Genomic DNA, 69,162 nt, shown 5'->3' with positions numbered 1-69,162 from the left:
TGCTAGTCCCCTTATTAGTGAAGATCTATATTAAGGCTGCCCAGTGGAATGATTTCACCTCACCCCTGCCTCTCCAGGACTTCCTTGAGTGGGGCTGTAATGTAGCAACTGTCCACTTCTCACTGCTACAAATATGGCAGGACAGATCTATCCACAAACCAGGTGGTACCTTTTCCTTCGTTGTTGACTGGTCATAGAGGCCTGTTCATCAGGCCATAGCTGCAGAGTGAGAGAGAATAAAGAGCCGTGTGAATCTGAGCCACCAGCATATGCAGTTTTATTATGCTTCCTAGACATGATCACATCTCTCCAATTTTGTGACTTGGTGAATCAGATTACCTCAATTCAGGCCACTTTATGTCTTACGGGCAGGCATTCAGTATTTATCAAGATCCAGTAGTACACCAGGAGTTGCTTTTCAAATGGAGTATTGTTGTCAGCAGAAGAGAGCATCTCTTACTGCAAAATCCTAGTGGTATGTTCTGTGATCCTCCTATTAGAACTTACCAGAAATTCCTCACCATGTCTTTATCGGCCATTTACACTTCTAATGCCACTGAATCTCCTGAGTCATAAGGTCCAAGTAGTAGGGACACTCCTTCTGTAGTCTGAACCTGTGGCAAGTTACAGGCCCCAGTCAAATCTGGAAGTTTTATAGATACCCAGGAAATGTGTCCTAGCAAGCTGTCCAAATGTGGTGTATGTCATATCCCAAATCTGAGTAGGCCTGCCAAGTGTTGTGTCTCTTTCTTTTTGGGGGGTGGCCCAGGGTACAGCAACTTGTTTCTCATGAGGTGATATCTTGTCATAGCCCTCACTCCATGGAGCAGGGAACAAACACAAGGGACTCTGTTAGTTACTGCATATATTTAGCCCTAATACATATTCTGGAACTAGATAAATACTACAGGTAGGGGGCTGTGACTTCACTGGACTCCTTTGGCATGGGAACTTAGGCCAAGACTCCATCTAGAATGTGACCACCATAAATCTGCAAGCTGAACAGAAGTACATGATGGTGCTTGGAGTCTTTAGGAATTAGTGTCAGTTCAGAAACAGTATTTTAAAACTCTAGAAGGTCTGGATATTTCCCTTCAGCTAGTGCATAGTCGCCTTGGTTGCTCTGGGGAAAATTTGGGGAAAGAATCATAATATACATGACTATTGATGTTGTAGGCTCCTTCCTCAAGAAAACAGGCTTCCTTTACTACAAATGTGCATCCAGCAACTTTGAGTATCTCATTGAATGAATGGTTTTTTGGAAAAAAGTATTTAAAATTATATAGCAGAAAGTGGAAAATCTGAAGAAATAAGTAATAACTCAGGAAAATTCAATGAACCAATCCACCAAAAGATTAATGTCCATAAAGTTATACTAGTTAAACTTTTCAAAATTTCAAAAAACAATATAAAATTTCACACTATATAAATGATTCCAGAGCATGAGAGAATTCTTAAAACTTCCTAATTCATTATATAAAATAAACTTAATTCTGTTACCAGATTCAGGCAAGAAAAATTATAGACTGTCTCAATTATGGATAAATATGTTAAAAGGCTGAAGAAACTCTTCATAAATAGAACTGAGAAACAAAATAATGGAATAATCAGTTATGAAAATGTTGGTGTCTTATTCCGTTTGGCCGCTATAACAAAATGCCGTAGACTAGGTGGCTTCTAAACCACAAAAATTTATTTCTCACACTTCTGGAGGCTGGGATGTTCAAGATCAAAGTGCTGGTAGATTTGGTGTCTGGTGAGGGATTGGCTCCTCAAAAGATTGCACCTTCTCACGGTGTCTTCATATAATGGCAGGGGAAAGAGAGGTCCTGGGGCCTTACCCTCATGACCTTACCAACTCCTAAAGTCCTGGCCTCCTGATAACAGACTGTAGGGGTTAGGATTTCAGCATACGAATTTTGAAGTGACATAAACATTGAGACCATAGAAGTTGTCTTTATTCCCCAAATGCAAGATTGTTTCAAATTCAGGAAATTTATGTATTAATAATCTCAACATGGGTTGAAAAAGCATGTACTGGAATTCAACACTCACTTCTAACCATTAAAAACTACTGAAAAATAAAAATAGGAAATTCATTTCAAGCAAAGAACAATATTATACTATGATAATTTTAATGTTATTTATTTAATTGTACAATTAATGCATAAGTATATCCTTGTTATTACAAAAAAAAAAAAAAAAAAAAAAAACTATTACCAACCAGGCAAAAGTTCTACCTGACAACCAACCAAAATCCTAGTCCTTTTCCCAGAAATTATTCTGATTTCAATTTGGAATAAATACTACCGTATCTTTTCCTATGCATTTACATACATATGTACTTATTAAAATATGTGGTATTGCTTTGGATTTTTAAAAGCCTTTGGTTAAAATGTCAGTTGATTTTTCACTCAATATTTGTTACTTAGTTTTTTTCTGTGTCACCACCATGGATCTAATTCTTTCTTTTCAACATCAACATAATTTTCCAAAATACGAATAGAGCATAATTTATTTAGTATTTCCTTCTCTAATGCAGAAATTGTTCCATTACTATTTAGATTTTTTTTTAGTGTTACAACAGTGTTTCCATGAACACTCTTCTGTGTGCCTACTTGAGCATAGAGTCTTTTTTTTTTTTTTTTTTTTTTTTTGAGACGGAGTCTCGCTCTGTCACCCAGGCTGGAGTGCTGTGGCCGGATCTCAGCTCACTGCAAGCTCCGCCTCCCGGGTTCACGCCATTCTCCTGCCTCAGCCTCCCGAGTAGCTGGGACTACAGCCGCCGCCACCTCGCCCGGATAGTTTTTTGTAGTTTTTAGTAGAGACGGGGTTTCACCATGTTAGCCAGGATGGTCTCGATCTCCTGACCTCGTGATCCGCCCGTCTCGGCCTCCCAAAGTGCTGGGATTACATGGTTGAGCCACCGCGCCCGGCCGAGCATAGAGTCTTTTTCCTACTTTAAATATAATCAGAACTGGTATTGCTGACTCAAAGGGTATGAACATTTTTAATGTTAACAGATACTGCCAAATTGCCACCAGAATTGCCGTATCAACATGCATCCTCAAGAGTAGTGTTTGAAAGCAGCAGTTTTCCCAAGCCTTGACCTTTGCTATTAGTGAGCTTTGAAATTGTTGCCAGTCTAGTGAAAGCAGTATTTTGTTATAGTCTTAGTTTGCCTTTCTCGAATTACAAGTAGGGTTTAAATTTTCTCACATATTTATATCTTTCCTGATTTTTTAATGAGTTATTTGTCTTCTTCTTCTTCATTTAAATGTGAGGTTCTTAAAACACATGCAGGAACCTAATTAAACTCCCAAACTAAATATTAATAGTTTGTCATATATGGGAAAATTACTTTTTTCAGAAAGTCTTTTGTCTTAAACTTATTTTGTATTGTCTTTTGACATAAAAAAGTTTTCAACTTTGAGATAGTCAAATATATTAATAATTTCTTTTATGACTTTTGCACTTTTTATATTGTTTGAAACAGCCTACCTACCCACATCAAGCATATAGTCCCATAAATTATATTATAAAACTTCTATAATTTTTAAAGTTAGGTCTCTATTTCCATTAAAATAGTGTGTGTTTGTGTGTGTGTGTGTGTGTGTGTGTGTAAAATGGTAGAAAACCCAGCTCTAAATCTTTCCACCCCAAATGTAGAGCCATATGGCCCCACTGGTTGATATATTTAGTAGTCCATTTTCATGCTGCTGATAAAGACATAAACAAGACTGGGCAATTTACAATAGAAAGAGGTTTAATGGACTTACAGTTCCACATGGTTGGAGAGACCTCACAATCATGGCAGAAGGTTAAAGTCACACCTCACATGGTGGCAGACAAGAGAAGAGAGTTTGTGCAGGAAAACTCCTGTTTTTTTTAAACCATCAGATCTCATGAGGCTTATTCACCATCACAAGAACAGCATGGGAAAGACCCACCCCCATGATTCAATTACCTCCCGCCAGGTTCTTCCCATGAGACTTGGGAATTGTGGGAGTTACAATTCAAGATGAGATTTAGGTGGGGACACAGCCAAACCATATCATTCCACTCCACCCCCTCCAAAATCTCATGTCCTCACATTTCAAAACCAATCATGCCTTCCCAATAGTCCCTCAAAGTCTTAACTCATTTCAACATTAACTCAGAATTCCACAGTCCAAATTCCCATCTGAGACAAGGCAAGTCCCTTCCACCTATGAGCCTGTAAAATCAAAAGCAAGTTAGTTGCTTCCTAGATACAATGGGAGTACAGGCATTGGGTAAATACAGCCATTCCAAATGGGAGAAATTGGCCAAAACAAAGAGGCTACAAGCCCCATGCAAGTCTGAAATCCAACAGGGCAGTCAAATCTTAAAGCTCCAAAATGATCTCCTCTGACTCCACATCTCAAATCCAGGTCACGCTGATGCAAGAGGTGGGTTCCCATGGTCTTGGGCAGCTGCATCCCTGTGGCTTTGCAGAGTATAGCCTCCCTCCAGGTGCTTTCACAGGCTGGTGTTGAGTGTCTGCAGCTTTTCCTGGAGCACAGTGCAAGCTGTCAGTGGATCTACCATTCTGGGGTCTGGAGGATGGTGGCCCTCCTTCTCACAGTTCCACTAGGTGGTGCCCCACAAGGACTCTGTGTGGAGGGTTCTGACCCCACATTTCCCTTCGTCACTGCCCTAGCAGAGGTTTTCCATGAGGCCCCTGACCCTGCAGCAAACTTCTGCCTGGGCATCCAGGCATTTCCATACATCCTATGAAATCTAGGTAGAGGTTCCTAAACCTTAATTCTCAAGTTCTGTGTACCCACAGTCTCAACACCACCTGGAAGCTGCCAAGGCTTGGGGCTTCCACCCTCTGAAGCAACAGCCTGAGCTGCACCTTGACTCCTTTTAGCCATGGCTGGAACAGCTGGAACACAGACTACCAAGTCCCTAGGCTGCACAGAGCAGGGGGGCCCTGGGCCCAGCCCACAAAACTGTCTTTTCCTCCTAAGTCTCTGGGCCTGTGATGGGAGGGACTTACATGGAGACCTCTGACATGTCATGGAGATATTTTCCCCATTGTCTTGTGGATTAACATTCGGCTTCTTGTTACTTATGCAAATTTCTGCAGTGGGGATTTTCATTTCTATCACATTGTCAGGCTGCAAATTTTCAAAACTTTTATCTTCTGTTTCCCTTTTAAAACTGAATGCCTCTAATAACACCCACACCACCCCTTGAGTGCTTTGCTGCTTAGAAAATTTTTACACCAGATACCCTAAATCATCTCCCTCAAGTTCAAAGTTCCACAAGTATCTAAGGCAAGGGAAATTGCTGCCAGTCTCTTTTATTGTATATGCTGTGTGGTATGGATTGAAAAATTTACTTATTACATGTGAAAATTCAATTGTAATACCACAATTTGTTGAAAAGATTATTCTTTCTCTACCAACTGCATGTGTACCTATGTTGAAAACCAGTTGTCCACACTGTCTTAGTCTGTTTTGTGTTGCTATAACAGAATACCTGGGACTGGGTAATTTATAAAGAAAAGAGGTTTATTTAGCTCACAGTTTGACTGGGTGGGAAGTTCAAGGACACGGCTCTGGTTTGTGGTGAGGCTTTTGTGCTTGGCCAAAAGATGGCAGAGAAGGTCAAAGGGGAAGCAGAGCATGCAAAGAGGGAAAAACCTGAGGGGCACCTAGCTTTATAACAAGCCATTCTCATGGGAATGAATCCAGTCTCGTCAGAGCAAGAACTCACTCACTACTGCAATGGCATCAAGCCACCTACGAGGACAGGACCTTCATGACCCAAACACCTCCCATTAGGCCCCACTTTCCAGCACTGCCACACTGGGGACCAAACTTCAACATGAGTTTTAGTTGGGACAAAGCAACCATATCCAGGCCATAATACATACACATGTAAGTCCATATAGAATCTATTCTGCTCCATTGATTTGTCTTGATACTAATACTCTTTGATAACTCTTTGATAACTATGACTGTATATCATTCTATAAATCCTGAAGTCGGGTAGCGTTTCTGGGGGGCTTTATCTTGAGACATAAGATAAAAATTCAGCATGGGCTTATTCTGCCAACTATATAGTTTAACCAGACGAATTCTGGGAAAAACCAGGAACAAAACAATGATGACTATTGTCATTATGATTATTTACTATTGTTTGATATTTTTGTTAAAGTAATAAGGGAAAAAACCTCAGAAAATAAGTATAAATATAAGAAAGAAAAGATTATTTTCTGCCATAGACAGAATTATACACCTTAAAAATAAAAATCAACCCACTGGAAATACTTGTGGAATACTTGTTTCCTTCTCTCTATTCTCTGCACCATTAAAAAGCACATTTCTAAATATATGAAACTATACAAACATTTTAAAGTATTATTTGAATTATCTAGGCTCTGAGTCCACTCGTATTTGAGTTAAAACTTCATTCTACATAGTTCTTTAATCCTGAGAATCAGAGGCATTTCCTATATTCTGCATTTTTCAAGTGGCAAGGTGTTGTGGAAAGAGCACAAGCTTTGAATCCTCACTCTACATCTTAAGGCCTGTGTGAATAAGTTATGCAACTGATCAGGGTCTATTTCCTTACAAGTAAAATAAGTATGATACCTGTGGGTCAATTGCATATAGCAACTTGCACATAGTAGACCATTAATAAAACACAGCTCTGATTTTGATTACAAAACAGGCTTCCAACAGGACATCACTCTGTTCCATCAAGTAGCATGAACCTTTCTGCCTTTTTCTGTTTGTTTGTTTTGTTTGAGACAAGGTCTCACTCTGTCATCCAGGCTGGAGTGCAGTGGCACTATCTGCCTCCTGGGCTCAAGCCATCCTCACCTCAGCTTCCCAAGTAGCTAGGACAACAGGCATGCACCACCATGCCCAGCTAATTTTTGTTGTATTTTTTGTAGAGATGGGGTTTCATCATGTTGCCCAGGCTGGTCTCAGGCAGCTCAGCTCAAGCGATCTACCTGCCTCAGCCTCTCAAAGAGCTGGGATTACATGCATGAGTCACCATGCCACGTCACCTTTCCTGCTTTTTATGTTTTTCTAGATTTCTGATTACTCTGGTCCCTCCAATCTTGATTACATCGCCTTGGTCTCTTCCCAAATCTCTCTTCAACTTTGATGTGTCAGAACACTTCACAACTCTACCATTCAGCATTATCTTCTGAGACTCCTCCCCTTGTATTATTAAACACTACCTCATGCTCAAAAAGTCGTAGCCCAGTCTCATTTTCAGATTATTCTTTGACATTATTATCACACTGTATTATTCTGATGAAAAGTTGCCTATTAAACAAAATTATAAATATTGTATTCAATCATCCTTTCAATAAGTGGCAGATAATTTTGGAAATATGTTAAGGCCTTAAATTTCAAGGTAAGAGATTAGATTTCATTCTGTGGGTAATGGTCATTGGAAACTATTGAATGAGCTGAGGATTCAACTATGAAGTGTAGGTGGGAGGCTCTGAAGGGGGGCAACTAGTTAGACAACTCTGAGCAACAGTTTCTAAAGGAGTGAGAATCTAAACTAGAGAAATGGCACAGGAGCCGAAGGGGGTGAGGACCTCTTTTAGATGATTTTATGGAGACAGAGTTTAATTTACGGAGGCAGTGAATGTAGCAGCCAAAGAGTAAAAAAAAAAAAATGTTCTCAAGGTTTTGAGTACTATGTGACCAAGAAGATACTACTAAATCTTGCAAAAATTCACTATTCTTACATTTTTAGTTTTCAGCTTCTTCATTGCAAACTTTGAATGGATCCTTTAAAAAATCCTTCTCTAGCAGTTCAAGTGTATTTGTTATGAGCCACAGAAGTATGTTGAATAAAGATGGAAGAAAGAAATAAAGGGTATAATATTGTTACAAAGTATCTCAAATGTCTTTTTAACCAGTAAATTTTAACACTATCCAAACACTCTCCCAGAGGTGACAAAGTCAAAAGTTTAGAAATGCTGCTCTTAATTAGTGAAGCTATGTGAAAAAAAACTCAGTGATCTTGACCCCAGCCAATAATGATACGGTGTGCATGGAATGCCACCAACCCTTTAAGATTGAGACTCTTCAACAAGGGTGTTAGTCTCACAAGTCAATCAAACGTTGTTAATTAATCTTCTGATAAAATTAAATTGTTATACCAAATTCAAAGTCAAGATTTACTATAAAATATAAGTAGTAAAAGCTGAATGATCCAATATATAAAAGGTAAAGCAGCTTGTGATTGAACACTGCATTTATGCTGTAGTTTTATTTCAATGTGATTGAAACTGCAGGCTCTGAGAGAGACAGACCTGATTTACATCCTGTTTCCACTGTTTACGGGTTGTGTAACTTCGAGCAAGTTATCATCAGTTTCATCACCTGGCTTGCTATGAAGGTTAAACAATGAATGTAAGCCCCTTAGAGTACAATGAACACAATAAATGTTAGCAGCTCTTATTAATAGTGTTGTTGGAGAGAAAAAGAACATATTGTTTTATATACAATGTATTTATTAACACTTAACATATCTGTATTTGTCATATACACACACCAGACAGGAAAGATCCTTATTAATCACCACGACCGCAGATCCGTTAACATATAAAACTCTAGAGAAAGCCTAGAGCCCTAATCTTGCTGCACTTATTACTGGACGTTGTTCATAAATATGATTTACATAAAATTCAGGACCCAAGCATTGAGCAACAGGAGGTAGAACCCCACGGTCTGCAGAGAGGGCGGGCGCTCAGAGGAGGAAAAGTCTTGGTACTTGCAGGAGGAATTCCTCCTCGGCTAACCCGGGAGCGGGGTTCACTGCACAACCGGCCGGCGGCGGCACAGGCTTGCTGTGCGGCTCCCCCTGGAGGCGGTTGAGGCCCTCGGAGCAGGAGCGCGCAGCACGCGCCTGGGGCAGCCGCCGCCTCTCGCCCGCCGCCGCACGCGCATGCGCGGTTAGTGGCTGCTCTGCGGCCGCCGGCGGGATTGGTCTGAAGAGACGCGGGGACCAAGTGGCAGCGACTCGGACATCTGGGCTGTCACTGCCGAAAACAGGCCACAAAAGAGGTGCGTGAGCAGCAGGCCGCGTTCCCGCTGTCCCGCTGCCCTTTGCGCGCGGATTGGGGTGAGGAAGCGGATCATAGCTGCTTCCCTAGGCACCCAGTTATTTTGCCGCCAGAGGGCTGAACTGGTCGGGGACAGGTGAGGGTGGATGTTGAGTCTGGCGATGGGGCTGCAGCGAGCTAGGGTCTTGACTGGGCTCTGGCGGCCCCGTGGGTGGACGCAGGGGGTTGGTCCCACCTGGGTCCTTTTGTGTCTCTGGCACCGCCGCGTCCACTGCTGCGCCCAGGCTGGGGCGGACGGTTGCCGGGACAGCTAGGTTCCCAGCCCAGACGGCCTTCCCTGCTGGCTTGAGGAGCCACCGGGAGCCGAGGCCGTTATCCCAGCGGTTGCCATTGCGGCCCCGTTCCACGCTCGAGCCCCGGGGCGCTCTCCCAAGGGTTGTGGAGGGGGCCCGGGGCGCATCTGGGCGCTGCTCACTCCGCTGACTGCCACTCACAGGAACCCGAACGAGACCAAAATAGGCTCGACTGTCGCAGTCTCCACCTCTGTGGAAGCGAAGGGACCTCACCTCAACGCGGTGGGGCCAGGGACTGTCGGCCCCTCCCTGGATACCCGCGCGTAGCCCAGTGTGCGCCGCCAGGGGGCGGGCTAAAGGGCTGGGTTGAATCCAGAGAGGCCCTAATTACTAGACTCATTATCGCCCCAGGCCTGTTTACCATCAATCAGACACGTTCGCTGATTTTATTTATAGCAGCTGCCCAAGCAACAAGGAGGAGGTGTTTGCTTGGGAGTTAAAAGCAAATGGCAACCAAAGCTCAGGACTGGGAGAGAAAAGGTAAATAACGTGGCCTCGGGAAGAAGTCTCAAATTAGAAGAGGATTCATTAACATAGAAACTTTTTGTTGCTTAAAAGCAGGCAAAATCCCAATCTCATCTGATGATTTTGCTTGCTTTACAAATGTCGACATCACTCGAGGTAGCCCTCCTTTGGGTCATTGTAAGTTTGACCTCTTTTCAGTTTGGAGTTTTGCCTTCACGTCGTATTGGTTTGATCTTCCAGTCACATTTAGATCTCATCCCCAAATCCTCAGAACAAGATATTCTGTACTCTCTGTCTTAGCTAGTTGATAAGGTTAATTACTGTGTGTAAATGATGTAAATATGTCGATACATCTGTCTAGAAATTGAACAGTGTTGTAAGTTAGCTGTAGTACTAAGTACCTAATAAATATTGGTGTTTTTAAATAGAAAGCTAGAATTATGAATTTTAAAGAATCTTTGGATTGTCTAGTTCATGTCACAAATGAGAAAACAGGTGCAGAGCAGTTTTAATCACTTGCCTTTTTAATAATAAAACTAGAAACTTGGTGCGGTGGTGCCGTGTTCGGTGTACTTTTTTTTTCTATCATTCTACGTTGCATTCCTGAAGCCACATGACAACTAAAACTTTAAATAATAGGTGATTGTCAGACACCACTTCTGGGATATGCCAGTGTTGGTCCCATCCTCAGTCAGCCATTAAAACTGAGTAACAGCAGAAAGGCATCGCAGTTATAAGAAATAGCATGTACAGAAATGTGTTAAATAGGTGTGTTGAGAATGAAAGAAGGCTGGGCGCGGTGGCTTACGCCTGTAATCCCAGCACTTTGGGAGGCCGAGGCGGGCGGATCACCTGAGGTTAGGGGTTCGAGACCAGCCTGACCAATATGGTGAAACCCCGTCTCTACTAAAAACACAAAAATTAGCCAGGCATGGTGGTACACGCCTGTAATCCCAGCTACTCAGGAGGCTGAGACAGGAGAATCACTTGAACCCAAGAGGCAGAGGTTGTAGTGAGCCAAGATTGTGTCACTGCACTCCAGCCTGGGTGACAGAGCAAGACTCCATCTCAGAAAAAAAAAAAAAAGAAGAATTACAAAAATGTGTCAGAAACATAAAGTGACCATAGTGTTGGAAAAATGGCAGCTGTAGACTTGTTCAATGCAGCGTTGCCAGAAACCTTTAATTTGTGAAAAATGCAATAAATCAAAGTGCAGTAAAATGAGGTATGCCTGTATGTACACACACACACATACACACACCCCCTATTGATTCTGCTTCTCTGATGAACTCTGACTAATAAAATGGCTCTCCTCCAAGTAATGATTCAGGGATTCTGCAACTTTCTACCTTGTAATTCTGCGATTTTCAACCATGATTTTCAAAATTACTTGCATCAAACCAGATGGGGAAAGATCATAAAGAATTATAAATCATAATTATGGGAAGTTTTTACGGGCAACGGCTGACAGTGGCATATAGATCTTCTATTTTACATTCTATTGGCTGGAATTCAGTTACCTGGTCACATCTAGTGCCAAGGAAATTACCCTGTTGATCAGCCAGCAATTTCTCCCACATTTTACAACAGATATTACATATCCTGTGATTGTCTTTTCTTTGTGTGCCCTACTTACCTTTGATGTGACAGTGAGCATTACTTCAATACCAGTACATGAGCTGCACTTTATAATTTGTAATTTGGGGGTGGTAGTGGAGATCCAGTAGGGTTTTTAGGTGATATTGGTGTAATTATTTAAAGTAGACCAGACTACTTGATCTAGATTTCAAAGATTGGGAAGAATGGTATCTCATTCATGGATAAAGTTACTTGTGCTTCAATTTGTTATTGAACTAGCACAGAAGCAGTGCAGAGAACATACATGAGATCAAAGATACGTGTTGGTGCAGAAGGATGCAGTTCTTTAGTGCCTCCCTTCTTATGAAGGCACAACTGATACTTAGTGATCTCAGCAAGCCTCATGGAGTGAGGAGTACATAAGAAGCTTGGAACCCTGGGCATGCTACCTTTTAATTTATAAGGAGGGAAGAGGGTGACATTAGCACTAAATGTTCTACCCTATACCATATAAGCAAATTCTTGCTGTACTAAAATTGCATAACTTAGAACAACCATACAGATCAATAAAGAAATAGATAACACCACAAGCCAACTCAATGTAATAAACATATGGACAGCACTGTACCCAACAAGAGCAGAACACACATTTTTCTTAACTGCACATGGAACATTCTCCAGGATAGACCATATTAGACCACAAAACAAGTCTTAATGAATTTTAAAAGACTGAAATCATACAAAGTAAGTTTTCTGAACACAAAGGAAACTAGAAATCAATAGTAGAAGGAAAACAAGAAAAATTCACAAATATGTGGAAATTAAACAGCACGCTCTTGAACAATGAGCCAAAGAAGTCTCAAGGGAAGTTAGAAAAACATCTTAAGACAAATGAAAATGAGAACAAAAGATATAAACTTACGGGATACAGTGAAAGCAGTGTTAAAAGGGAAATTTATAGCTGTAAACACTTACATGAAAGACAAAAGATCTCAAGTTAACAACCTAACTTACACCTTGAGGAACTAGAAAAAGATCAAATGAAACCCAAAAGTTAGAAGAAAGAGGGAAATAATAAAGATTAGAGCAGAGAGAAACAAAATAGAAAATAGAAAAACAAGAGAGAAAACAAGTGAAATCAAGAGTTAATTCTTCGAAAAAGTCAACAACAACAACAAAAAATAACAAACCTTTAGTTGGATTAAGAAAAATGAGAGAAGACTCAAATAACTAAAATTGATAATGAAAGGACATTACATCTGATTCTACAGAAATAAGAGGGATTATAAGAGAATACCCTGAAGGATTGTATGGCAACAAATTGGATAATCTAGATTAAATGGATACATTATTAGAAACACACACCCTATCAAGATTAATCATGAAGAAGTAGAAAATCTGAACAGACCTATAACTGGTAAGGAGATTGAATCAGTAAACAAAAACTTCCCAGCAGATAAAAGCCCAGGACCAGGTGGCTTCACTGATGAGTTCTATCAAACATTGAAAGAAGAATGAACACCAGTCCTCCTCAAATTTTTCCAAAATATTGAAGAGGAGTAAACACTTCCAGATTCATTCTATGAAGCTAGCATAACCCTGTTATCAAAGCCAAAGACACTACAAGAAAACTACAGAGCAATATTCCAGATGGTTATTGATGCAGATATTCTTGACAAAATACTTGACAACAAAAGTCAGCAGCATATTAAAAGAGTTGTATACTATGACCATGTTGTTAGGATTTATTCCTAAAATTTAAGGATGATTTAACATAAGAAAATCAGTGTAATATGCCACATTAACAATGTAGAGAGGGGAGAACACGTGATAATCTTTATTCATGCAGAAAAAGCATTTCACATGATTCAACACTCTTTCATAATAAAAAAACGCTCAGTACACTAGGAATAGAAGGAAACCACCTCAACATAGTAAAGGCCATATATGAAAAGCCCACAGTTAACATCAGACTAAATGGTGAAAGACTGAAAGCTTTTCCTTTAAGATCTGGAATAAGACAAGGATGCCTGCTTTTTCTACTCTCCCAAGCCAGAGAAATTAGGGAAGAAAAAGAAAGAAAAAAGACATTCGAATTGAAAAGGAAGAAGTAAAATTATCTCTGCAGATAACATGATCTTATACGTAAAATATCACAAACACAATACAAAAATCTGTTAGAAATAATAAATGAAGGCCACGCATGGTGGCTCATGCCTGTAGTCCCAGCACTTTTGGAGGCCAAGGTAGGCAGATCATTTGAGTCTAGGAGTTTAAGACCAGCCTGCGCAACATGGCAAAAACCATCTCTACATAAAAATATAGAACATTAGCTGGGCATGATGATGCTTGCCTGTAGTCCCAGCTACTCTAGAGGCTGAAGTGGAGGATCACCTGAATCCAGGAGTGCAAGGCTGCAGTGAGCCATGATGGTGCCACTGCACTCCAGCCTGGGTAACAGAGTGAGACCCCATCTCAAAAAACAAACAAATGAATTCACTAAAGTTGCAGGGTAAAAATATTGGCACACAAAAATTAGTTGCACTTCTCTATCCTAACAATGAAAAGGAAATTAAGAAAACAATTCCACTTATAACAACATCAAAAAGAATAAAATACTTAGGAACAAATTTAATCAAGGAAGTAAAATACTTGTACATGAAAAACTATGAAATGCTGAAAGAAATTAAGAAACAAATATTAATCAGTGGAAAGACATTATGTTCATTGGGATTAGAAGACTTAATAAAATGGAAATACAACCCAAAGTAATCTACAGATTCAGTGCAATCCCTATCATAATCCTAATAGCCCTTTTTGCAGGAAGAGTAAAATTCATTTAGAATCTCAAGGGACCCCAACTAGCCAGAACAATCTTGGGAAAGAAAAAGTTTGGAAATCTCATATCTCTGTTTCAAAACTTATTACAAAGCTATAGCAATCAAATCAGTGTGAGATTGGCATAAAGACAGACATACATATCAATGGGATACAATAAAGAGCCTAGAAATAAATTCTCACATATATATTCAAATATTTTCTTAAAGTGCCAAGACCATTTTGTGAGAAAGAACAGTTTTCTCATGAGATGATATTGGGGAAACTGGCTATCCACATGCAAAAGAATGAGGTTGTAACCTTACCTTAAATCACAGACAAAAATTAACTCGAATAAATTGTAAAATAAATTAAAAAGTTCTGTGCATCAAAGAACACAACAGAATGAAAAACCTATGCAATGGGATAAAATATTTGCTAATCATATATTTGATAAAGGGTCAGTATCCAGAATTTCTAAGAACTCCTACAACTCAAAACAAGAACAAAACCTGATTTTTAAATAGGCAAAGGACTTGAATAGACATGTTTCCCTTGAAGATGTATAAATAGCCAACAAGCACATGAAAAGATGCTCAGTATCACTAATCATCAGGGAAATGCAAATCAAACCACAATGTGATGCCCCATATTAGGACCTATTAGAATGGCTACTATCAAAAAGAAAAACCAAATAATTTTGAACAAATGTCAGCAAGGATGTGTAGAAATTGGAACCCTTGTGCCTTGTTGGTGGGAATGTAAAATGTTAAAGCCACTATGGAAAACAGTATGAGGATTCAAAAAAAAAAATAGAATTATCGTATGACCCAGCAATTCAATTTATGGGTATATACTCAAAATAATTGAAAACAAGGTCTCAAAGAGTTATTTGTATACCCATATTCATTGTAGGATTATTCACAACAGCTAACAGGTGGAAGCAACCCAAGTGTCCACTGACGGATGGATGTATAAACAAAATGTGGTGTTTACACGCAATAGAAGACTGTCCAGCTTTAAAAAGGAAGGAAATTTGATACATGCTACAACATGGATGAAGCTTGAGGGTATTATGCTAAGTAAAATAAGCCAGTCACAGAAAGACCAATACTGTATGATTCCGCTTATATGCAGTACCTAGAGTAGTCAAAATCATAGAGATAGATATTAGAAAGGTGGTTTCCAGGGGCTGGAGGGACGGGGCAGTGGGGAGTTGTTAAATGTGTATAGAGTTTTAGTTTTAGAGCACGAAGGAAGTTTAGGAAATTAGTTGTACAACAATGAGAATATATTTTACCATGCGATTTAAAACAATTTTAAATGCATAAATTAACTACTTCATTTTCTTCTAGTATTACCCCAGCATCTGGCCTCTCAGAGTTTCAGAACAGACTTGTCAGTAGCATACCTCTCTAAGAAATGACATGTGACAAACCTCATAGTTTTGTTTGGAACTGATAACATGTTGGCACCATTTTGAGATAGACTTCAATACTGTGAATTTCATGATCTAATTCTCAATTGTCAGCTGGTGCAGCACTGAAAAATGATAGGATACTGCAGCATTACACAAAGTATGAAGTCTGTATTTCTGATTTTTTTTTTAAAAAAGGAACAAATAAAAACAATAGAACTGCATTGTCTACAGAATGCCTTGTAACTAATTGCAGTTCTTTAAAAATCTCTGTTTTTGTTTTGTCGATTGGGAACAGTACCTACTCTATTCATGTCCTGGGCTGCAAAGATTAAATTAGCTAGTTCTTTTATGTAAATATAAGACCATAGAATTTTAAAGAAGAAACAAACTTTCAAGATAAAGTGTTTTCTGAGCTTTTTTCTGAAGCATTGGCAACTATTTCTAAGGAAAAGTCAGGAAAAACCATAATATAGAATACAAATGAAATTGGGGTGCTCTGGTTGAATCAAGAGTAGAGTTCCAGATAGAGCACTGCCTGCTTGACTTCCTCTTAACTCTTCCTTGGCAGCCCAATACACCAGAGCTCAAACAAAGCACTTAGAATGTATTTTTTCAACAAATTAATTATTTGGAACCTAAAGTGTATATTCATTTGAAAGAGAGGATATGGGTCTAAAGTTATATTAATGTTCATTATTGCTACTCTTTATGCATTTTTATTTTGCTCAAAAATGATTAATAGCAAGTCAAGTAAAGTACCTTTTACTACATAACATGGAAGGATCTTAGACTTTTAGAATAATGAAGCTTTTAGAGTTCATAATTAATAAGCAATTTGCAGATATATAAATTTCTGTGCCAACAACTAGGAAATTAAGGAAATAAGCCTATTTCATTGTGTCAAATTGATCCCTTTACATTTACTTCCTATCCCAGTTATACCTCTTTTGTGATTTAGAGAGATCAAAGTCTCCTAATTAATGACAGCGTCCATCATTTTTGTGTTATCTTTGTCCATAAATATATAAGTAATTATATAATCATGAAATTATAGGAATTATAAATGCAAAAGAACTTTCTCTATAGCAGTCTACCTGATTACAATAAACCTTATATTTGTTTGATCTTTTGACTGTGATTTGATTTTAGTAAAACACTACCACATTAAATTTGTGATAAAACATTTTTTGTATCTTTTTTCAGTGTTTATATATAAATGTATTTTGGTTTTATAATTATAAAATTTCCATTTTATGTTTATATAAGCAACATTATAATAAAAACAATTTCAGTGAACATTTAGGAATCATGATACTTTTTCTTTTAAAGAGGTCTACATATTATTTGTGTTTGATAATTACTATCATCTTTATCTTTAGATTTTGTGCCATTGGCTCTTTGTTTTTGGACAAAGGCCTGCAGCTATAGAATCTGTTTCCTAAAAGATTTCAAGTTTGTATTTTCACTTGCCCAAAGCATAATTTAAATAATTTTGTCAGTGATTTGTTTTAAAAGCCATCCTAGAATAAAAGAGCTATTATGGAGAAATTATTTATTTCTACATATACTTAACACTTATTTTCACAACTTTATTTTATTTTCACTAATTACTTTTAATTTCACAGATAATCAATATGCGTTTCCAAGTCTTTTGGCTATGTTTGGGTCTTCTGTTCATCTCAATTAATGCAGAATTTATGGATGATGATGTTGAGATGGAAAACTTTGAAGAAAATTCAGAAGAAATTGATGTTAATGAAGGTGAACTTTCCTCAGAGGTATGGTTATTGAGAAATGAGTCATAAATTGTTCCTTTACATAGTACAATAAAGTGATAGACCTCTGATGATTCATTTCAGTTGTAGTAGTCTTCATTTTAAAGACAGAAAAACATCGATTTTTTTCTAAGCGTCTTATTACTTTATTTTTTAGAGAGCCCACGTACTTCAGAAATTTGTTCATGGTACCTAGCACAGTTTCTTAAACAAATAAATATGGGCGAGGTTTTTACTATCAAAACAGGAGTTTGTCACTGATTACGGAGAACTAAGTTAATAGTAAGGTTTTTATTCATATTTCTGACACTGCTAGATCTTTTCAAATAAAAGGCCATATAATTTGCAATTCTTCAAGAAGTAAAGTATTTGTCTTTATTTCTCTGAGGAAAGAAAATGCCAAGAAGGAGGATGAATTAGAAAAGGAAGTGATGGTGAGGGGTGAGCATTTGGTAAACCTGACTCATGTTTCTGTCTCAGCATTGTTAAAACATGTATTTTGAAGTAGTGATTAACAGGAGTCTGAGAAATTGCAGGAATTTTTGTATACCTTGATGATACATAGGAGCTTTTACATTGAGAAATGTATCTAACCTTGTGATAATCAGTAATATTTTTGATGGTGAGAAAGCATTAATTATATTGTGCCAGCTACTGTTTGAAGGGCCAAAGGGAATAATATGTAGTTGTTACAGACTTATTTACTTCATTTCCTCTTATTAAGAATTTTTCATTTGCAAATGTGTTGTTTCACTGTCTAAGGTGAATAGTATGTTTCCCCTGTTAAATTTAAACTCTGTAAGGACAATTTTTTTAAGCCTAGTTCTGTAATCTGCAGAGTAAGTACTCCAAGTACTAATAATTACTGACTTAGATACAGTTACTTCAGGGTCTTTGAAGGTTAATATTAATACTTCAAAGAAATTGACAGGTAACTACCACTCTTGACTTATTTGGTGATACTTTGAGAATATGATAAGAAGTGGGAAAGAATGATTTTTGATGCTGCTAATTTTATAGCATGAGTAATCTACATAGGGTGAAGTATAAATAAAGGGCAAAATAAACTGATTTTAGGGGTGGCCTATCAGAAGGAAGCCTCTTGTGACACCGTTGCCCATTTTGTCAATCTGTAAAAATACAGAGAACAGTAAAGTTGTAATTCAGTAAACTTCATAGAAGATTGGCAGTTTAGGTAGCTGAATCTTGACCCTGTCAGTAATTATGTGGAATTTTGTGTAATTACCGATTTTACTCCCTTAAATAGACAGGAAGTGTTTTACTATCAGGGTGGGATAGGGACAGTGAAAATAGAAAAAGTATTTCTGCACCCTTTTCCCTAAAGCCTAATGGAAGAAATCTCACTAGTCATACAGATACAATCACAACAGGCTGATTCTGAGAGGATCCAGATTAACGTATTACTGTAGGCAAATTTTTATTTATTGGTCCTCAGTTTAAATTATCTTTTGATAGTTTATCAGTCTTTACTCTTTTAAATTATTTTGTTGGTGAATTCTGTATCATGTAGTAAAAATGTATGAGCTTTGGAGCCAGACAGTTTTAGCTTTATATTTAAGTCCTACAATTATCTAACTGGACAGCAGTAAGCAAGTTACTTTGTCTGTCCCAGTTTCATCATATATAAAGTGGGCACTAATGGTATTTCCCCCATAGGAATATTATAAGAATTAAAGGAGCCACTATATCACCAGCAATACCACTGCCACCGTCATCATTATTGCCACCCTAACAGCTAACACTTCAAAGGCACTTGAAACAATGCTTTGTTGATCATTGTTTTGCAATGCTATCTCCATAGAATCTTTTCATTCTCTGGGTTCCTAATCTTGGAAAATTATATTATTATATTTTAGGATACCTAACAGTAAAACTTAAGAGTTAATTTTAAAAGCCTATGTGCTTACTAAGCTCTACATCTTATATGCTTTTCATTATGCTATTTCCTTTGCTCCCAAAGAGTTTTATCCATAAATATTATCACTTGTCAGAGTCCCTTTGTTCCTTCTGTGTTAGAAGGGGTCAGTGTATCCACTGTTTGTATGTATAGTATTTTTGTCATCATGGTATTTCTTATATTTTCTTGTACCTTATCATTACTAGGATACAAAGTTTTGTACAGGTATGAGTTTGTCACCTCATATCTGTATTACCTGTATGTGCATTGCATACTATGTTCTTCACTAGGAAGATTATTTAATTGAAATATTTGTGAAAATGAATAACTTTAGACTTGGAAAATCTCTTTTCTAGATTAAATATAAGACACCTCAACCTATAGGAGAAGTATATTTTGCAGAAACTTTTGATAGTGGAAGGTTGGCTGGGTGAGTATTCATTCAAGAGAATGTTTTGACTTACTAGCTTTTTTGAAGTTATTAAGTTTTGACCTGTGAAAATTACCTCTATTACAGATCTAAAAAAAAATTTAAAGTAGTTTAATTGACAACGTAAATCAGTACTTAGTATATTTTTGTAATTGATAGAATGTTTAATTTGAAGTTATTTATTCAAAGAAAATATACTAATTCTGAATGTAAAGATGAAATTTATCATATTTATTCATTCTGTAGGACAGATATTAACACTCTTAAGCTCAGATGACAAATATGAGTACTGTTCTACTCCAATAATGGAAAAAACAAAAGTTAATATTAAAATGATTATTATGTGTCAGATGTCCTAAAAAAAAATAGATAATTACCATATTTAATCCCCATTTTACAAGTGAAGAAACCGAGGCTTCTTGTACCTTACCTGTGATCGTGCAGTTAGTAAATTGTAGATTCCAAATTCGGTTTAACTCTAGTCCTCCAGGATTATGTGGTGAAGGCATCCTTATTTAGCATCTAAGTATGAATTTATTGTTGAATGAAAAGTGGCTGTATTGGGTGATCTTTTGTTGTGTTTCTGTATGCATTATATCTATAAATTGCTGATTTTATTGTTAATGACATATATGTATGTTCAACTTTATTTACAGATGGGTGTTATCAAAAGCAAAGAAAGATGACATGGATGAGGAGATTTCGATATACGATGGTAAAATATTTAAGTATTAGATATAACCAGTATGGACTGGAGTTCACTAACCTTTGAGATTATATTTTTGTTAAATTGTGTTGGCTGGAGTCCCCCATGCTGCCTCACAATAAAATGTTCAGTCTTTTATCTAGTCCCTCTTCAATATTTCTGAAAAACCCTTCGCTATTTCTGAAAATCTCACTCTTAAGCCAGTTAATCTAGTTTTCTAACTGAACAGTTGAATTTTCATTCTACTGCTGGTTAGTCTTTTGCATTTCCTGAAGCAGTATTTCCCAGGCTACTGTTGTCTCTATGGTTTCATCTCAAGCCTAGACACACCTAGATCAAATTATAATTTATGGTAAGATTCTCCTAGCAAGTTAAAAGCAGAGGATAACTAATGAGAGCTACAAGATATGTGGCTACTTCTGGAATCCTCATCTCCAGGCCTATATCCATTATCATAGGGTGTCTAATAGGATTATCTTCAGTCTCAGCTCTAGAAAGAAATGCCCTATAGGCAGGAGTCATATTGTCTTCCGTAACAGGACTACCCTAGAGTATGACCAAATATTTTCTTCTTTGTGATCTAAAAACCAGCCTCCTTGATTGTTATATGCTGAATCACGATCGGCCTCTTCTCACAGTGACTGATAGTGGTAATGTCTTCTTTCTCAGAGGACCTCATACTCAAACATGTGACCTTGCGCTCAGACCCTGATAAGCAGTTACATCACAACAGCAAAACAGATAGCATGTTGGATGCCAGCTGTCTGATTCCTTTTCATGGTTTCTGTTTAGTGTAAGATAAAGATCATACCTGCATGTCTTCCTTTGCATCGTGTTCGCCATCCCAGCAAATCCCCTATGCATATATATACATACACACACACACACACACATACATATATGTGTGTGTGTGGGTGTGTGTGTGTATATGTCTATATGCTTATCTAGTCCAAAAATGACACCACCTCATATGCACAGAAAAAGCAGTAGAAGCAGTAGTGGGATTGCTGGACAAATAGTAGAACTGCTTTCAGTTTTTTAATAAATCTCCATGCTGTTTTCCATAGAGGCTATATTAATTTACGTTGTACCAGCAGTGTATAAATGTTCCCTTTTCACCACATCCATGCCAACTGTTTTTTGACTTTTTAATAATGGCCATTCTTACAGGGGTAATGTAGTTAATCTCATTGTGGTTTTAATTTGCATTTCCTTGATGATTAGTGATGTTGAGCATTTTCTAAACATGTTCATTGGCCATTTCTATATCTTCTTTCGAGAAATATCTATGTCATTTGCCTACTTTTTGATGGGATTAATTTTTTTCTTACTGATTTGAGTCTCTTGATTCTGGATACTAGTCCTTTGTCAGATTCACAGGTTATTAATATTTTCTCCCACTCTGTGGGTTGTCTGTTTACTCTGATGATTATTTCTTTTGCTGTGCAGAAGTTTTTTAGTTTAATTAGGTCCCATTTATTTATTTTTGTTTTTGTTGCATTTGCTTTTAGGTTCTTGGTCCTGAATTTTTTGCCTAAGTCAATGTCTAGAAGAGTTTTTCTGGTGTTCTAGAATTTTTATGGTTTCAGATCTTAGGTTTAAGTCTTTAATCCATCTTGAGTTGATTTTTGTATAGGGTGACAGGTAAGGGTCCAGTTTCATTCTTCCACATGTGGCTTGCCAGTTTTCTCAGTACCATTTATTAAATAGGGTGTCCTTTCCCTAATTTTTGTTTTTGTATGTTTGGTCAAAGATCAGTTAGTTGTAAGTATTTTGGTTTATTTCTGGTTCTCTATTCTGTTCCAGTGGTCTGTGTGTCTACTTGAGACCATTACCATGCTGTTTTGATAATATGTCCTTGTATAATTTGAAGTCAGGTAATGTGATACCTCCAGATTTGTTCTTTTTGCTTAGGATTACTTTGGCTCTTCAGGCTCTTTTTTGGTTCCTTATGAACTTTTGGATTTTTTTCCTAATTCTGTGAAAAATGTTGTTGGTATTTTGACAGGAATTGCATTGAATCTATAGATGGCTTTCGGCAGAATGATCATTTTCATGATATTGATTCTTCCAGTCCATGAGCATGGGATGTGTTTCCATTTGTTTGTGTCATCTATGATTTTTTTCAGCAGTGTTTTATAGTTCTCCTTATATAGATTTTTCACCTCTGTTAGGAATATTCCTAGGGATTTTTTTTTTTTTTTTTTTGCAGCTATTGTAAAAGTTATTGAGTTCTTGATTTGATTTTCAGTTTGGTCGTTGTTGCTATGTAGCAGTACTACTGATTTGTGTACATTGATTTGTAACCTGAGACTTTTATTGAATTCATTTATCAAGTCTAGTAGTCTATTGGATGAGTCTTTAGGGTTTTCTAGGTATGCGATCATATCATTAGCAAACAGTGATAGCTTGACTTCCTCATTTCCAATTTATATGTCCTTTATTTCTTTCTCTTGCCAGATTGCTCTGGCTAGGACTTCCAGATAAAGTTGTTACTTCTTAAAATAAGACCTTTATAGCAGGCGAGGGGCAAACTACAAGTTAGTGATGATACAATTCACCGTCAATGTGAGAGAAAAAACCCAAGTACATTTATCTTTTAAAAAAAAAATAATATGACCAAATTGGGGGGGGGTGAAGAAAAGAAACTTGGAAACTTAATAAAAACACACACATTTTTAATAGTCTAAAAATGTATGTACAATTACAGACCAAAAATTACCCCTCTTTGATTTATAAGACTGTGTCTGGTTCTTGCATTATTTTTCTTAGAAAGAAAACAAAATGATATAAGAGCATTTGTAATTCAAAAATGCTCATTAATGAATATTTTAAGTTGACACAATACTGGAAAATAGCCAGTTTTTGCTGAATTGAATTTTCTTGGAATAGGCAATACCTATAATTTTCAAAACACAAGATTTTACACAAATTAATATGAGTTGATTTTCTATTCTAAAACCGGTAAAGGAGTAAAGTCTAACGCATAACTTTTAGGCTACAGGTAGCCCACCTAGCTTTGCATTGTATGTGGCCCATAATCTAATTTCAGGAATGTCCTGATCTTAACATAGAAAATTGTAACCCAGAGAAGGCCTAACTCAGTTTTGCCTTGTTATAGCTTAGTGCTTATGCAGTGCTTTGCTGCCTTCCTGGCCAAAAGTTCTGAGAACTGATTAGTGTAGCCTGAGAAGGGTTTGTGTGAATTAAGCATGCAGTTTTCAAAATGAACTTTAAATCTTTACAGTAACTGCTGCAAGTAAGAAAAGTAGCTGATGAGTATTGGCATTTCAAAATAAATAGACTACTCATTTTGTGTTAAGGATGCTTTTTGTGTCATATGCAGTTATAAATATGTCATTTTAAAAATACAATATTGACCCTATTGAGACAAACCACATTTCATTGATTAAAAACTCTTTCATAGAAAAATCAAACTAATTCAGCTTTAAGAGTGACTTAATTAGACACTATAGTGTTTGCTATTAGTTTTCACAATTTTAGTTAAGACAATGAAATAATTCCGTGATAGAAAAAAAAAAGATAAATGAGCAGGCATACATATATAGTTGAAGATATTTCCTGATTTAAAATTTTTATTTTTCCCAAGTCAGCCTTCCTGGAAAAAATTATTGTTCACAACTGCTGATAAATAATTCTTAGGTCAGTGTTTTCTGTTTTAGTTTAATTTGCTTTGCTTTATTTTTTTAGGAAGATGGGAAATTGAAGAGTTGAAAGAAAACCAGGTACCTGGTGACAGAGGACTGGTATTAAAATCTAGAGCAAAGCATCATGCAATATCTGCTGTATTAGCAAAACCCTTCATTTTTGCTGATAAACCCTTGATAGTTCAGTAAGTGTTGCTATATTTTGGAATACTTTTTCTGAATTTTGTATTAGCTTTGGCTTCTGAATATAGCTTGTATTTTGAAAATGGATGTAAAAATCTAGATCTTCCTTTTCCGTTTCACTTAAATACACAAATGTGCATATACACACAAACATACCCGTGTCTTTAATGAAAAGCAGGTAAATGATAAAATTATACAAAGATCAACCATTCTTATGGCCTAGAACTAATATTTGTATTTATTTCAAGGAATTGTATGTGGGCTATTAAGCAGTGTATTTCCTTTGGTCTGAGTCTTGTATTGACTAAATGAGGAGTAAATAGTTTGGCTCTCTTGAAAAAATTTAAAAATTATGTGATATATACTGTAATATATACAGTTCTGCTGCCATAAACTATGTAATGCATAGTAAAAATCACCATTTTTGTTTTACTCTTAAAATTACTTCTTATCAAAATATTAAACTTAATATATTCAGAATAGAATCATAAATATTGCTATTAAACCAGTGATAAGATTCAAAGGCAGAAAGTTTATTTCGAAAATAAATGTTTATGAATACCAGTGTCTTTCAAGCATGGACCCCTTTTAAAGGTCACATTCTTATAGATAATCCTTTCCTTCAACCTCTCCACCTCCCCATTATGCCTGGCATGGTGCCTCATGTGTATAATCCCAGCACTTTGGGAGGCCTAGGTGGGCAGATAGCTTGAGCCCAGGAGTTTAAGACCAACCTGGGCAACATGGCAAAACCCCAGCTCTACAAAAAATTTAAGAAATTAGCCAGGCATGGTGGTGCCCAACTGTAGTCCCACTACTCTGGAGGCTGAGGTGGGAGGATCACCTAAGCCCAGGAAGTCGAGGCTGCGGTGAGCCAAGGTCACACCAATGCATTGCAGCCTGGGTGACAGAATGAGATCTTGCCTAAAAAAAAAGAAAAAAAAAAGGAGGACCAAGAATTGAATAGCAGTCTTCCATGTTTAAAAACAATTCAAAGGCGAGTGAATGTTTGTCTCCTCTTAACATTGATAAAATGAAATGGGGTAAATAAAATGAAGAGATTTATATTAAATGCTATAAATGCTGATTTACAACATTACTATAAAGCTGCTTTTCCCAAATTGTGTACATGTTAGTATATATGAATAAGATGAAGAATAACCTAACTTAAAAAAATACGAAGTAAAGGCCTGGCATGGTGGTTCACACCTGTAATCCCAGCACTTTGGGAGGCCAAGGTAGGTGGATCACGAGGTCAGGAGATCAATACCATCCTGTCTAACATGGTGAAACCCCGTCTCTACTAAAAATACAAAAAATTAGCCGGGCATGGTGGTGGGCGCCTGTAGTCCCAGCTACTCGGGAGGCTGAGGCAGGAGAATGGCGTGAACCCAGGAGGCAGGGCTTGCAGTGAGCCGAGATCACGCCACTACACTCCAGCCTGAGCAAATGGGCAACAGAGCAACACTGTCTCTAAATAAATAAATAAATAAAATTTAAATTTAAATTTAAAAAAGGAATTATGTTAGCTTATTAAAGACTGAGAAGTTCTGCACATGAAAACCTGTTTAAAGCATTACTACTGTGTTTCCCAAACATGTTTGATCATGTAAGTTTATTCTCCCACCTAACAATAATTGCTATTTCATGGAACAATTTGAGAAATGATACTCTAAAGAAATTAAGGTTACCATATACTCTGCATATGTCCTTGGTTTTCCTATGACTGGAAGTTTAGCAGCAGTCAAGCTGTATGATAAACATTTTGTTGATCCTCTAATCCATTGTGAATCATTTATACTAGGTAAAAGTTAATTATTTGAAAACTTTGAAAGTTTGCAGTATAAGAAATGGACAAAGTGACTGAATCTAGGCATAATGGAGCCACTGTACAAAACATTTTTTCCAGTTCTTACCTTTTTACAGAATGCTCTGTCCTCAGATAACCTATTATAAAGCAAAATCTTTTTAATTTTTTTCCTGAAAACATTGACCTTTAAATCATATCATGCACCATGTCTTCTACTTATAGTCTTCAAATATTTAAATTCTATGAAAAACAAAATTTTGTCAGCTATTGCTTAAAATAAAGATAAGACTTTGAGGAAAACAAACTGTCTTCTATTTAAAAAATGAAAAAGAACAAAAGAATACCTTCCTTCTGATTATCATAGAAGCATTTTGAGCATGTATTTGCCCCTCATGGGGCATAATATCCTTTAATCATCGTAACAGTCCTTTAAGGTGTAAGTATGGGCCATGTCTACATATTATAGATGAGCAAATAGAGACATAGACGCTTAGAGCTTAAATGACTTGCCCTTACCCAGGGAGTCACTAGAGTAAATGGCAGAATCAAGAGTAACTCTCAGGTCATTTTGTCTTTACAGTACACGCTTGTAGCCACTGTTGTAGATAGCTTAAGAAATAAAGCATGGTACAAAGTATAGGGGAAAATCACCCCTTTCAAATCAGAGGTACTTAAAATTTTGTTTCCTCTGTTTTTTAATACAAAATATGTACACCAATTGAGTTCAAACTGTTAAAATTTTGTATGCTATCATGTTTTACCTTCCTGTCACTAAATTTCTTCAGAAACATTTACAACTATAGTCCTTTATTAAAATGATCATTATTTCTGGTTGTTTCTCTAGTTTTCATGTCTTTGTTTTCATTCATTTAATGAAATCATAACCTTTTTTGTTTTTACTGTTTGACAACCATTTCCTCATTGATTTCTGTCACATATAATTCATTAATTTAACCAAAAAAAAAATCTCTTCAGTAAGTCTGTGCCTCATTGCCATAGCAAGGCTATTTCCATTTAAAAATTACCAATAAATAAAAAAAAAACTTTGCTGAGAATTACACTGTGTTGTAAATTCGCAAGAGACTCTCCTGTTCATTCTTTTAGCTGTTATACTAAACAGTGAAAATTTCCCATATCTCCTGGCTCTTTAGGTCTGAAAGCCAGCTTACTGATTGAGATTATGAATCTCTTTGCTGGAGCTATTTAATTAAATGTACAACCTATTTAACATGGTAAGGTGTAGTGAACTCAAGGTATCTAAGATCATTAGCAATTTCTTAGAAATCTTGCTGTAGCTGTGGTTCTTATGGCCTTTGTTTTTTTAGTTTATAAAGTATAAGTATAGTGCCTACCTTGTCAGAATTTGAAATCTCCTGTTGTCGTTTTAGTCACAGTATCTTATTCTTAATTTATCAGTTTTGATGGAAAAAAATTTAAACAAATTGATTGGTTTGTCTGCAGTTGATTGTAATCATTCTATTTTTAATATTTTAATGATGTGTCTTGTAATACAGTAGTAGAAAACTGTTTTTGCTTATTTCCTGTAGATTGTAGATATGCTTTATATGAGCTTTCTGATAATGTAAAAGAATTTATACTTACATGAATTGAGAATAATAACATTAGATTTTAAAGAGCAATTAGTAATTTTTATTTATCAGTAGTACGGTTCTTTTTCCCTTTATTCAGATATGAAGTAAATTTTCAAGATGGTATTGATTGTGGAGGTGCATACATTAAACTCCTAGCAGACACTGATGATTTGATTCTGGTATGATATTTTAATATTTAAGAAAACCTTATTAAAGTTAATAAGTATTTTTAAGGAACAGTTGATAAAAGTGAACATTTTTATCTTCAACTGAAATTGAAAAGAACTGTAGATATCTTTTTTCAATGTGAATTTACATAGCTCTTACAATTTGCCTTCAAGTTTTATATAAAGCTGTGTTACTTGAAGGCATCAATTTTATAATCTTTAAAGACATGAAAAAGTTTACCATGTCTGTAGGACAAAAACTTCGTGGTACTTATAAATTCTTTTGAAATATAGCTTAGAGTTATTTTCTTTACAGAATAAGACTCTTGTTTGTTTAGAGAAGTATAACAAAGTAAAGCAGTGAAACAAAATGGCCAAAGAACCAAATTAAAAGGGGTTAGTAACCCATAGAAAGCAACTAATTTTAAACACTTTTCATGATGAAGTAGGTTTATACTTCTAAGAGGCTGTATTAGGAACATTGGAAGGTTGGGGATATTTCTTACAGCCTTCTCCTGTAAATGGCTGTTTCAGACTTTCTGCATATAACAGAAATACGATAGATGAGACATCAGGGGTATGTTTTTCAGAACACATGGCTGTACGTAAGCTATGAAATGTGGATGGAAGACTTTTTCATGTACTACTCATTATTATTAGGATCAAGTGAAGGAGAGACCACTGTAGTATATGTTGAAGCTCTTGTTTTAGATGAACACTTGAAGGTAGGATGACAAAAAAATCGAATGCCGAGTATTTCTATCAGCACTTTATCTGGTTAATTCACTTAATTCTCAGAGAACTCTTATAAGGTAGGTATTACTATCATCTCCATATTTCAGAGGTGATGAAATGGAGGTACAGAGAGCTTTAAAAAATTGACTCATAGTGACATACAGCTAGTTTAAGTGGCAGTGATAGGATTTGAACCCCAGTATCTGACTCCATACCCCATGCTCTTAACCACTGTGCCATACCAAATAAAGAGAAATGCATGGCCCCCTGTCTGTTTTTATGTCTGAATAAATCTCTCTTCATCTTGTGCTCAGAGGGTCATTTTCTGATATCTTCCTAAATAATAGTAATGGGTAACAATTTTAGTCTTAAGGCCATAAATATGCTTTCCTCTAATGCCCAATTCTCTCAATAAAATATTAGTAATATAGATTTACATAGGGAATTGAAGCATATTATGATGTTGCTAGAGTATTTTCAGCTTCTTCCCTACATCTTCAGGAAGTAGTGTGTACTTTAAAAAATCTATATTGAAGTAAAATTTGTCGTTTTTCCACGACTTTTATTGTCACTTGTATTAAATAGCTAGCTCTTTGGTGAATTATCATTTAATATATTTTTGTAAACTCTACCCATTGGATAGAATGCAGAAATTCATTAAATACTCTGTGATTCTGGACTAATGCCAACACTCATCTCTCTTTGAAGGAAAACTTTTATGATAGAACATCCTATATCATTATGTTTGGACCAGATAAATGCGGAGAAGATTATAAACTTCATTTTATCTTCAGACATAAACATCCCAAAACTGGAGTTTTTGAAGAGAAACATGCCAAACCTCCAGATGTAGACCTTAAAAAGTTCTTTACAGACAGGAAGACTCATCTTTATACCCTTGGTATACCCTTTCAATTCATTCACGTATTCAAAAATATTTGCTGACTATTGATATATTCATGGCAAGTGCTTTACGAGAAAACAGACATGCACCCCATCCTGAAGGAGCTTATCTTTTTCAGAAAATAGGACATGTATAATGACAGCACAGGTAGAAAATAAAGTGCCATATAAGAAAGAGAGATAAGGCACAGCTAAGAGTTCACAAGCAATATTACTTCCAGCTTAGAGACTTGGAACAAAGCTAGGAAAGATTATATTTGAGTTCAGCTTGAAGTACAGATAGAATGTGGAAGACAGTAGGGTGAAAGGACGTTTTAGACGTTGTGACAGTGGTGCTGTAAGAACAGAAAACTAGAAAATAAAAAGGAAGAAGCCCTTAATGCCAGACTAAAAAGTTTAGACTTTATTCTGTAGGTAGTTGTGATTATTGTTATGTTCTACCTCGTGTTGGTTGTGGCATGTACTTCGAAAGGAAAAGCATTGAGCAGCCATATATTAATATACTTAAGTAAATAGGAATTTGCATAGCTATGGGGGTGAGGGACATTATAAGGAGTTGTTTCACCCATTCTCAAGTATAATGTCTGTAGAGCTCTGGTGGGCCATTATCAAAATCAGAGCACATTGGAACCTAATAGGACATTTTGAAATGGCCCTATCAGCTTCCTTTCTCACGTCTCAACTCCACCCAAGATTAAAGTATTTCAATCTTTTTCCCTAAATGCTGCAGTTATACAAGCATTCATTTTGTCTGCTAGGGCAATGCCCATTTCATCTTCAATATCAGATGTGATGTAATAAACATCTTTATGAAATAATTGAAAAATAAAACGGCATTTTGGGGAACACCAAGTAAACTGTAGAAATAATGAGAAAATATAACTAGAACAGAATAAATGAATTGTTTGTGCTATACTTACAACACTTTAAGATTGTATCAAAAAAATTAAATGCTGAAAAAGATTAGCTTGTATCTTGTAACTATAAAAGAGTGAAGCTGACTCGTTATGAGTCCCAGAGCAGAGCTATTTGGTATTATTTTTTATTTGAGAAGTAATGGAGCATTTTGTTGTAAAAAATGCAGTTTAAAACAAAATTTTATCTTTATTTAGGAAATATATCTGGTGATTTTAGAATATTTTGGTTTACTACATTGGTTATTCCTCTATTTCTGGTTGGGAAAAAAGCTTTACCCATGGAGTTAAGGGTAGTTACATTATTTAGAAGATTATCTTTAAAGTGTACATCAAAATGATAACTATATTTAAATTTGTCCTTAGTGATGAATCCAGATGACACATTTGAGGTGTTAGTTGATCAAACAGTTGTAAATAAAGGAAGCCTCCTAGAGGATGTGGTTCCTCCTATCAACCCCCCCAAAGAAATTGAAGATCCCAGTGACAAAAAACCTGAAGAATGGGATGAAAGAGCAAAAATTCCTGATCCTCGTGCCGTCAAACCAGAAGACTGGTAAGCAAATAATTCGGTAGCAAAGCACTATTTGGCATAACTAGGTAACGAAACAACATGTAAGTGAAGTTTACAGCCAATGAAGTTTATTGTTTTAAACATCAGAACTACTTATGTTTAGTATTTTGGGTGAAATATATTCTAAAATAGATTTTACACTTCCCTCCCTGTTAATATTTTTTTATTTCTATTGATAATGATGTTGCATTTTTCAATATATGTTTATTTGTTATGTTTTCATTGCTGTGGATAAAAAATTTCATAAATCCAAAATATCAGTGCTTTAATTTTCAGTCCTAGTTTGATCTTTATTGTACGTATGTGAGAGGCCAAGGTGGGCAGATTACCTGAGGTCAGGAGTTCGAAACCAGCTTGACCAACATGGCAAAACCCCATCTCTACTAAAAACACAAAAATTAGCTGGGCATGGTGGCGGGTGCCTGTAATCGCAGCTACTTGGGAGGCTGAGGCAGGAGAATTGCTTGAACCTGAAAGGCAGAGGCTGCAGTGAGCCAAGGTCGTGCCACTGCACTCCAGCCTGGTGACAGAGCAAGACTGTGTCTCAAAAAAAAAAAAGTACGTTTGCTCTTAAATGAGAGAAACCACATATAACTGCCTCATTCTGATTGTTGAAATGTGTTAGAATTTGTTTTACAAAGTACTAAAAGAAATGCTCCATTAAATTTTAACTTTTGGTTACTCTGAGCACTCAGAGACTCAAGATGACATTGATATCAGGCAAGCACAAATCTGTACATTTGTAGAGTTCATTATTTCTGTTCATTTTGTAATTCATTTGGAAAATCATGAAGTGGCCTCTTGTTTAAAATGTCTATCTTTCTGTAATGATGAAAACTATATTAGTAGTTCAGTACTTTATGTTTACATACTTTAGAATTTGCTAAGTGTTTTGTTTTTTTTTTGTTTGAGACGGAGTCTTGCTCTGTCACCCAGGCTGGAGTGCAATGGCGCGATCTCGGTTCACTGCAGCCTCTGCCTCTGGGTTCAAGCAATTCTCCTGCCTCAGCCTCTTCAGTAGCTGGGATTACAGGCGTGCACCACCACACCCGGCTAATTTTTGTATTTTTAGTAGAGATGGGGTTTCACGATGTTAGTCAGGCTGGTCTCGAACTCCTGATCTCGTGATCCGCCCAGCTCAGCCTCCCAAAGTGCTGGGACTACAGGTGTGAGCCACCACGCCAGCCTAAGTGTTGTTTTTAAAATGAAAATACTAGAATTAAATAAGCGGGGTTTAAAAAATTATATTGGAATAGGGAAGAACTTTCCAAATATGACATAAAATCCAAGAATCCTGTAAAAATAAGTTCAACTACATGAAAATAAGTGATTTGTATATTGCAAAAAAAAAAAAAAACCTTCCCTAAACTATATTAAAAAACACACAAGAACCAGGAAAAATTATTTTCAATCATATAACTGACAGAGAGCTAATTTCTTAATATAAAGGTGATGAGCTAAGAAAAAATAGTTTTTATATATCACTTATGCTACTAAATGTACATTCAAAGTTCAGTGAGATACCATTTTTCACCTATCACATGGGCAAAAATCAAGAAGTTTGGTAACACTCTTCACAAGGACAGGAGAAAATAAGTACTTTTGCATGCTGCTGGTAGAACTGGAAATGGAGTGTAACCATTATAGAAAGTAATTTGGATGCTACTATCAAAATTTAAAATGTCCATAATCTTAACAATTATATTTTCACAGATAAGAAATGGCATATATTCTAGGACATTCACTATAGCATTGTTTGTATTAATAATAGTAAAATTTTGGAAACACTAAATGTCCTCCAAGAGGAGATAAACTAAATAAATTATGGTATATCCTCAAGTAGAAAACTATGCAGCTGTTAAGAATGAAGCCATATATATATATATATATGTATGTGTGTGTATATATATATATATATATATATATATGCTCCAGCCAGGCATGAGCATGGTGGCTCTCTCTACTAAAAATACAAAAACTTAGCCAGGAGTGGTGGCAAGTGCCTGTAATCCCTACTCTGGAGGCTGAGGCAGGAAAATTGCTTGAACCCAGAAGGCAGAGGTTGCAGTGAGCCGAGGTCGCACTATTGCAATCCAGCCTGGGCAACAAGAGCGAGACTCCATCTCAAGCGAAAAAACAATAATAATAATGGAGCTCCTAGAACAGTCTTGACACATAGTAAGCATGCAATATATATTTGATGAATGAGTTTTTAAGTAACAAAAGCAAGGTCTAATATATTATGTATAGAATGCTATCATTTGTATTAAAAAAAGAATGTATACATGTGTGCATGTATGCATAGAGCACAACGGGGAATATGTACCAAAAATTGGCAAGTTAGCAGAAGATTTAGGTAGGTGGTAGATGAGGACAAATAACAGGCACAAACAAAAGGGAGGGAAATAATTTTATGTGGTACCTTCTGAGTGTTGTAACATATGCATTTTTAAACTTTTTGAATAATTAGTAATTAATATAAAACATTGTATTTACAGGGATGAAAGTGAACCTGCCCAAATAGAAGATTCAAGTGCTGTTAAACCTGCTGGCTGGCTTGATGATGAACCAAAATTTATCCATGATCCTAATGCTGAAAAACCTGATGACTGGTAAGCACTTTTCATCTTCAAATGTCGATTTTAAATGTTTCTTACCTGCATTTTTGTTACTAGTTTATATGACTGATCTGAGACTTGAGGTTACTGTATTTGCTTTAATATCCTAAGGAATGAAGACATGGATGGAGAATGGGAGGCACCTCAGATTCTTAATCCAGCATGTCGGATTGGGTGTGGTGAGTGGAAACCTCCCATGATAGATAACCCAAAATACAAAGGAGTATGGAGACCTCCACTGGTCGATAATCCTACCTACCAGGTAACAACCGCTTGTTCCAATTCTTTAGTGAAGGTAAAAATGTTGTGATCTTTTCTGTTTAAATATCTAATTATCTATGTTAACTTTTGGAAGTTTCATTTTTAAGATGTCAGAGAAAATAGACCCCAACTAATTTATATTTTAAAAGTAGAGCATCAATTATTTAATTTTCTGGGGAAATAAATCACTTCATACTATATTCTTCCTGAATTATCAGTTGATGTTCACTTTGAAATAAAGTTCTATTTTAGAAGTAAATATAAGAAGTAAATTCTGATCAAATAGACATACATTGTACATTTTAGTAATTAATGCCTGTGCTTAATTAATGTACTTATTCTTTAGTATTATTAAAATTCTGATTTTTGGCCGGGCACAGTGGCTCACGCCTGTAATCCCAGCACTTTGGGAGTCTGAGGCGGGCGGATCACGAGGTCAGGAGATGGAGACCACCCTGGCCAACATGGTGAAACCCCATCTCCACTAAAAGTACAAAAAATTAGCTGGGCATGGTGGTGCACACGTGTAGTCCCAGCTACTCAGGAGGCTAAGGCAGGGGAATCTCTTGAACCCTGGAGGTGGAGATTGCAGTGAGTTGAGATCGCGCCACTGCACTCCAGCCTGGCAACAGAGCAAAACTCAAAAAAAAAAAAAAGAAAGAAAAAGAAAAAAAAAAAAACCCTGGTGCGGTCTTGACTCACTGCAACCTCTGCCTCCCGGGCTCAAGCGATTCTCCTGCTTCAGCCTCCCAAGTAGCTGAGATTACAGGTGCGCCCCAGCACACCTGGCTAATTTTTGTATTTTTAGTGGAGACGGGGGTTTCACCATGTTGGCCAGGCTGGTCTCGAACTCCTGACCTCGTGATCTGCCCACCTGGGCATCCCAAAGTGCTCGGGTTAGAGAAGTAAGCCACCGAGCCCGGATTTTTTTCTGATATCAGTCAGACATCTTTTGAGTGTACCTAGCTTTTTATATTAAAAGTTTCTATGTTATCCACTTAACCCTCTAGTTTTATCTTTGTAATTATTTATGGACACGTTCTAACATTATATATATGCAGTTTCATATTCTAATTACTCACTGTAGTTTTTATTAAAAGCATTTAACACAAAATATTTATTTTGGTAAATATTGTTTAATGTCTGTCTCTTTTATTCTACTTTAAACTCCCTAATACAAGAACCATGTATGTCTCCATCATCTGGCATAGTGCCTGGTCCAGAATACATACATGTGATGGCGGAGTGACTCAGTGAGCAATGATATTGTTGAACGTATTTGATTTAATTGACAGTTTAATCATTTAAGATCTAATGGAAGTTTTATGTTGAGTAGTTGTGCTGAGATTCAACCATACCTGATTAATGATGTCTGTCATGGGTGTATGTTAAATGGAGTAACTCCATTTTTGCTATACAATAATCTTTCTGATTTGGACAACCTGAGTAACATTTTGTGATGAATAACTTTACTAAATCTAAAAATTTGTCTAAAATAGACAAATTGTGAAATTTATTCACGTTTCTGTTTATGTTGGATTTTCCCTTTTCCTTTTTTTGCAGAATTTAAAATCATTATCCCTCATAGGAAACATCGTGTACACAGCAAAAAGAAACAAGATTTTATTTTCAGTATATTACTAATAAATTAATATCAGTTAAAGTTTTCTTTTTTCCAGTTAGCATTGTGAATTTCATTCAACAGCAGCTATTTATTAAGCAGCATTTATAATGAAGTTATTTTATTTGAAAATGTCTTCAATAACTTTTTCTTCCAGGGAATCTGGAGTCCTCGAAAAATTCCTAATCCAGATTATTTCGAAGATGATCATCCATTTCTTCTGACTTCTTTTAGTGCTCTTGGTTTAGAGCTTTGGTCTATGACCGCTGATATCTACTTTGATAATTTTATTATCTGTTCGGAAAAGGAAGTAGCAGATCACTGGGCTGCAGATGGTTGGAGATGGAAAATAATGATAGCAAACGCTAATGAGGTATGGTGTTGACCAATAGCAGTAGTGATATAACTATGAATAATGATAATAAGATTTGGTCTTGGTTGTAGGTTATTCAAATGGCTCTTTTAAAGGCAAATAAATGTTCAATAATTACTAAATGCCAAGGAAATGTGTTTGAATAAGTTTATGCAGACAAAACATTTTGCTTTTTATGTTACTTCATTATGAACTACATATGCATATGTAAGTCCTCATTTTATTCATTGAATTATAATATCTCTAATGGGATTTAATGCTTATTTACTGTTTATAGAAGAAGACTATTTAATATCTTTGTCATCTTGCCAATTCAAGACCTAAGTGATAATGATAATCTAAATATTACTGTTTGTTTATTTTAACTATTTTTTACTTAGAGGAATGTACAAAGAATTTATATTTTAACATTATTAAATTCTGTTCCAGTTTTTTCCCAAAATCTTTAACACTGTTTAGAAAAGGTTAAGCTAAATAATTTCAACAAAATGCATCTTAGAAAATGTATCTTTAAATTCAGTTGCTATAAAGAAAAATTCTTACCTTACATTTGGTTCCTTGGGTCACCAGTGAAAAACCATCAAAAGAGTAGGTAAAGAGGGATTCTCGTTTTGAACCTCTTGTACCTAAAACATTTGATTTTTTAAATTTTATTTTAATAAGAGAAATAATATCCTTATTGAAGGTCTTGTATGTGACATGTGTTTATATAAAAAAGAAAACAATTCTGAGGTATGATTTTATTTTTTTTTATTTTTTTTTTATTTTTTTTTGAGACGGAGTCTCGCTGTGTCGCCCAGGCTGGAGTGCAGTGGCCGGATCTCAGCTCACTGCAAGCTCCGGCTCCCGGGTTCCTGCCATTCTCCTGCCTCAGCCTCCAAGTAGCTGGGACTACAGGCGCCCGCCACCTCGCCCGGCTAGTTTTTTGTATTTTTTAGTAGAGACGGGGTTTCACCGTGTTAGCCAGGATGGTCTCGATCTCCTGACCTCGTGATCCGCCCGTCTCGGCCTCCCAAAGTGCTGGGATTACAGGCTTGAGCCACCGCGCCCGGCCAGCTGAGGTATGATTTTAATAAGTTCTTTAAAAGTACAGAATGAATGATCAGAGTACAGAATGAATGATCACTTCAAATAAACCAGGTAATACATCCGTAAAAGGTAGTTCTATTCTGAAATTTACCAAAAAGGAAAATTACCATTTTTCTGGCCAGTATGTTACAAGTTTCCACTTTTGTCATAACATATCTGCTGCTATCAACTCTCACTCAGTGATGCATGCTAATAATTAAATTAGACTTTACAAAGTATAAGGTGGGAAAATGAAACTTCTTTTACTTACAAGTTCATCACTCCTTAATGTAAAATGCCTGAGCAAATAAGTTTTTTGTATCTTGTGTTACCCAGTAAAGGTTTGTAAAATTTGAATTGCATTTTTGTGCTTATCTCATCTATAGCCTGGTGTATTAAAACAGTTAATGGCAGCTGCGGAAGGGCACCCATGGCTTTGGTTGATTTATCTCATAACAGCAGGAGTGCCAATAGCATTAATTACTTCATTTTGTTGGCCAAGAAAAGTAAAGGTAAAGAAAATTGATTTCCTTCAACTTTTTTCCCCAAATTTCTTATTGTTTAGGAGTTCTATAAAGTGAGCAAGTGATTCTTAAAAGTAATAAACTAAATGTCTCATAAGTTTTACTTTCATTATGTATGTTATCAATTATTGCAAAAAAAAAAAAACTTTTTCGAAATAGCACTCTACCTTTAGTAAAAATATGTTAACTACCACAGAAGAAATACAAAGATACAGAGTATAAAAAAACCGACATATGTATACCACAAACAAAAGGAGTACTAGAGCAAGAAGGAAAGGAAGAGAAAGCAGCCCTGGAAAAACCCATGGACCTGGAAGAGGAAAAAAAGCAAAGTGATGGTGAAATGCTTGAAAAAGGTAAGACAATAAGGGTGATTTATAATGGAGACCCTGGGTAAAGCTCATAAAACAGTATATTGCCTTGAAATAACTAGGTGTTACACTTGTTTATTATCAAGTTTATACATCTGAATCTCCCAAGAATATGTGACTATGGCAAGGAGTAATAGTCAGTCATCTGAGCAGTCACCCTGTTTATAGTTTTTGTGTTCTAGGAAGAAGGAGATTTAAATAGTGTTCAGTTGCTTCAGAGCCTAGCAGTTATGAATCCCATAGGCCATAGCTTTTTGCAAGGATGTTTCTTGGCTCTGGGAGTATAGAAGATGAGATGGAGGGTGATAGAGGGTATATATAATGGCCTCTATAGAAAAGAAATAGATATAAAGCAGGTGATTGCAGCAACAAAATCAACACCAAGTCTTCCAACGGCTATTGTTAATCAGATGCTTATCGTATAGAATAAATAATTTAATTAATTTTCTGAAAGGATTGCTGAACCTATATCCCCTTCCCATCCTATATTAAACTCTTGAAGATGTTAGAACTGAAGTCACCATTTGGTGGCTCTCCACTGAGACCTCCTTACATGAGGTAAAAATAAAACTATTGATTTGCCCAGTGTCCCAAGTCAAATGTCTTGAAGCACAATGTTTAACTCACTTGACAAAACAGTTGACTTAAAAACACATGTGTGTCTATTTTTTTAAGAGAGAGTGTATATATATACACACATACACATGTATAAACGCATGTACATGTATGTATTAGGATCGGTATCTAAAACAACAAATACTTCAGGTTGTAAGTTTTCAGCCATATTTTTGTAACTTCTTAGTGCTTAGTATATTGATGTCTGGATCAACCTTATTTAGAGGACATTTAAGTATCAGAAGGGCCTGCTTGTATAAAGGCACTTTCACCTATACATGTAGTCCCACACTGGAACTACATGGCAGAAGTAGAGTTGATTTTTCAGCTTCCCTTTCCCCAAAGCCCATTCTTGGTGGGGTAGGAGTTTTTACTTTATATAGCTCCTAGGACATGCTTAATATATTTTGGTTAACAATGATGACAAAGGTTGGAGGTTCTGCTAAATGGAATCCTAAGGAGGGTCAATAACTGAAAAAATGCCTGATAATGTCCACAGAGAACAAACGTAAGTAAATAACATATTGAAGATTAAAAGATCACCAAAAATTAAAGGAAGTATTTCCCGAGACAGGAACACAGGAAAGATGATTATTTTTTGGTTTTCATATTACATACAGACTGAATGCTTAAGAAGTTTTTTAAACTTGTCCCCCAACTCAAATATGATGATTCATTTATAAAATTGACAATATAATGAGTATTTATAATTTTTAAAATTTTGAATGGAAGAAGTTGCTTCTAAATCTTGGAATAAATCTTGGAATTTAAATAAATCCCCTTTATTGTACTTAATACTTTTCAGTAGCAAAATTCTAATTTATTGAGTCTTTGCTTTTAATAAAATCTGTATTCTAGAAGAGGAAAGTGAACCTGAGGAAAAGAGTGAAGAAGAAATCGAAATCCTAGAAGGGCAAGAAGAACGTAATAAATCAAATAAGTCTGGATCAGAGGATGAGGTAACAGAAAATAAACTGGTTTCTATGTATAGTTGTTATCCATAAAAAGTTCTTTCAGTAAAAGCACCAATCTGGTTTATGAAAGAATTTTCGCCATATTTCTCTCTATATTGTTTTCTAAGAGCCTCTATATTGTTTTTAAAACATATCCATAAGGAAGGAAAGACAAATACTATATATTGTCTCAATGCCTAGTAAAACAGTATAGAGCAAGCCTGTGACTTACAAAATATGAAGATAGAATACGTGTATCCAAAATTATGACTTTCTCATTGAAATTCTATTGAAAAGCATAATAAACACATTGTTTGAATATTTAAAAGATAATTGTCATTATTATAATTTTTATAGCTGTTGTAAAACATCCTTAATGTCTCAACATTTTACTCTCATGTTTTGAAATATTCATTCACTGGGTAGTTGAGTACTATCTGCCTGACAGGGTATTTTTCTCAAATCTTTAATGAATTTCCCCCACCCCCATCAGTCTACCCCGTTTTGTGTCCTGATATAAAATGGAACTTTGCACAATGCTTTTTTTTTTTTTTTTGTAAGTTATTATGGAATGAGAAATCCAGAGTATAATTAGAGCCAGAGCTTTCTTTTTTCTTTTTCTTTTTTTTAACCCAGCATAAACCAAAAACCAGTTTTCTCTGGCCCTTAAAGAGCTGCATAGCCTTACCCCACAGAGTCACCATGCTAACATATTACATTCCAACTACGTAGGTAGGATAAAAGTACAGTTCTGCCTGCTGTTGCATGTGATTAAATTTTGTATTTTATCTATTTGAAGAAATCCTCCAAATAAATTTGCAGTTATTGTTAAGTCTTTCCTAATGTTCAATCAGTACACATACTGCTGCTGGTCTTCCTGCCCTCTGAGTTTTTATAGGGACTTTGGGGACCATTATCTAGTATGAATATCCATATTTAGGGAGATCTAGGTGAAGACAGTTTCTTCTTCCAGAGCCAAGGTTTAAATAATCATTGTTTCTGCTGTGACTTTCTTAAAATAATACCTGCAGTCATTTACTTGAATATGTATTCTATTTACATTTATGGTACAAAACACTTTGTGTACCTTCAAAAATATCTTAATTCCATCTTTCAGTCTGTCTTTTTATGTGTATGTCTCAGTGAGCTAGAATACATCGATTTTTGTATAGCCTTGAGAAATAACTATAACTTTATTTCATATAATACCTTCATAATAGCACTTGATTGATAGCACATATATTTTAGAGAATAATAAATATATTGTTTACTACTATCTACTAGTTACTTGTTATACTAAAAGAAACCTTTTCATAATTATTTTTTCTAGATGAAAGAAGCAGATGAGAGCACAGGATCTGGAGATGGGCCAATGAAGTCAGTACGCAAAAGAAGAGTACGAAAGGACTAAACTAGATTCAATTATTTTAAATTCCTGAGAGGGATGTTTGGCATTCTAAAATCAGCATGCCAGACTTGAACTTTAATCAATCTATGCACATCCTGTTTCTAATATCTAGCAACATTTTTCTTTCAGACATTTATTTTAGTCCTTCATTTCAGAGGGAAAAAAAAGCATCTTTGAAGTTAACTGGTCTTTGAATTTAGAATAAAAGTTGCACATTACATATCGGATCTAAGAGATTAATACCATTAGAAGTTACACAGTTTTAGTTGTTTGGAGATAGTTTTGGTTTGTACAGAACAAAATAATATGTAGCAGCTTCATTGCTATCAGAAAAAATCAGTTATTGGAATTTCCACTTAAATGGCTATACAACAATATAACTGGTAGTTCTATAATAAAAATGAGCATGTGTTCTGTTGTACAGAGCTAAATGCAATAAAGTTTCTGTATGGTTGTTTGATTCTATCAACAATTGAAAGTGTTGTATATGACCCACATTTACCTAGTTTGTGTCAAATTATAGTTATGGTCAGTTGTTCGCTTAAATTATAGATTCCTTTAAAGAGGTGCTTTGTTCACAAAATCACTGGATTATATTGTAGCATATTTTACATTTGAATACAAAGATAATGGGTTTTATCAAAACAAAATGATGTACAGATTTTTTTTTCAAGTTTTTATAGTTGCTTTATGCCAGAGTGGTTTAGCCCATTCACAAAATTTCTTATGCATACATTGCTATTGAAAATAAAATTTAAATATTTTTTCATCCTTAATACCCTATTTAACAGGTTATTGTTGGGGAGGCTTTATATTATTTTCCTTATTACTAAGAGATTCTAATGGCTGATTTCAATTCATCATGCTTTTATATATTTTTTTTTCTTGTTTCCAGTGGGGTTGGAATGCTTTTGTATTTTTATCTTTTTTCTTTTTTCCTGACAAGTTTCAGTCTATTTTAAGTCTGTCATCTCATCTATGAATAGCTTCAAAGCTGCCACTGAGGTGGATAGGAGCAACTATTATTATTGCTCTTCTTTTTAAATCAGTTGCCATGTCACTGGACTATATTAAAATGGAGCTGTGTTGTTCCATTTAAAATATTTTATGAAATTCTTAGGCCGGGCACGGTGGCTCAAGCCTGTAATCCCAGCACTTTGGGAGGCCGAGACGGGCGGATCACAAGGTCAGGAGATCGAGACCACCCTGGCTAATACGGTGAAACCCCGTCTCTACTAAAGAATACAAAAAACTAGCCGGGCGACGAGGCGGGCGCCTGTAGTCCCAGCTACTTGGGAGGCGGAGGCAGGAGAATGGCGTAAACCCGGGAGGCGGAGCTTGCAGTGAGCTGAGATCCGGCCACCGCACTCCAGCCTGGGCGACAGAGCCAGACTCCGTCTCAAAAAAAAAAAAAAAAAAAAAGGAAATTCTTATGTCTGGGTAACAGGTTTAGACTCTGGAAGAGGATCTAAATCTTTGAGACCACAGAACTACTTGAATACTAACTACCTAGAGAACTTTCCACATGTTAGATAGGATTTTGGATTTCTTCACAGACGTACACATACCCCATCTTTGGGCAAGCCCTAAACTATTATAGGTTCCCATACAACTCCTTCCCCAGTAGGTAAATTTAGAACTTATGAATAAGGAAAATAAGTCTCTAGCTTCTGCTTTTACTGAAGGAAGCCAAACATAGCCACTAATACTATTCACTCCTTACTTCAAAGACTGAATTGAGAAAGAAAATAAGTTATTTACTCCATTGTTATACTCTGAACTTCTATAAATTGGTGGTAGAAAATCTTAATACATAGTATTTAGCCATACTTTGTATTTATTTAATATGAACTGAACACATCTTGCAAGCATTCTCCCTCTCTAGCTCACCTTGCATTTGTAGTGTAATAACCCTAGATGAGAATATTTCTGAAGGTAAAGCACTACTTCGGGAGATAACTTCTTTTTTAATTTAATGAAAACCTTCTTGCCTGGGAAGATTCTTGCATGTGAACATTTTTCTCTAAAGACTGTTTAAAGCTTGGTTTTTTTTGTTTTGAATTGTTTTGTTTACTTTCTTGGTTGCAGATTCATTTGTTTGGTTAAACTCCATGAGCTTGCAGTGGTAAAATTTGAGCAACTGAATTTGCCAAATCACTGCTAATCCCTGTGCACGTACTCCTTTGTGGATGTACCGTAACTGACAGGTTTAACAAAACTAAAACTCTGATGTATAACCTGTACTGTATCCATGCAATAGATAGTCTTTCTTAATAATCAAATGGCTTTTTCCTTTTACTCCCTAATCTGACTTTATTGTTCAAAATGACTCACATCTTATCCATAAAGGAGAGAAATAGTGTATTTTGCTTTTCTTTATTTTAGTTTGCCTTTTCAGAGGCTTTTTAACTTGATCAGTGTAAAGTAACGTCCCTTTTCTTGAATATTTTTTACTGATGGTCTTGCTTCCATTAATCATTTCTCCAGGAAAACATCATGTTTCTAGAATTAGTCTTTTTGAGGTATCAGACCACATTTGGAGGAGAAACATGATGGAACTGCTTACATGTTAAAATGAACCACTAGAAATGAATTTAATGTATTTTAAAATTTCAGAATTCTAGTCCCTAAATGGTTTTGTATTCAGTAGAAACTATTCAGAATAGTTAAAACATAAATACATTACAATCTAGGCATCTGTGAATAATGTTTTATTCTCTTTTCAATTGTGGCTATATGTTCTAACTTTAGCAGGATTTAAAGATTGTAAGATGGCTAAAGTAAGATAATTAAATCTTTTATATGTGATTAAAACATAAAAGAATTTCTGCATACATTTCAACAATTTCTTCCCCCTCAAAAGTATATAACTCCCATGTATTTCCATAGTATGAGAGCTGAGTTTTGGAAATAAAATTATCCCTTAATCTGAAAGGTCAGATATGAGGCAAATTGATGGGAAAGAGAATGCATGGAAAAGTAGGGTAGTTTTAGAGAAGATGGGCAACATGACAACTGGAAAAATGGGCTTTTACCACCCAACATAGTTATCACATATTTTGTGTTTGTTAAATGAATACTTTTTTGGTAAAATTTGGGAGTATTTCCAAGTTTTAATAGCACTTAATAAGCCATCTATAATGTATACATTTTAAAACAAGATACATTATAAAATTGATTACAATGAATGTACAACTTCAGCTTCTGTTGTCTCTCAACCCACCCTTTCATAGGTCCAAAGGCCAACGGCCAACATAAAGTCCTTGTTATAGTAAATGTGCCTTTTTTGTTGTTTTTGTTTTTTGAGGAGACAGAGTCTTACTCTGTCACTCAGACTAGAGTGCAGTGGTACCGTAACTCACTGCAGCTTTGAACTCCTGGGCTCAAACAATCTTCCTACTTCAGTCTCCCGAGTAGCTGGGACTACAGGCAAGTACCGCCATGCCTGGCTAATTAAAACAAAATTTTTTTTTTGGAGAGACACGGTCTCACTATGTTGTTCAGGCTGGTCTCAAGATCCTAGGCTCAAGGAATGCCCTTGCTTTGGTGTCCCAAAGAGCTGGGAATACAGGTGTGAGCCACCACACCTAGCCTTGTAAATTTGTCTTTTAAATACCATTAATCCGATTTCAGTGAAATAAACTGCAGCTAGTTTTCTGATAAGAGTAAGAAGGAATTAAGTCTCTTCCAATTCTTAACCTTTCATATCTTCACATTATCTGTTCTTTCATGATCTACAAATGCTCTTAACAACTAATCTCTGGTATCCACTGGTAATAATTTTGGTTACATGCACATTGAAGAATCTGATGACAGCCACCACAGAGTGTTCAGGGAAAAACAAAATTTTTATTGGGCAAAGTAAAGAACAGCTTTACATTCTGAAGTTAAGATCAATTTTGCTTTTCTTTGGACCATAAAATTAATTTTAGATTTTATAATTCAACTATCATTTTTCTTTTACAAAAAGGACTAGATCACACGGAATAGGGACAGGAATAGAGATGCGATATTAACTGGTTGGAACTAAATGCATACATGATTTTGGTTACTTTTCTACAAAAGGTTTTGTTGCTACAATTCCATAACCAGAAATCTCTGAAAAGTGAAAGGTTTTTCCTAGCATTTTGGTAACAAAACTCACCTGGTAGCTGAGCCTGACTTTCCCAGCAAGATTTTACATATATATAGTCTTTCTTTATCCTACTTTAATACTCATTTTGCTGCAGAAATGTTAATATACTTAATTTATACGTGTTGTGCCAAACCATATTGGTGTCTGAGTTACAATATTTTATAAAATCTGAAAAACTCCAAATTCTAAAACATCTGGCCCTACAAGTTTCAGACGAGGAACTGTGATTTGTAGTAACCTGCTGTGAGTCCAAAGGGAATATAAAGAGAACACATTTTGCATAGAATGGCAGTGTCAATATTGGGGAAATTCCTCCTGGGAAACAGTGGGGAAAATGGGTGTCTTGAACTATTTGGGATGCTATAATAAAATATAGACTGGGTGGCTTATAAACAACAAATTTATTTCTCAGTTTTGGAGGCTGGAAGTCTGAGATCAGCGTTGAGGGCCCTCTCCCAGGATGCAGACTGCTGTCTTCTATGTGGCAGAAAGAGAACTCTCTGAGGTCTCTTTGCATAAGGACACAATCCCATTCACGAGGGCTTCACCCTCATTACCTAATTATCTCCCAAAGGCCCCACTTCCTAATCACCTTGGGGTTAGGATTTCAACCTAAGAATTTTGGGAGGACACATTCAGTCCATAACAAGGAGTATGCTGATTTTTCCCTACCAAATATTATCCTACCAGCATGTAAGCTAGGAAGTACTAAAGAAAAAACCATTCTGACACTTGTTAAAGCAGTAAAGAAGACTACTCAGGACTGTATGTGTTAAGACCATCATCCAATAAGGGAAAGAAACCGGGCCCAACTAACACAGCAAATACAGCTGAGGATTTATAGTCAATGAGCAGTGATGAGGTCAGTGTATGGAAAATTACTAAGTGGAGACATCAAGAGCAGGATGATTCTTGCCAGAGACAGGCCAGGTTGATGATCATATTACTGAGGATGGGATTCTCGCTAAACTGATTTAGCAGGATTTCTGCTAAAACTGGACTAGTGAAAAAGAGGGCTCAAAGGAGCCTGTCTAAAATTTGATCGAGTCTTTTCCAGAAGCTGGACACAGTCCCTGTGCACACTGTGTACCACTTATATTTCTACTGAAGAAATTATCCTGAAGTATTGCATAGCAAAAACTATATAGCATTAGCTTACCATTAACATGACAAGCAGTGGGGATATATTTTGACGCCTACTAAGCTAATAGCTCTAGTTGGAAAAAGACAGAATGTTAAATGAATTGGCTATTCCTTGCTTTCAGCAAGGTATCAAAAAATTTTGACATTTTCAAGCAGAGATGGAAGGGAATAGACCAAATTCAGATACAAGGAACCTCACAAAATTAAGCCAATTGTTTCTGAAGTCTGAATAGCAGCAAAGGTTCAAAATTATTTTTGAGGTGTGGGAGATTGGGGGAAAGCCCATGAAGACTTCTCTACCAATTGTTAAGCCAGAGGAACCCAGCCTTGCAGTGATGATCTGCATGTAACATTCCCAGTGCAATTTTATTTTCAGTTGATCTCAAGATAGCCTCCATTAAAGAAAGGCAAAAATAATACACACTTTGAGAATTTGGTCAAAAGCTTGGTTGTGGTTCCGTGGCGTATGGAATCAGAAGCATATTGATAAAAATGCTTGAGTTTTTAAGAGACTCATATTCCCAAGAAACATGAGCTTGGCCTTAAAATGCACACCAAGTTCACACCAGCAGGAAGTGGACTGTCTTCACAATTCCCAGGGAGTGAACACCCAACCTCTACTTCCGAAATAGCCATAGAAAATGGATAGGGAGTAAATTTCCAGAGGGGAAACCATGGAGTTCAACGAACAAGGGAGTCCCCTGCCAGAGATCAGAATCATGGTCAAATCAAGGAACTGCTCCACTACTAGGGACAAAATCTTCATACATCTCCCAGGAGCATTCCACAATTTTTGCATGTTTCCCTTTATTCCATTTTCCAAATTGAGACTTTTTATTTGGCCATCCTGTCCCCACTACATTATAAATGGGCAGCAGCAAGGGTGAGAGCAAATAATTTGTCGATCAGTCTAGAGATTGTCAGACTGCTAGAAGCCACATCTAAAGGGATGGACTTTATTAATAGAGATTGTGAGCTGAATCACTAGCTGGGTGAAGAGGGATTACTCTCTATGTAATGGAAGATACTTAGTAGCACAAGAAGAGCTGTGGCTGAGGCTGCTAGTGGCCACCAAAATCTTGTATTTATAGCTGGAATATGGCTTCCCAGCCATGGACTACATTTCTCAGCTCCTCTTGTATCTAGATGTAACTAAGTCTCCACACCACTGGAATATAAGAAGATATATGAACCATTTCCAGGCACAGCCCATAAAACCTTGCACATGTATACTTCCATGCTCTTTTCCTGCAAATTAGATGGGTAACCACTAGAGTGACTTGAAAGCCATGATTTAAAATGGCAGCACCATCCTCAGCCAAAGTCCCTGAGTGAACAAGGGCTACTAGCCTGCAATGCTGACCTTGGAACCACTGGTTGGGAGAGAAACTTCTGTATTTATATTCTTTATCACTGGGTCTCTTGCTAAAGTAGCTTAGCCTACCCTAAAAAATACAACTTCCTTTTTCCCTGAAGATCTTGGATCCTTTGAGTGCTTTGCTTTTGTTCTCTAAATTAATGTTTAATCGTCTATGATATTTATATTGATAACCAGTTAGTTTTATTAATAAAAATGTTATTCCCCTAAATAATCAGTAACTGGGTACTTAAATAAGATACACTATTCTGTGGCATTGAACAACCCTGTATACACCACTAAACCTAAATACCCCATTTACTTAGGCAACTATATCAAAACACACACAACCTCTGAAATAGCTTTTTATTAAACAGCAAAGCAGAACTGCAACACAATTTAAATGTCTGTAAATTAGGTCACAAAAGGGATGCAAAATGTTTGCAGTTTCACTATTATATATTCATACAGCTAAAGTCATTCATCAACTCTTACACCAATACATAAGATTATTCCATGATTAAAAGTAGCCCAAATCTAATAACCATAAGCTATATTAGTGGATCTCTTTTCATATTATAAGATTTTAGCATTACTTCCAATATTGATTTCCTTACCAAATGGAATCTGCAAGCTAAATTTTTAAAAATTGTTAAAGGATGACTAAAACGCTTCAAACCCAGTAGCAGGGTTTACAGAAAATTCTAGAACAAGTGAGATAAAATACTGAGCAAGATAATAAGTATACATGTAAAACTCTCCCATTTTATTCACTATTCTAATACTAATACACTGTTACGGAATTTTGCAAAAGTTGCCCTGCTGGGTACGAATCAACTTAGAGACCAAACTCTTTGTAACTGTTCTCATCCAGATGTGGCTTACATAAGGGTAGTCAAACTTAATCCACTTTCATATATATTTCCCAAAAGATCTACTCCGTGCCAGAGAAAACACAAATGTGGAGTGAAAATATTTGAAGTTGGTTACTACTGTTTACCAAGTACTTTTCCACCCTATTTCCATTTTTCCTCAAAATTTTCTATTTTTAACATACACATGACCAGAAATTATATATTTTCAAATACAAAATGAGTTATTTTGTGCAAAAAGAAGTTTTTAACAACAAATATTCTCAAGTTAATTCAGTTTCAAAGAAAAACCTTCATTTTTAGCCTCCATCTATTTCCAATTAATTAAAGAGACACTAGCATTCCTATCTTAATACTAAATACACAAATGACAAACCCTAACTGAGACAGTATCTTATTTTGGTTAAGTTTCAACAATTAAAATACAGGTTACTCTCAGAGATGATTAACTATTAAAATTACTTTTACAAATGTGACACCAATTTTTTTCCTTAAGGGAAGGGAAATAGGAAGGAAGAGGCAAATGGAAAAGAGGCACAAGATGGTGGACAGGGTACATAAAGCTGTGCATTTAGTACATGATTTTGGTCACTTTTTCACAACATGGTGGTTATTTTCTTGTATATCTCACTAATCCTATAATAAAAGACAGTGCTAAACCTACAAATTCAATAAAACATTCATCTTTAAGTTTCATAAATATATGCAATTCTAATTATAAAGTCTCTACAATACATTTGCACGTTTTCATAGACTAACATAATACACAAACTTACGGAAGCCTCCTGTTATTGTGTTATTTTTGTCTACATCTGACATTTTCTTCATAAATATTCAATGAAGCCACAAAGGTACTGTAACTTTTGGAATCTATCCAAGTTTTAAAGAAAAAATGATCAGCAGCAATTCCATAAAACAGAAGGGTATCAATCCCTTACTTTCTTTTGCTTTTTGTGTCAGTTGTTTGAAAAACACTAGAAGCTGACATGAGGTTTTCTATATATTGTCCAAGAACTTGGTTTTCTGATTTTAGCTTCAGATTTTCTTCCTTAACTGCATCTACTCTTGCGGAGAGATCTTTATAAAAAACAAAAATGCCCATTATCAATATAACAATGACAATGATTCCATATTACAAAATTCTTAGGATTCATTCTTAAAAGAGATAACACAATCCTTAAATTTTAAGAATTCGGATTTTAGAGACAGCAAGGTAAACAAACTGAGTGCAAATTAGTAGACAAATTCCTAAAAATACTTTACATTAGACTAAATGTTATTCTTTGTAAATAGCATTAATGTTGGGTAGTTAATTTTCAAAAAACACTTTGTTTTTAAAATGTGAATTCTGGTTCCATTTTATGTCTTATCAACATAAAACCACAACATCTTTACTAGAAATGTTTAAGATATACATCAGGTTAACACAATTGAATTCATATACTGAATACAGGCAGTCAGTTTCCAAGCAACTGATCATCTTGTAACATTATCAAGACATTCAACACATGCAGTTCCTGATGATCATATAAGAAGTTAATTCTGGCTGGGCATAGTGGCTCACGCCTGTTATCCCAGCACTTTGGGAGGCCGAGGCGGGTGGATCATGAGGTCAGGAGTTTGAGACCAGCCTGGCCAACACAGTGAAACCCTGTCTCTACTAAAAATACAAAAAATTAGCTGGGCATGGTGGTGGGCACCTGTAATCTCAGCTACTCAGGAGGCTGAGGCAGGAGAATCACTTGAACCCAGGAGGCGGAGATTGCAGGGAGCCGAGATTGCGCCATTGCACTCCAACCTGAGCGACAGGAGTGAAACTCCATCTCAAAAAAAAGAAAGAAAGAAAGCTAATAGGGAAGTGACAGATGACTTTTATTAACTCTGTAAAATGTAAGTCAGTGGGAGGTTCTGAGTGACATGATCTGCTCACTGTGGCACCAAAAACACAACCTCTTAATTTCATTAAAACCCAAAAGATGTTTCAGTGTTAGTATTAATTTTATGCAAGACTTAGAAAATGAAAAAATTCAGGTAAATTCCTTTTTAATCTCCAAGGCTAATACACTGTTTCTACTTTAAAACAAGCTTTATTAAAGCGGACTTAGTAACACATTGTGGGGATTTAAAAGGGAGTCTCATACTAGCCAGCATTATGTTAGGCTTTAAAGAGAGAAGCATAATAACACCATTTGACTTGACTGAAGTGTATCTGTTCTTTAAACTACCAAAGCAGGAAGATCATATATATATATAAACTTTGAAGTTCATTCTTTTAAAAAATTATACATTCTAACAAACAAAATTTAGCAATATAAATGCTTACAAGTTCAATTAATTGGCTGTCATTCAAATAAACTACAAAATGCAAGCTAACCTTCAAGTGTGTGTTGGAGTTCCAACACTTGATTAATAAGTCTTGTTTTTTCCTCCAGTTCCACCTGATTTTCAGCATCAACTGCTGTAATATAAAGGTTCAAATTTACTATTAATTAACATTAGGTACTATTTGTGTAGGGTAGCACTTAAAAATCTGCAAAATGTTTTATATTCATTCTTACTTGACTTATACAAGAGCCCTGTGAAATAAAATGTTGTATCCCCAAATTGCAGATAAGGACACCAAGGTAAAGAAGATAAAAATAACTTGCCAACCTCTCATAGCTAAGGAATGAAAGCTGCTTTGGTTGGTCCTTTCTGACACTAGATGAGATATACATAAGGAATTAGCCAAGATCCAACTCCTCTAAATATTGTTTCTCTGCCCTTTCCATTGCTTAATAAAGCAAAACATACAGAAAACCAGGAGTATACAAAAAAGAAAATGAAGAACATACCATCCATGTCAGCATTCATCATCTTGGGCAACAGACTTTCGTGCCTTGGATACAAAATCTTTGATGAACGGTCTATAATAAGAAAAATTTAGAAATATAGATACACACAGCAATAAAATATAAGCCTGTTTTTCAAAGGAGGATGATTTTGTTAAATATGACATAGCCGGACTTTTCATATGCTTTACTATTTTTAAGAATAAAATAAATGCCTAATGGGTAAATAAGCAAAGGATATAGTTTGAGTGAGAGAAAATGTTAAGCTTCTTGATAATCAAAACATACATAAATACCACCATATAATTATTATTTTTTAAAGGAGGTAATGATCAATACTAGCAAAGAGTTATGGAAAAACAAATACACAAACATTGGACACAACTTTTAAATATGTACTCTTTTTGGAAAGCAATATGATAATAAGATTCATAAAAACATTTAAATATTTTTTAACTAAGTATGTTATTCTTGGAAATTTAGGCTAAGGACAGTAATGCAAAGAAAGTTATATACATAAAAATCACTTCAATCTTATTTACAACCAAGTCTCAGAAACAATATAACTGCCCACTCAAAGTCTGGTAAATTACAGTTGTGATTTTCTTTTTAAGAAGATATATTTTTATTTATTTAATTATTTAGAAATGGGGGTCTCGCTATGTTGCCCAGTCTGTATTAAACTCCTGGACTCAAGAAATCCTCCCTCCTCAGCCTGCTGAGTACAGTTATAATTTCTAATGGAGTGGCTACTGAAAATAATTATGACTATAGTACATGAAACAATGTGTATAAAATTGTATATTCACTGATGTAAATTATATGAAACATACATAAATATGCATAAAAAACATGAAAATGAAAAAATGCTCTGATATTAAGGATGATGGTATGGATGAGGACAAAATTTTTTCAAATATTATTCTTCATTAAAGTATTGCTTTACATACACTGTTTAATATTTTACAAATAAAATTCAAAAGAAAAATACTAGACCATCTAAAATAGTAATATGGAATAAATGAAAAATGTCCATTCATCAGCTCCTAGTCAGGGTAAAATCAAAACAGACTAATCAGGATGTAAATAAGTAAATAAATACTAACATTTTATTATTCCAATAAAGACTTCTAAATATTAGAACAAAAAATTTCTGTAAAACATGTTCTGTTCCATTGCTAACAATCATTTCATTCAATGTGTTCAAAATATAGTAAATAATATTACCAGATTATCACTGAAAACAGATTTGTTACCCAATCTAATCTACTACATTGAAGCGACCTAGACTTGTCAGTATTATTCTTTCAACAAGTATTTATTGAATATCTTCTGTGCCCAAGGCATTGTTATGCCTCCATATCTTAAACAGTAGAAAGCAGACCTATTAAATAAGGATATCTACATACTAGAACTAGAATCACAATAAAGAGGTATCAGTGTATTACATATTCTCTCACAGCTTCTGTTAATACAAATCTTATTGTACTACAGATACTAACATGAAATTTGAAAATGCCTAGTGAACATCTACATAAATCTTGTTACATTTCACATACTAACAGGAACTTCAAATTAAAGTGCCCAGTGTACATATACATAAACTTCAAGTTTATAGTTCAAGTAAGATAGCACTCACTAGTCTAGAAAAAAACATGTAGGGCTGGGCGCAGTGGCTCACGCCTGTAATTCCAGCATTTTGGGAGGCCAAGGCGGGCAGATCACGAGGTCAGAAGATCAAGACCATCCTGGCTAACATGGTGAAACCCCGTCTCTACTAAAAATACAAAAAAAAATTAGCTGGGCGTGGTGGTGGGCACCTGTAGTCCCAGCTACTCGGGAGGCTGAGGCAGAATGGGGTGAACCCGGGAGGCGGAGCTTGCAGATCACACCACTGCACTCCAGCCTGGGCGACAGAGCGAGACTCCGTCTCAAAAAAAAAAAAAAGAAAAAAATATGTAATATCCTTTGCATAACATTTATTAAATAATTAACTACAAATGGTATACAATTAATGATGCTGAATAAAGCGACTCCAAGTCTTCTAGCATCTTTCCCCTTATCTGAAACCACACTTAAAGTTGCTCTGCCCGACCTCTTTCTCACATGATTTAATTCTCAGGTTCTCTGCATTTCAGATTATTAAAATGTTTCCAATAATTCTTTTTTTAAAAGTTATTCGATCTACTGTAGTATTTAAAGACCACACTCCAAAAACTATTACTCTTCATTGAATCAACATGTCTCTTATAATGGAAGAGCAAGAGTGTTGCTGAAAACTTGATTTGACATTTCCCTGACAGAGAAGCACACTTGTAACCAGGTGCTCCAGTCACTCTCTTTTCATACCATTTCAACCACTGATCTGGCTGAAAAAGGTCTGAGTGAGATGAGAGAGGCAACAACCAAAAGCAAAAGTGATCGTGGGAGTGCTCAGCAGGAGTAAGCTGCAATTTGGCAACTGTATTTGCTAAATAATAAATTAAAGGCGCTTCAAATTTCTCATATCCAATGCTTTTAACGCTACAGCTGGAACAAATTTTCATGATAGCTAAGAAGAGTTATAAGATATACAAGCCAAAGCAACAGCTAATCAGAGAATGACACAGCTGATTTTGAAGTCAGATATAATAGAGTGATTTGGAAGTCTTCTTTTGCTTATGTTTCAGACTAATATTTAAATTAAACCAAAAAGTCTGCAAAAGCACAAGTGTTCCAAACTCACCGAATAAGAGGTAAAGAAAAAGAAGCCAGTTTCTGAAATTCTGACCACATATAATCCAAACAATAGAAAACCTATGCATGGTTTAGCCACAGTGACTTCATCTCAAAAAGTGAAAGAAAATAAAAAGCAGAAAAACAGGGTGGAGAGGGCTTATTAAAGGAAAAATTACTTTCACACTCAAGACTGGGGCGAAGGCAGGAGCACAAAAGTAGTGCCACAAGAACAGTGCTATAGGATACACAAAGCGAGAGAGTACAATTCACACCACAGTCAATGTAAGATTGCACGCCAAGTGTTGTACAGTGCAAAACCTGCCCACTGTATCTGGCAGCCCTGGGCATAAGGGCATTACTCTTTAGTACAGTGGACCACAGCATTACCTGCTGCCTCTCTGCAACAAAAGAACAAGAAGCAATTGTATTTTATTGTGATGAGATCAAATAGACCCACCTCAAAATGCTACTATTGTATTAATATATATTCAAAGTCTTTCAGTAGATTTAGGGCAATAAACTGATTTGTTTTACATATGGGCTCAAAAGACTTGCTGAGTTCTTTATGTCAAAGTATTTTAGCCACGGATTTTTTCTTTTAAAATAGTATTGATCCTCAAACTACCCAAAGTCTACATTTAACACAGTACTACATCACAATAGGTACTTAATACTGAGTTTTTCAACTTTTTCAACTATAAAATCCTTTTTTACCTATAGTTGCTATAACATCAATCTAATTCCATGTCAAATATGCTCTTAAAAGTTCACTTTCAACTCCTACTCCTACATATAAACACAAATCTGATGAAAAACGAGAAAATTCAGACCAAGTCTGCTCAAGCATGGGAACACTGAAATGAATTTGGGGTGCTGAGGCTGCTCTGCCTATCCTAAACCACCTTAACCCAGACATGGATATGGTTCGCTGAGATTCTTCAGCTCTGATGTATGCCTAGGTCAGACCTTTTAAAGGTTTCTCAAAAACCACAGTAAATTTGGGTATCTAGCCTTGGTTAGTGGAAGGGAATCTAGAATTATTTTTTGATTATTTAAGTCCAGGAGGCAGAACGCAGAGAGAGAATACAAACCAGGAAACGTGGCAAACATTAGGACAAGATCCATTTAATTAAATAATTTTTGCCATGCACACACATCTGTGACCAAAGACGAGCATCTTACCAAATATTCCCCAATCTTCTTTTATAGTATCTCTAATAGTATACAATATCCACAGTATCACTCTCCTCGAGAGGCAGTTTGGCACAATGATTAACAATATGAACTCAGATTACCAGGATTCAAATCTTAGCTCTGCAATTTATAAGCTCTGGAACCTTGGGCAAGGTTAACACCTCGGCCTTAAGTTTCCTCATTTGTAAAATGTGGATAATAACCATACATATCTCATAGGTTTGTTGTGAGAATGAGTGGATACAAGGTGTTTGCAACAGTACCTAGTACATAGTAGGTATTCAATAAATGTCTGCTATTATCTTCTCTACCTTTTAGCTCTCATTTGGGCAACAAAAAGAATTTAAAGAAAACCATCTGGTCCAGCTGCTTCATTTTACAGATAAATCAAGGCCAAAGACAACAATGGCTTACTGAAGACCACAGAAGTAGTCAGCAACAGGGCCAAGACTACAACAAATGCCCAAGTGTTTTTCCACCATTCCACCACAGCTACTGTCACATCTGAGACTGCAGATTTTGGGACCTTTTCCTAATATCCGTCCATCTTCAGTCACTCAACTTTTCTGCATCTAAAATTGATTTCACCATCTGTCATACTAGAGAACTAGTAAGACTGCTAAAATAATATCTTCATGCATTAATGTGCTAAATGCTTTGCATATGTTATTTCATCAAATCAACAGAAGGAAACTGCAATTTACAGATATGGACACTAAATTTCAGAAAGGCTATATGTATCTTCCACAAAGGCCGTTTCAGAGGTTTCACAGCCAATGTCTCCACCAAGAATTTGAACCCAGGTCTAACTTCACAGTCCACGCTTTTTCCATTATGCAATGGAAGAAACTTTAATATGGCCCTAATCTTAAGTTTGCCAAACATTTTGCTACCACGGATGTCAAACTCCTCTGAAATCTTTACTAACCAAATCAAGATAAACTCCATTCCCTTCAGGCTACGTCAACTTCAATATAATTTGTCTGTTCAGCTCTGTTCAAGTTCTGCCTTGACTTGTCCTGGTTAAATAATCCAGTTTCAAATTCCACAAGATCAAGGAATTGTTTGGCCAAATGAGGATTTAAACGGAAGCTATACTCTTCAGAGGATGGCTAGCTACACTGATTTTAATCAGGGATACAGGTACCAGAATACATGGGCATAGCTTTGGGTCCTCGGGCACAGACAGCGTGTTGGGAACACCTGGAATGGCATCTGTCCTTATTGTTGCGTAATAGTCTGAGGTTGACACATTGTATAACAGAAGCCCTGCCTTTCAGGAATGTATCCTCTTTCTCCTTTCCAAACCTTACTTCCCAAAACTTGTTCAGCAGGACTCTGGGGAGAAGACGATTCACCAACAAACCCAGGTGCCGCTTTCGCCGCCTGGAAAGACGTTCCAATCGTTATTTTACGGCTCACTAGGCTCCTTCCCCACCTTGGCCTCCCCTCCCAACTCTCAGGCTCTTGCAGAGCAGCCACGGGCAGGTCCAGGCGAGCCAGGTCCCATTCCACCCAAACGCCCCTCCCGCAGTCCAATTCCAGAGCCGGGGGCTGCAAAGCGGCTCCCGACCCAGGAGCTGCGGGCAGAAACCTGCACAATGTCTGCGTCAGGGACCGCGAGAGGCCCTTCTCCCAAAGAACGCCTGGGCCTGACAACGAAAACAGGAGAAAAAGAGGTTGCGTAGAGGTTCTGCAGGGAGCCAGGCCTCCGCCGCCCACCAGATGCCCAGGCCCAAGACCGCTCCTCCCGGGCCCCCAGTGCGCAAGGCCGCGTCCAGCCCGCCCCGCCCTCTAGGCCCTCGGAGGTACCGAGGCTGTAACTCTAGTCGCCTGGCGCCAAGCCCTCTGCTGCCCAGGACGGCCCTCACCTTCCGCTTGAGGCGCCGGGACAGGGAGGGACCAAGCAGACACCTCAGGCCGGGACACTTGAACCAACTGACGCCGGCAGCTCCTCCCACTCCGCCCACAGAATGTGCGCGAGAAGAATCCCGCCCCGTCCCGGCACCCCGCCCGCCAATCCCGACTCGAGGAAACACGCCTGCGCATTAGCTGCCCGCCTCCCCCAAGTCGTCCAATCTCAAAGCACCGGGATCCAGCTTTGCCATCACAAAAGGACACTGACATCCAATCAGGATTGAGGTCGCTGTGGGCGGGACCTGGGAGAGCGACAGCCAATGACAGTAAAGAAGGAAGCTACAACGCCCTGGTGAAGCGGCTCGTAGTGTCGCTTAGGAAACCTTGAGAGCTGGAGTGAGAATCCCAGTGTGGAAAATCAGGAGAGAGGTTGGTATGAGCGACAGAGAAGTCATTCAAGTTCAAGAAAAGAGCGTTTGCGAACCGAGCAGAGAAAGTCAACGCGACACCGTGGTTCCTCCATTCTAAAAGTAGACTTTTTCATATTTTCTTATTTCCGAAATCGGAAAGCTTATAGTTGCGCTAGTGGAATGTACCTCTCCTCACGCCCCTCCTCCCAAACTATTATTAAATCTGTAGTGCGTGGCCACTTAATATTTTAGAATTAAGAAAATACCTTAGTGGTACTGAGGCATAGCATTTTTGCTCACCTTACCCCGTTGGAGCCTCACAGCAACCCACAGAAAGGAAGCCTGAGGGTGAATACCTTTCTTCCTCAAGGTCACACATACGGTATCAGGTGTAGAGTGTTCTTCGTGACACTGCTCATCGTAATCTAGCACTTGACACAAAGAGGCATCCTGCTTTAATATTCGTTGAGTACAAAGCAGACATTCACAGCAATGCATTATTATTTTGGCTTTGGCACAGTCTCCTGAACTGTAGAGACAAGCCTTATGTCTCCCTGTTTCTTGACTTTTTACTTCTGGCATAGTTTGCTGACACATCGCCTTAATCATTTTAAGAGCTATATAAAGAGATCTTCCATTCAGTGTTTTGAGAACTGTACATTTGGCTGAGACTACAATACGCAATTTGAGGACATTTACTAGAATGCAGTGTAGGAGCTAAATAAATGAAAAAACTCCAACATAAATCTCATAGGAGTGCCAAAAAAGAGAGACTAGAGAGAATGGATGCAGGCAGTATTCAAAGAGTAATAACTAAGAATTTTTCAAGCTTGTGGATTATTTGAATTTTCAGTTTCAAGAAGTACTTATTCTTGAGCAGGATTGATATAAAGAATTCTATGTAATGGTGAAATTGCAGGACACCAAAGATCAAGAGAAACTATTAAAACTACTTTTTGCTAGAATAGTATTTTTAAGTGTTTTTAATTGTAGTGAAATATACATAGAATAAAATTTACCATCTTAACCATTTGTAACTTGGTAGTATCAGATACATTCCACATCGTTGTTCAACCAATCTCCAGAACCAATCTCTCTTTTCATCTTGCCAAACTAAAACTCTATACCTATTAAACAGCAACTCTCCATTTCCTACTCCCCTCATCCTCTGGCAGTAATCATCTTACTTTCTGTTTATCAGTTTGACTACTCTAGGTACCTCACGTGAGTGGAATGATACAGAATTTGCCCTTTTGTGACTGGCTTAATTTCATTTAGCATAATGCCTCAGGGTTCATCCATGTTATAGTATATTGCAGAACTTCCTTTTTAAGGCTGAACAGTTCTATATATCATTTATTATGTGTGTTATACCACATTTTGTTTATTCATCTATCAGTGGACACTTAGGTTGCTTCCTCCTTTTGGCTATTGTGAATAATACTGCTGTGGACATGGGTGTGCAAATGTCTCTTTGAGACCCTCTTTTCAGTTCTTTTGGATATACACCCAGAAGTGTGCATTAATTTGTGCTGAATCATATGGTAATTATATTTTAAAGCAACTTTTTAAAAAGTGGTATTGACATAAGAATAGACAAAAAATTCGAAAAAACAAAAAGGATACTTGGAATTTGGTATATAATAAAGATGTCTGGTGAGGAATAACTGTTTCTAAGGTTGTAGGAAAAACTATTATTCATTACTGTTGGGAGTGTAAATTAGTACAGTAACTGTTCGTAGAATATAGAAGACACAAATTTTATTGGTTCTAGTTAAATTGGCTATTTATATAAAAATGAGAAATTCGATCCTGATACAACAGAAATAAAACTAAATTCCAAATGAAATAATGACCCAAAATGTGAGAAACAAAACTCTAAACTTTTAGAAGAAAAGCGTATGTCTTTATGACATCACCATAGGGAAGAAACAGCATGATTCATTAAGGAAAGATGTAAAATATTGATTATTTTAAAATTTAGAAGTTTTACAAACAGAAGAGAAGCCATCTCTAATCAAGTTAAAAACAAGCCATAGGTTGGCAGAATATAGTAAAATTCTGAAAATATAAAGAATTCAGACACATCAATTAAGAAAAAGACAACTCAAGATAAATATATTCAAATAACATAAGTAGGCCACTTACAGAAGAGGAAAACTCAATGGCCAGAAAGATTTTTTTAAAAATGTTTACCTTCACTAATAATTAGGTAAAATAACATTAAAACAATTAGATAAAGGGGCATGTTCATCAAGAAGATGCAAAATCCTAACCACAGTGCTATAAAATAGCAATGAATCAAAAATTAATTGAATTCAAACAGTTCATTACTTCCTGCTCTGCAATTTGTAAAACAAGTATACAGAAAATCTAAGTATACAGAACTCAGGTCCCAAACTTTTCAGTATATTAGAATCACCTGGGAGTCTTTTAATTATTCTAGTGAACAGACCACACCTCAAAATAAATTACAATCTTAAGGAGTGAGATACAGGCATTAGTATTTTTGAAAGCTAAGAAGCTGATTTTGAAAAAAGCCTGGCAAATTTCTGAACTATTGATATAGAAGACCTGAACAATCCTATCAGCCAACTTGATCTAATGGACGTTTGTAGAACATTCCACCCAATGACTGAAGAACACACTTTCTTTTCCAGTGCACTTGGAACATTCATCAAAATAGACTCCACTGTGTATCATCAAACAAATCTCAGCAAATTTAAAATAATTGAAATAATAAAAATTATTGTCTCTACCCAGAAAGAAATTAAGCTAGAAATCAGTAACAGAAAGATATTTGTAAATCCCCAAATAGTTAGAAATCTAACTATGTACTTCTAAACAAACCATGGGTCACAGGGGAAGTCACACACACAAAAATTATAAAGTAATTTTAAACTAAAATGTAAACATATCAAAAGTTGTGGGATACAGCTAAAGTAGTGCTTAGAGGGAATTTTTTTTTTTTACCATTAAATGCTTATATGAGAAAACAAGGTTTCAAATCCAGAATCTAAGCATTCATTTTAAGATACTAGGAAAAGAAGAATAAATTAAACTCGAAGCAAGCACATGGGAGGAAATAATATAGAGCAAAAAATCAATCCTATTGAAAATCATAAAACAATAGAAAAAATAGTAAAACAAAAAGGTGGTTCTTTTAAAGGAATAATAAATGTTAAAACTGTAGGCAGACTTATCCAGAAAAGAAAAAGGAGAGGGGACACCACAAATAACCAATATCAAGAATAAAAGCAGGGACATATTATAGATACTGAAGACATTAAAAGGAATATTATGAAAAATCTTATGGCAATAAATTTGATAATTTAGGTTTTCACAGTGATACCGAGGTAATTCCATGGGAATAGATAGATTATTATTTTCAACAAGTGTTGCTGGAACAAGTTGATATCAATATGCAGGAAAAATGAATATCAAGCTCTACCTCACAGCATACACAGAAATGTTCATTCAAAATGGACCAGAGTCTAAAACATAAAATCCAAAATTGTAAATCTTCTGGAAGAAGACAGAGAAGAAAACCTTCATCCCCTTGGTGTTGGCCAAATTTTTTGAGACAGGTCACAAAAAACAATAAAAAATTTTAAATAATTGAACTTCATAAAAGTTGAGGTTTTCTGCTCTCTATAAGACATCATAATGAAAATGAAAAGATAATTCACAGGCTTGAGAAAAACAATAGTCACAATACGTTAACAAATGACTTGAATTCAGAATATCTAAGAGCTATTTCAATCAATAGGAAAACATTCCAAAAATACTGAAATACTAGCAAGCAATTAGAAAGGAATAAATTTCTGAGATATGCATAAGAACAAACTGTTGGTAATAGATGAATCTAAAATATTTATGTTGAATGAAAATAACCAGATACAAAAAGTACAGACTTTATTGTTTTCTTAATGTAAAGTTCTAGAGCAGATAAACCTTATCAGTTGTGACAGAAATCAGATCAGTGATTGCCTGGGGTGGAAGCTGAGAGGAGGGCTGACTCAAAGGAGCATGATGGGACTGTTTGGGGCAATGGAAATGTCCTATAATATCTTGACTGATTGATGTGGTGGTTACACAGTGTATGTGAATGTCAAAAGTCATCTTCCATAACTTAAAATGTGTGCATTTGATAGTAATTTTTCCTCAATAAAATTGATTGTTTTTAACAAATGAGAAGACTAGTGTATTAGGGTTCTCTAGAGAGACAGAACTAATAGGATATATATATATATGTAGAATATATATATCCTATTATATATATGTGTGTGTAAAGGGGAATTTATTAAGTAGTATTAACTCACACAATCACAAGTCCCACAATAGGCTGTCTGCAAGCTGAGGCGAAAGGAAGCCAGTCCAAGTCCCAAAAACTGAAGAACTTGGAGTCCAATGTTCGAGGACAGGAAGCATCCAACATGGGAGAAAGATGTAGGCTGGAAGGCTAAGCCAATCTAGCCTTTTCACGTTTTTCTGCCTGCTTTATATCCTGGCCACACTGGCAGCTGATTAGATGGTGCCCACCAAGATTAAGGGTGGGTCTGCCTTCCCCAGCCCACTGACTCAAATGTTAATCTCCTTTGGCAACACCCTCACAGACACACCCAGGATCAATGCTTTGCATTCTTCAATCCAATCAAGTTGACACTCAGTATTAACCGTCAACAACTAGCCATGATTTTTTCAGAGTCTACAATGTCTTAGATATGCTACATGTATTGTTTTATACTTAGTCCTCAAACCATCCAGTCAGCTATGTATTATCAATTCCATTTTACAGGTAGGAAATAAAGGATCAAAGACAGTCTTGTCCAATATCATAAAGCTAGTGATATAGTCTGAAATCAAACCTATCTTTTTATTTGTAAAATGAGTATCATAATACCTGCTTTACTGAACTGTTATTAGGATTGCTAGAATTAAATAAAAATAAATAACTGCAAAGACTGCAAATTGAAATTACTTTAGAACCACCACCCAAAGAAGGTGGGTTGGAACTTGGAGCCTCAACATAACCAACTCATGTTTCTACTAAATTAAAAATATCAACATTCTCCATGGGATTTAAACAGGACCCAGGGGCTTATAACATAATAGTCAAAATATTCAGGATCTAATTCACAATTATTCTGCTTATGAAGAACCATACAAATCTCATTTCCTGTGAGAGTAACAACAAATACCAACAGTGAGATAACACAAATGTTAAAATTATCTGCAAATGATTTTAAGCAGCTATTACAAAAATACCTGTGTAAGCAATCATGAAAAATCCCAAGATAGAAATGATAATTGAAAGTATGAATAACATAAATAGAAGATATAAATAAAAACCAAATGGAAATTTTTAAACTGAAAAATAATATAATTATTTAATTACATTTTTAAATTTTAATGAAATTTAAAACTGTCTACAAAGAATCAGTGGCAGGATGGAGATGAAAGAGGATTTAGTGAATTTGATAATTTCAGTAGAAATTATCCAATCTGAACAACAGAGAGAAAAATTATTGAAACAAAAAATGAACAAAACCTCAGGAATCTGAGGGCCAAAAAAGATCTAACATTTGAGTCATCAGAGTCCCAGAAAGAAAGGAAAAATAGTATTGTACTGAAAAATGTTTGAAGAAATAAACATTTTCCAAGTATGGCAAAAGACAATCTCATAGGGAAAGAGTTTCATTAAGAAAATGTATTAAAAGGCCCTAGGGGGAGGGGTATAGTTAAAAAGATTACTAGAAACAGTTATCTAAACACTGAGCATCAATGTTACTAACATCACAAAGAGAGACAGATATCATTTACTTTCTAATGGAAAATGAATATACCATCACCTGTGAAAGTCTGATTAAAAAAAATTGAAGCCTGACTTGATCAAGCCCATAAGTTATCAATTTAACAGGAAATACAGAGAACTGATAAATATGTCAAATCTACCACCTGCATAAAATTATCAAAATCCAGCTATGAGGCTGGGTGTGGTGGCTCACGCCTCTAATCTCACCACTTTGAGAGGCCGAGGTGGGGGGATCACCTCAGGTCAGGTGGCCAGCCTGGCCAACACGGCAAAAACCCATCTCTACTGAAAATACAAAAATTAGCTGGGTGTGGTGGTGGGCACCTCTAATCCCAGCTACTTGGGAGGCTGAGGCAATGGAACCACTTGAATCCAGGAGATGGAGGGTGCAGTGAGCCAAGATCATGCCACTGCACTCCAGCCTGGTGACAGAGTGAGACTCTTATCTCAAAAAAAAAAAAAAAAAAAAAAAAAAAAAAAAAATCCAGCTATGAAAAACACTACAGGACACAGATTTTAAAAACAAAACAAACAAAACCCTTTTCTATACCAAATAAATTGCTCTTCCCTATAAATATATACACCTAGTATGTACCCACAAAATTTTTGAAAAAATGAAAACATAAATTGCACGGGGGGAAAAGAAGTGGAAAGAAAACTTGTAGATTAAAGACATTTAAAATGTGTAAACCAAAAATAAAATTATAAGCCCCCCCAGATATCTGAATGGACCCCTCAACCAAGGGCATTCCAAAGTTAACTTGAAAAGCTAGTTCAGGCCACGATATGAAGGGGTTCAGACATGCCTCATTATACCCTCCTCCCTCTTAGAATTCAGGAAAAGCCGACCAGCATTAACATCAACAGAGACCTGAAGTCTGATAAGAAACATTTACAATTGGCTGGGCATGGTGGCTCAAGTCTGTAATCCCAGCACTTTGGTAGGCTGAGGCGAGCGGATCATAAGGTCAGGAGATCGAGACCATCCTGGCTAACACAGTGAAACTCCGTCTCTACTAAAATTACAAAAAAATAGCTGGGCGTGGTGGCTGGCGCCGTTAGTCCCAGCTACTTGGGAGGCTGAGGCAGGAGAATGGCGTGAACCTGGGAGGTGGAGCTTGCAGTGAACCAAGACCAGCCTGGGCGACAGAGCAAGACTCTGTCTCAAAAAAAAAAAAAAAAAAAAAGAAACATTTACAATCTACAATCTACTCTCTCTGCAGCCTGCTACCTGGAGGCTTATCTGCATGATAAAACTTTGGTCTTCATAATCCCTTATCATTTTAGCCCATACATTCCTTTCTATTGATTCCAGGTCTTTAGATAATAACTTAACTCTTTCAACCAATAGCCAATCAGAAAATTTTTAAATCTACCTATAAGCTGGCAGTCCCACTTTGCATTATCCTGCCTTCCCAGATGGAACCAACGTACATCTAATGTGTATTGATTGATGTATTATGTCTCCCTCAAAAGTATAAAAGCAAGCTGTACCCCGATCACCTTGGGAACATATTATCAGGACCTCCTAAGGCTGTGTTATGGGCACATCCTTAACCTTGGTGAAATAAACTTTCTAAATTGATTGAGACCTGTCTCAGATACTTTTGGGTTCACAAATACGTATTTTAAAAATAGACAGAAAAACCTATGGTATTTTGGATGCACCTTTGGATGATAAAACTATTTTTTAAATGCAAGAAAATGATTGCCATAAGATAGGATATACTTATTTTAGAGTGTTTACCTTTTTCAAATTCCAGAACCAAATTATGTTTGCTAATTTAAACTTTAAAATAAGTCTTTAGAAACTATATCTAAAAAAGATAACATACAAAAAGATAACTATAAGATTAGAGAGTAATATATCTTTCACAAGATGTTCAAATTTGATAAAACCGTGTTTCTGATCATTAAGATGTACCTTAAATGATTAGGGGGAAAAACCCACCGTGAAATGACCAAAAGATGCCTAAAAGAATAGTACATGTAAGTGGTTATAAAAAATAAAGTTGAAATTTTGACAAACTGATCATGAAATAAACATTCATTAAACTACCTATTTATTTTATTAAACTACATATTTATTTTATACAGTTTCTATATTTGTATTATATTTTTCAGTAAAAATGGTTTTAAATATTACTTGGCCATAAAAAAATTCCCTCTTCTGGGCCAGGCGTGGTGGCTCACACCTTTAATCCCAGCACTTTGGTGGGCGGATCACCTGAGGTCAGGAGTTCAAGACCAGCCTGACCAACATGGTGGAACCCCCCCATCTCTACTACAAATACAAAATTAGCCGGAAGTGGTGGTGCATGCCTGTAATCCCTTGGGAAGGATTACAGAAAAGGCGCAGGTAGGGGAACCATGAATTATGTATTCATCTTGCGCTCAGGAAATCGGCACTTTACGTAAGATAGGGTGAACATAGAGTAGTTACCTATAGAGATATTTAACCTTTTGTCTGTAGCTATCTGCTTAGGAACAGAAGGAAAGGCAGCTCTTGCATGACTCAGCTTTCAGCTTATTTTTCAGCTTTCAGACTTGGGACGCTGAGGCAGGAGAATTGCTTGAATCCAGGAGGCGGAGGTTGCAGCAAACCGAGATGGCACCATTGCACTCCAGCCCTGGCAACAAGAGCGAAACTCCGTCTCAAAAAAATAAAAAATAAAAAATAAAAAATCCCTCTTCTGAATACGGAAAGGCTATAAGTAGAAATAGAAACCACTGAAATTGCATAGAAATATTTAATTATAAGGTGAACATTCATGTGACCTGAACTATGTGAATATTGATAATATAGTTCATCTAAACAAAGGCACAAAATTAAAATTTTTTTCGTAGAGAATGGGGGAAGTCCTAATTGAAAACTGCACAAGGCAATGTATTATGTGGGGGAAGAAATGATAAATAATGAAACAGAGAACTTCCAAGATCTTTTTGATGTTCCAGTCTGGCACACTCTCATTGTGCACATACAAGCTGCTATTTTGTCTTAAGTAATTAGAGGGTTCTAACCATACTGTGGATATTTTAAGGTGAAATATGCTAAATGGAAGCATTTTTGATAACTTTCAAGTATAACCAGGTGTGTTCTCTGATGCTTTAAGCTCATTAATTTGCAAAACATGTTTCATTTCATTCCTAAATAAGAACTCACATTTTCCTTTTTACTCATTTTTTTCACTTGAAAGGTTATTGAATTCATTGGAGAATGCTGTTCTGAATTTGGTGAGTAAAGAATATAACCTATTTGTTAAAACTTGATTTCAAAACTAGACGTAACTGTATACTACAGACTAGTATACTATACTCAACAGTATACCATATAGCTATTTGGTAAATTAAGGTGTTCATGTATACTTTTCTCAAGATTATAATTTCTGATCATAACTAAGAGTAAACAAATTTGATCAGTCATTTTCATTTATTTGTTCAATAGGTAGAGGAAATGTAAGAAATTACCCATGCACTTTTAGAGTTTCTCAAGCAAGAATTGCAAAGGATTTCAAGGTCCTTATGGAATCAACCTTTGGGCTTTATCATACAAATGGAAATAATTAGGAATGATTCTGTGCAGTTTTGGTGCTGTGAAAGGAGAATAAAAACTCAAGACTCCAATTCACTCTGCCAGAAGGAAAAAAAAAATAAGCTGAAAGCTGAGTCATGCAAGAAGCTGCCTTTCCTTCTGTTCTTAAGCAGATAGCTCAGATCAGCAAAGTCTCAGGATACAAAATTAATGTGCAAAAATCACAAGCATTCTTATACACCAGTAACAGACAAGCAGAGAGCCAAATCAGGAATGAACTTCCATTCACAATTGCTTCAAAGAGAATAAAATACCTAGGAATCCAACTTACAAGGGATGTAAAGGACCTCTTCAAGGAGAACTACAAACCACTGCTCAGTGAAATCAAAGAGGACACAAACAAATGGAAGAACATACCATGCTCATGGATAGGAAGAATCAATATCATGAAAATGGCCATACTGCCCAAGGTTATTTATAGATTCAATGCCATCCCCATCAAGCTACCAATGAGTTTCTTCACAGAATTGGAAAAAACTGCTTTAAAGTTCATATGGAACCAAAAAAGAGCCCGCATTACCAAGACAATCCTAAGTCAAAAGGACAAAGCTGGAGGCGTCACGCTACCTGACTTCAAAGTATACTATAAGGCTACAGTAACCAAAACAGCATGGTACTGGTACCAAAACAGAGATATAGACCAATGGAACAGAACAGAGTCCTCAGAAATAATACCACACATCTACAGCAATCTGATCTTTGACAAACCTGAGAGAAACAAGAAATGGGGAAAGGATTCCCTATTTAATAAATGGTGCTGGGAAAATTGGCTAGCCATAAGTAGAAAGCTGAAACTGGATCCTTTCCTTACCCCTTATACGAAGATTAATTCAAGATGGATTAGAGACTTAAATGTTAGACCTAATACCATAAAAACCCTAGAAGAAAATCTAGGTAGTACCATTCAGGACATAGGCATGGGCAAGGAATTCATGTCTAAAACACCAAAAGCAATGGCAGCAAAAGCCAAAATTGACAAATGGGATCTAATTAAACTAAAGAGCTTTTGCACAGCAAAAGAAACTACCATCAGAGTGAACAGGCAACCTACAGAATGGGAGAAAATTTTTGCAATCTACTCATCGGACAAAGGGCTAATATCCAGAATCTACAAAGAACTCAAACAAATTTACAAGAAAAAAACAAACAACCCCATCAAAAAGTGGGGAAAGGATATGAACAGACATTTCTCAAAAGAAGACATTCATACAGCCAACAGACACATGAAAAAATGCTCATCATCACTCGCCATCAGAGAAATGCAAATCAAAACCACAATGAGATACCATCTTACACCAGTTAGAACGGCAATCATTAAAAAATCAGGAAACAACAGGTGTTGGAGAGGATGTGGAGAAATAGGAACACTTTTACACTGTTGGTGGGATTGTAAACTAGTTCAACCATTATGGAAAACAGTATGGCAATTCCTCAAGGATCTAGAACTAGATGTACCATATGACCCAGCCATCCCACTACTGGGTATATACCCAAAGGATTATAAATTATTCTACTACAAAGACACATGCACACGTATGTTTATTGCGGCACTATTCACAATAGCAAAGACTTGGAACCAACCCAAATGTCCATCTGTGACAGACTGGATTAAGAAAATGTGGCACATATACACCATGGAATACTATGTAGCCATAAAAAAGGATGAGTTTGCGTCCTTTGTAGGGACATGGATGCAGCTGGAAACCATCATTCTTAGCTAACTATCACAAGAAGAGAAAACCAAACACCACATGTTCTCACTCATAGGTGGAAACTGAACAATGAGATCACTTGGACTCGGGAAGGGGAACATCACACACTGGGGCCTATCATGGGGAGGGGGGAGGGGGGAGGGATTGCATTGGGGAGTTATACATGATATAAATGATGAATTGATGGGTGCTGACGAGTTGATGGGTGCAGCACACCAACATGGCACAAGTATACATATGTAACAAACCTGCACGTTATGCACATGTACCCTAGAACTTAAAGTATAATAAAAATAAATAAATAAATAAATAAATAAATAAATAAATAAAGATTAAATATCTCTATAGGTAGCTACTCTATGTTCACCCTATCTCATGTAAAGTGCCGATTTGCTGCGCACAAGATGAATACATCATTCACCATTCCCCTACCTGCGCCTTTTCTCCTGCGACATGTAGATTACTATACCCTCGCTCTTCCCTCTCCAGCCCACTTTTCCCCTTTAAATACTGAAGCTCTCAAAGTCATCCTTGGATAAAGGAACAGATCACAGCCTGTTTCTCTGATTCTGTGTTATTTTCTTCCACGTATGTCCTTAACCTTGGCAAAATCAACTTCTAAATTGAGACCTATCT

General features: G+C 36.2%; 2 protein-coding genes across 4 annotated transcripts; one reads left to right on the top strand and one right to left on the bottom strand.

Moving 5' to 3' along the window:
* The first annotated feature begins 8,947 nt into the window (after nucleotides 1–8,947).
* CLGN (calmegin) lies at nucleotides 8,948–41,368 on the top strand. Of its 2 annotated transcripts, none has more exons than XM_030925707.1 (15): nucleotides 8,948–9,071; nucleotides 17,329–17,481; nucleotides 19,753–19,826; nucleotides 20,483–20,541; nucleotides 24,244–24,385; nucleotides 27,883–27,964; nucleotides 29,396–29,588; nucleotides 30,871–31,060; nucleotides 33,577–33,690; nucleotides 33,808–33,958; nucleotides 35,736–35,951; nucleotides 37,406–37,531; nucleotides 37,743–37,899; nucleotides 39,388–39,488; nucleotides 40,813–41,368. In XM_030925707.1, the coding sequence occupies exons 2-15, from the start codon at nucleotides 17,338–17,340 to the stop codon at nucleotides 40,891–40,893; spliced, it is 1,830 nt and encodes a 609-aa protein (XP_030781567.1). In that variant the 5' UTR covers nucleotides 8,948–9,071; nucleotides 17,329–17,337; the 3' UTR covers nucleotides 40,894–41,368. The 2 variants fall into 2 exon arrangements, with proteins under 2 accessions (XP_030781567.1, XP_010351764.1); XM_010353462.2 differs by having other exon boundaries at nucleotides 37,740–37,899.
* Nucleotides 41,369–47,873: 6,505 nt separating this feature from the next.
* SCOC (short coiled-coil protein) lies at nucleotides 47,874–57,210 on the bottom strand. 2 transcript variants are annotated; one of them, XM_030917226.1, is made up of 5 exons: nucleotides 57,012–57,067; nucleotides 56,454–56,526; nucleotides 51,232–51,303; nucleotides 50,772–50,855; nucleotides 47,875–49,474 (listed from the first exon to the last, which is right to left on the bottom strand). In XM_030917226.1, exons 3-5 carry the CDS (start codon nucleotides 51,251–51,253, stop codon nucleotides 49,332–49,334), a joined length of 249 nt encoding a protein of 82 aa, XP_030773086.1. In that variant the 5' UTR covers nucleotides 51,254–51,303; nucleotides 56,454–56,526; nucleotides 57,012–57,067; the 3' UTR covers nucleotides 47,875–49,331. The 2 variants fall into 2 exon arrangements, with proteins under 2 accessions (XP_010351765.1, XP_030773086.1); XM_010353463.2 differs by lacking the exon at nucleotides 56,454–56,526 and having other exon boundaries at nucleotides 47,874–49,474; nucleotides 57,012–57,210.
* Between the last annotated feature and the right edge of the window lie 11,952 nt (nucleotides 57,211–69,162).

The sequence above is a fragment of the Rhinopithecus roxellana genome, chromosome 2 (genome assembly GCF_007565055.1).
Source record: "Rhinopithecus roxellana isolate Shanxi Qingling chromosome 2, ASM756505v1, whole genome shotgun sequence".
NCBI lineage: Eukaryota > Metazoa > Chordata > Mammalia > Primates > Cercopithecidae > Rhinopithecus > Rhinopithecus roxellana.
This window is presented reverse-complemented; position numbering and strand designations above follow the sequence as displayed.

Excerpts from the sequence above, each read along its gene's own strand:
- SCOC (XM_010353463.2), bottom strand. The coding sequence starts at position 57,189 with ATGCGCAGGCGTGTTTCCTCGAGTCGGGATTGGCGGGCGGGGTGCCGG. Across the intron at positions 51,304-57,011 it reads CCCGGCGCCTCAAGCGGAAG|ACCGTTCATCAAAGATTTTG; the intron begins GTGAGGGCCGTC and ends TTCTTATTATAG. Across the intron at positions 49,475-50,771 it reads ACTCCAACACACACTTGAAG|ATCTCTCCGCAAGAGTAGAT; the intron begins GTTAGCTTGCAT and ends TTTTTTATAAAG.
- CLGN (XM_010353462.2), top strand. The coding sequence starts at position 17,338 with ATGCGTTTCCAAGTCTTTTGGCTATGTTTGGGTCTTCTGTTCATCTCA. Across the intron at positions 17,482-19,752 it reads AAGGTGAACTTTCCTCAGAG|ATTAAATATAAGACACCTCA; the intron begins GTATGGTTATTG and ends TCTCTTTTCTAG. Across the intron at positions 33,691-33,807 it reads GCTGAAAAACCTGATGACTG|GAATGAAGACATGGATGGAG; the intron begins GTAAGCACTTTT and ends TAATATCCTAAG.